This window comes from Sycon ciliatum, chromosome 1, assembly GCF_964019385.1.
Source record: "Sycon ciliatum chromosome 1, ocSycCili1.1, whole genome shotgun sequence".
Classification (NCBI taxonomy): Eukaryota; Metazoa; Porifera; class Calcarea; order Leucosolenida; family Sycettidae; genus Sycon; species Sycon ciliatum.
Window position 1 is genome coordinate 6,450,837 of NC_088643.1, and position 71,480 is coordinate 6,522,316.

General features: G+C 46.6%; 4 protein-coding genes across 4 annotated transcripts; 2 read left to right on the plus strand and 2 right to left on the minus strand.

Moving 5' to 3' along the window:
• Nucleotides 1-15,473: 15,473 nt before the first annotated feature.
• LOC135806807 (uncharacterized) lies at nt 15,474-29,467 on the minus strand. The gene is made up of 3 exons (XM_065321009.1): nt 29,255-29,467; nt 18,093-18,355; nt 15,474-17,104 (listed from the first exon to the last, which is right to left on the minus strand). Exons 2-3 carry the CDS (start codon nt 18,264-18,266, stop codon nt 16,094-16,096), a joined length of 1,185 nt encoding a protein of 394 aa, XP_065177081.1. The 5' UTR covers nt 18,267-18,355; nt 29,255-29,467; the 3' UTR covers nt 15,474-16,093.
• Nucleotides 23,127-27,526, plus strand: LOC135805434 (uncharacterized). Its single transcript, XM_065319500.1, has 2 exons — nt 23,127-23,802; nt 23,886-27,526. The coding sequence occupies exons 1-2, from the start codon at nt 23,127-23,129 to the stop codon at nt 27,524-27,526; spliced, it is 4,317 nt and encodes a 1,438-aa protein (XP_065175572.1).
• A 9,250-nt stretch (nt 29,468-38,717) lies between the features above and the next one.
• Nucleotides 38,718-40,809, minus strand: LOC135805527 (piggyBac transposable element-derived protein 4-like). The gene is made up of 2 exons (XM_065319611.1): nt 40,494-40,809; nt 38,718-40,222 (listed from the first exon to the last, which is right to left on the minus strand). The coding sequence occupies exons 1-2, from the start codon at nt 40,807-40,809 to the stop codon at nt 38,718-38,720; spliced, it is 1,821 nt and encodes a 606-aa protein (XP_065175683.1).
• Nucleotides 40,810-41,633: 824 nt separating this feature from the next.
• Nucleotides 41,634-51,578, plus strand: LOC135811412 (uncharacterized). The gene is made up of 4 exons (XM_065324653.1): nt 41,634-41,908; nt 47,268-47,338; nt 48,184-48,574; nt 50,148-51,578. Exons 2-4 carry the CDS (start codon nt 47,328-47,330, stop codon nt 51,135-51,137), a joined length of 1,392 nt encoding a protein of 463 aa, XP_065180725.1. The 5' UTR covers nt 41,634-41,908; nt 47,268-47,327; the 3' UTR covers nt 51,138-51,578.
• The last annotated feature ends 19,902 nt before the right edge of the window (nt 51,579-71,480 follow it).

The following is a 71,480-nucleotide window of genomic DNA, read 5'->3' on the forward strand; positions in this document are numbered from 1 at the left end:
GTCATGAAACTCACCAACACACAATAGTGCTAGTACATCTATTTCCACTCCAGTTATGTAACATGCACACGGACGCGTACACGTACACGCATCGCATGGCTCTTGACTTGTAACTACACTGTCGAAAGCCTACACAGCTGATCTTATCACTTCCCTTAACTTGTGCATGACGGAGTCTTTCCTTGTGTCTCCTATGCTCTTCCTACGGTCGGTACACACACGGCGTCGGTCTTATCGACATTTACATCGCTGTAGCTTCCACTTTCCAATCTCTCTCGCCAAGCTAGCTCCATCCTGTCATCGTTTAGGTAGTGATAGTGTGTGCTAGCATACAGAACAAACGAGCGCCTTTGCTGTTTCATGTTCACATTAATTTTGTTCCTTTTTTCAGTCGTTGCATGTTATAGACTAGTGGACCTACAGCAGACTGTTCATCTGTTTGGTGATATTTTCTTCCTCTGTTTGTGAGTCCCTTTCCATCAATATGGCAGCTTGTTTTGATTTCCTTTTTTTCAATTCATTTTGCTCTACTTCCTGTTTTGTTTCCGCCACTGCCCCTCACCTTGCGCTCAGTTCTCTGAGTGGAGGGCGGCGTGACCCCAAGGGGTAGCTGATTGATAGTAGTAGTAGTAGTAGTAGTGTGTGTGTGTGTGTGTGTGTGTGTGTGTGTGTGTGTGTGTGTGTGTGTGTGTGTGTGTGTGTGTGTGTGTGTGTGTGTGTGTGTGTGTGTGTGTGTGTGTGTGTGTGTGTGTGTGTGTGTGTGTGTGTGTGTGTGTGTACTTCAAACAGCTGTGTGGTGGATACCAGGCTAAAAATAGTGGCGGTTAATTCATCAGCCTTGCAAGCTGTTGGATGGTGTAATCCCTGCACAAGTTGCTATGTCCAACATAGCTGTTCGCTATCATCGCTTCCGCGATGGACATGTCTTAGTAGTAGAAGGAGGGTGTGTGTGTGTGTGTGTGTATGTGTGTGTGTGTGTGGTGTGTGTGTGTGTGCATGCTCATTGAATAGTCTAAGTTAAACGACATTTTCTTCTTTGATTCATAAGTAGGGACTGTGCTTGCGAATGAGAACACCATTCCTTACTTTGAGTTCTTTTTTGAAAATTAGACACAAAAGAAGAGTATTATGTACATGTGTACATGTATGCACAAATAACAAAAACGGGAATATTGAAACGATTTTTACTTCTGTGATGGAACTACTAAGTACTCAATAGATTCATGTGCTGTATTGAGTAAAACTCAACCAAATTCGAGTAAAACTCAACCAAATTCCAAAAATTAAAGCATGTTGTGGACAGACATGCTAATGCAATCGATCGTTACATGTAATTCAAAATGTACTAATTATGATAGACTGAGAACAATCATGTCAAAAACTAGAACTGACAAAATAATAAAAAAGACGATAAGAAGGGTCTAGTCAATCATTATCATCATTGAATACTTGAAACGGTAACAACTAGCCGTGACTAACACTGTTAGTGTTAACAAGGGCGGGTGAAGTGGACTATCAAAATAAGGAGGTATACAATCACGAAGTTCGAGATGAATAACATTGCAATATACAATGTAGTGTGGGGTGTCAAATGAACGTCCATGTTTATACGTGTCTTCGTGTGTCTGCGTGCGCGTGTGTGTCGGTGTGATCGCCGCGGCCATCGGTTGTTGACACGGGACGCTGTTTAGATGATAATTGGACTATTCTTCGCGTTCTTCGTCTTCTTTCTTTTCGTCTTCTTGCACACATTCTGGTCTTCTTTGCTTCTCTGAAAGCGGTAGCTTTTCTGGCCGCAAAGGAAACTAGTTTTTTTCCATAATTCTTCATGGCGTTCACTAGCTCCGGTTTCATCCATAGCTTCTGATCAGGCGATCCTGATATTGATGAAAGTAGATGGCTTCCCAAGCCGCTGCATAGAATTTCACGACTGGGGCGAATTGACTTAGCCAAACTCTTCCAGAATTCTTCATATTCGTTGAGAGCCATGAAGTAATTCTCGGGATTCAATGTCTTAAGCCTACCCATCATCAGCAGCTTCAGAACTGAGTGCTTTTCTGAGAGCTTTGCGGCCATGTCGACCAATGTTCGGGACTTATCCATATCTTCGCCCAGATCATAGTTGTCGCAATAGTTGATATCACAATGGTAGTACTTGTAAGGGTTATACGAGTCCGTCCACTCATCATCATCGTCGATAAGGGGAAATGCGTTGAGATCTTCAAGTTCCAGAGCTGATAACAATGTCCTGTCTTTCTGGGCTAAATTGTGCAGGGAATGCGCAATTTTCTCAAGCCTCCGCGAGCGGTTAACGTAAGGTACCGGTATGTATTTGGTCATCCTTGAAACAAGTGGTTCCATCGAGTTGATAATCACTCCTTGACGCGTTTTCTTCGATCCGAAACGCTTGAACAAATCTGCCACATTTCTAAACAGGTACTGCAATGGTTCAAACCGAAGGGAACTCAAGTCTTTGGTCGACTTAACGTTTCGGTCGACATCCTTCAGCAAAAGGTTTGGTAGGAACTCTCGATCTTCTTGTGCATGTAGTAAATGGCGTTCGGCGAGTGACTTGAACAGGCCAGCGCTGTCCCAGCTTGTGGTATGACTCAACTGCTGGCAGTATCCACTCTAGGCACGACAGTGTGATAATCGACTGCTTCTTTTCTCTGCCGACCAAACCAACATCCACATCGCTGCCGTAAATGCAATGCATGGTATCTATGCACCGGCTATGATACAGGCCGGCCACACCGGTGACAATTTCCAGGTTTCTGGCAACGTCTATATATGACATGTCCAAACCAGGACTGAGTTGATAGCGTTGCTGCACGCATGGGACAAAGAATACACAAATTGATAGTGAAAACAACTTATTTGTGCATTCGTGAGGCATATCGGTTGACAATTGGACCTGATCATTATGATAGTACAGCCAGTTTTCCTTAGACGCTTCCGTCTGTGATTTTCTCAATCTAAATAATAGAATGGAAGTGGAAGATTCATTGGACTTCTCGTGTGCTCTGGATGGTTGTCGTGAGTCAGTCAAGTGAGAATTCCAGTCGGCAGGAATAGCGCAAGCTCACACGTAGGGAGCAACACACAATTCCCCGGAAATAGTAAAGTATAATTGCAACGAGACGTATACGGACAAAACGGCTGCATTTCGAGTGTGAACAGGAGACGGCGTTGTGTGCCGACTCCTCCCCCCCCCCCCCCAACAACAAAACTGCATACTAGAGTTCTTTAGCATTTCAAACACTAAGCTCCCCATGATAATTCACCGAATTTCTAACATGATTCATTCTCGCCATTGAACTTGCAAAATGCAAGCTCCGTTTCCTTATGCACCATGTTCACACCACCAGCATTAGCTCTATTCTCAAACAGTAACTCCAACATCCCAGGAACACCCGTAGTAATGACAATTGCAAATACGTTGTGCCCCTCTAACGCTGGGAACACCTGGCAACAGCTGACCATTGGTTTCCGCCGTGAAGCTTTGGAACACCCTGCCACAGGAGATCACCTCCACTTGTCGCCATAATTCGTTAGAACTAATGCTGAAAGTGTTCGTTCATGGTTAACCTAGCCGAACATTACCTCCCTTGAGCATTTGCCCTCATTTCCCCGTTCTTGTCTGATTGTAAAGTTTGTCAGAAATTGGCTTATAATTACCAGTACATGTATTTTCCCTATATTTCTCTCATTTTCTCGAGACACTTTTCATTTTTTATTCTATCGCCATTATAATATTGGACATCAATGCCCGATTGTTTTGCAATCTAAATTAGAACTTCAAGTAAACAAACTACTTACCCGACATAGATGTCTAAACGTGTGTTCCTTGAACAGCATCGACGGAACCTGCCTGGAGGTTCAAAGCAGCTGAAAGATGTCCCGGATGGACAACAAGGGCAGTGTATTTTCTAGCCACACGTCGAATACAATGCTGTCCATTCCACACGCGGTTGACGTTAATTCCCTTGACGTGGTATCAATAGTCAATAGGTTGTTGACCCTCCGTTGCCAAGGTTTGCTCAGAGGCCTGGTCTTGTATTCCCCGTTCTCAACGGAATGACCTGGAGGTCCGCACAACCAACAAACACACACATACCCACACACACACACACACACACACACACACACACACACACACACACACACACACAAACACACACGCACACGCACACACACACACACACACGAAGAGGAACACATGCACAAAAGCAATCATACAAGCAGCCAGGCATATAGAAACATACTTCACCAATACAGAATTGTTGGTCGATAGTGTCATAGAGTTGCATAAACAAGGCATCATTACAACTCCTTGCACTATTTGTTTGGATGGAATCATTCCTGGATGACGACCCTATATGGCTATAGCCGCCATCGTCATAAAGAATTCAGTTTTTGGAGTTTGGAGTTGAGAAGTGAAGTTTCCTGAATGTGCAAGTGGCTGCGTTGGAGTTTGTGGACAATTAGAATTTTTTTCACCAATTGGAGATCATGACATGGGTAAAGTGTGAAGATATACTTTCGGGTAGTCTTAGGTAGATCACTACCTTGGGTAAGTCAAGTAACGTCAGAAAGCGGCATCAAGAAATAACGATTTCCTTGCGTCAAGCATAAACAGATGCTGGGAATTCAATTGCAGTAGTCGGTGTTTCTTGGCGTGCAGACTCAAAAAACACCAGCAGATACTGAAGAAGAATATTATTTTGAAGGATCAATTGGGGAAGTGAACTGCCTGAAAAGAGAAAAAATTCAGGCAGTTCACTTCCCCAATTGATCCTTTGAATTTGAAGTTTTCCCAATCCTTTCAAAACATTATATTGACTAGCACTATTCTTTTAACCCTTTAGGGGTCGAATTGTTTTGAGGATTGTTCGTCAAACTTGAGGCGGCATTAAAAAGTATCAAATATCTGAACAACCGTTCACAATTACTAACATAACACCTATATTTTTCCGAACAAGGACAGAAAAAGGAATCCAATAGAGAAAATCAGAGCTCAATCTGACAATGTGAGGTTGCCAGCCGTTGCTCTAAATGTAGGAAATGCTTGCAAAATGGTCGGAAACCCAAAACCAAGGTCAGAGTGGACCAACCAGATTGCCCATAGTCTCTGGTAATGTGATCTGGTGTGACAGAGTTGATCGTAGGTTCCTACAAAGAGTGACAAACTGATCCAAATCTAAAATATTACTGCACTCATGAGCTTTTTGCATATTCAGACAGTTGAACGTCAACTTTTTCTTCGTGCCTGTAGTTCAAAACTTTTAGTTGCAACCTAGAAACCTAGAAAGCACAGGTTTCAAGTAGAAAATTGTCTTGAGAATCGAATTGCCAAAAATCCAATAAAAAAAGTCAAAGAATTGGCGAAAATTGGTGATCAAAGCACTGCATGTTTGACATACGGATTAATCCGTACTATGACCCCTAAAGGGTTAATATAGCTATGAATAGGATGAAGGCCGCAGACACTATTCTTTGTGAATAATAATATTATTCCTTGGCCCAGTGTCAGCGAGAATCGACCTATGGGTGAAAATATTTCTTGACAGAAAAAGTGATTTTCTGCAACGGCAAAAATCTCTTGCTTCGCGCTGTGCACATCCAAACAAAAATTACTTCATTGCGATAATGAAAGCTTTTGATTGTCCTAAAAGTGTAGTAGGAACGTTCGCTCACGATGGCCAACTGCTGTCCATCTCTGCCAGAAGTCATTGGACTTCCTAGTTTGGAATCGTCGCGTCTGGTAGAGAACAACAACAGTTCTCACAAGATGTTTTTGTCGACACCCAATTCCTATTTTAGCAACGAGAAATTCAACTTTATTTATGCGCTCCGCCAAAGGAGCTCTTTGCTGGTGGAAGTACTTTCTGACATCTTGAAATCCTCGTAGGGCCCTTCTGATTTTAGGACAGATCCTGTCAGGGGAAATACCCAACGAGGAGACACTAGTGAGGCGACGGCGACAGAAGCGGTTCAACTGAAATGTCCTGGATCAACTCGAGTTAGGACGAAAGACCTCTGCCGCTTATGACATGATCTGTCACCCTGAACTCCGTGCTGTACACCAAAATTCTAGCATGGTGCCAGAGCTGAACTAACCTGTGTCTGTTGTGATCTATGAACTCTCTGCGCTCAGCGCTGGAATCATGGCACACTGACGCGTATGCTACCACTGAGTTTCCCACAGAGATCAAATTTGCAGCAGAACCATGATGGACTCCATATACCACAGAATCATGTACAAGATGAAGTCCATGCTGTTAGAATGTTGTGTCTGTGCCATATTCCCTGTGGCATGCACAGATTGGGACTCCAGGTGTAGTTGTAGCTACTCTCCCTCCTGTTCTGGACTTCTGTGGGTTTTCAGCAGACTTGGGAGGGTGCAAGCAATTTTCATTGGTCCGCAGTGATGAGGATCAAGACCATCCATGCTCTACGCCAGAGGTTGCGCGAGAGTTGTTGTGCAACAACAACTGGATGGCTGATTTATTCACTGCCTTTTGTAACACACAGTATTCTGATGTGGAAAACGCTGTGATAAATTGTTGTATTTCCTGATATGTACCTATGCTTGTTTAAAAAAATTTGAACACTCTACGATGAAGGAGACGGCTATGGCGGAGTTTTGAACTTGTCATTTGCATGCCTGACGTTGCGACGACGTCGCTGCGTTCCAGCACGGGTTGTTTGACTGCTGAGGCAAAGAATGTGGTATCATCGTGCTGGTCTCGTCCAGAGCTTTCCAACGAGCCCAAGATTATAAAAATCGAATGAGTACAACTAAAGTTATGACCTGGCAAAGCTGAAATTTCGTTCGACGTTTCAATGGGTGAAATTTATATGACGGTTAAAGGGTTAAGAAGCTTCTGGGTCATTGATATTGATTTGTTCCATCTAATACTTTGCCACGTGATCACTAGATATAGGGAGTTGAATCACGTGACCGGGCACTTACATTGGGTCTCTACACGCGGATGTACGCATGGCCAGGTGGGCAGCGTCGCGTTTTTTTTTTTAATGTTTTGCTGCAAGCTCAAATTTTTGAGCAAGAAGACAGCCATTTCCTGGTTCGTGAAAACAGTAGCTTTTGTTTGGTGTGTCGCTTGCCGTCATAGAACCGTTTTCCGACGTCCAAAGTTCATTTCGATCGTGTTTTTCAGTGCTTTCTTCTGGTTGCTCGCCGAGGAAACGCTCATATTCGTGTAGAGCACCCTCGAATTTAGTAAGATCGAGTCGTCCTGCAACTTCAGGAATTAGCAAAAGTCTGCCAAATTACCTGATCGATGGCAAGTCATACAGAAAAGGAGACAGATGACAGCACCAAGGGCGTCGTTGGAGATATGTGTAAAGTGCTGGGTTTGACTCGGACGTCGCTGCTAAATTCAGTGGAAAACAACGATGCATTTACGTCTCTGAAGCGTAGTGCTGAGAGCTTGTCCAATGGTCTTGTGTTGGAGCTTTTCCGATTAAAAGAAACGGAGAAACTGACGTTCAAGGCTTTCACAACATGGCTGGAAGGAATATCTGGGAGAGAACGTTCAACTTTAAATTCGAAGGCAGTGTCTGTCAAAATGAACAGACTGAAAGACAGACGTACTTACGTCCTGAAAGCAAACAAAGAGCAGTAGCATTTGCTTTCTGAGCAGGTATTTGAGCTTCCAGCTGGAGAGGCAGCAGGCTCTGGGTCCAGAGCTGGATCAAGCAGTGAAGCTGAGAGCAAATCCGCCGTGTCCAGTTCTGATCAGGCCACTGTAGAGATGATGGCTGCTGAACTTCTGTCCATGGAAGGAGAACTTGCTACTGTGAACAAAAGGAAAGATGCTCTGGAGGAGACTGTAAAGAGGCAGCGGGATAAGATCAGGAATGCGACAAAGAAGATGAAGCGCCAAGACAGTGCCCTTGCGGAGGCCCAGGATAGCGAGGAGAACACAGAGGTTTCGTATCTGGAGCGCAAGCTTACAAACGAGCAGCACCGTGTTTATTACTACCAAAAGCAGCTGTCAGTCAAGGACGAGAATATGAGGGAGCTTGAATGTAGCCTGGCGGAAGTTCGCCGATTGCTCTCTGCGGCTCAGAGCGAGATTTCTTCTCTTGAGGCTGGCCTGATGGATGCGCATGAAGAAACGGAATACTGTGACACAGATGTGAAGACGATGGATGTTGGAAAATATCGAGATGCTGTGAGGGGGTGCTGTCTAGGCTTACTGGCGATGAATGTGGGAGTAAGGCATGTCGGTCCAGTTATCCGAACCGTACTGAAAATGGTTGGTAAATCAGCTGATCCCCTTCCAAGTGCCGGGCTGCTCTCCAAAATGCTTGTAGTTGTAGAGCTCAAGCAAATCAGTTCAATGCAAGTTGGCGAGTCCCTAATGGAAGCATCTAGCACCACCCTCCACAGCGATGGCACAAGTAAGGGTGGCTTCAAGTTCGGCAGCCACCAGGTGGCACGAACTGCCACAGAAGTGCTGACTCTGGGAATTGTGAACATGAAGTGTGGTAGTGCAGACCATGTGTTGGACAAGCTGAAGCAAGTACTGGGAGATGTCGCGAGTGCTTGCAGTGGCGACGGCAAAGAACAAATTGCGGAGATCTTGAAAGGCATCACCAATACCATGAGTGACCGCTCCATAGTGCAGAAGAAATTCAGCGAACTGCTGCAGGAATACCGTGCTGACGTATTGCCAAGTGTTGTTGGCGGATGGGAGGATTTGACATCGGAGCAGCAGAGCAAGTTAACAACAACGAACAACTATTTCTGCGGACTCCACTACATATTCGGATTAGCAGACCAAGCCCAAGAGTGCCTGAAAAAGTGGGAAGAGGTCCATTTCGAAGGCAAGGCATTTGGGGCCACAGAGCTGCCACGGGTGTTTGACACGACTGAGTCCAGAGTGATCCGCATGCTTTGCACCACTGCCAATGCCTTTGAAAAGCATGGCAACGAACAGGCCGGCTGCATGGCTGACTTCAATGTCTACATGGAGGAGACTGGCATTCCTGTCCCACTTGCCGAGCTACGTGGTAACCGCAGCTATGTTTGCTTTTACAACGGCGCCGGTGTCTCCTATTTGCGAGAGACCCTTCTCCAGTAGATACCTCCAGATGACAAAAGCAGAAAAACGTCATTTTGTGAAAAATCACCCTAACTAAGGGTGCGTTCTTAAATCCTCTCGGAAAAGTTGGACACTCTCCGAAAAGCTCGAGAGCTGTTCTTATTCTCTCCGACTTTAAGGAGGCTCTCCAAAGCTCTCCAAGCTTCAGAGGTGGTTGAAACTCGGAGATTCCTGCGGTTTGGGATCAGCGCTTGCAACTACGACTAAAAGCCACGTGTTAATCATGAGTGTACCCATTTCCCTTTTCGCATACGCACACGTGCATATTACATTCATCACTCAAGATCGCTTCCTTTGGCGCTTCATTTTGCTTGACATGTGCAAAATATCTCCGAATTCTTCGAGACCCGTTCTTGAATTATCCCGATTCAGCGGTTTCTTTGACTTCTCTTTTCTTCTTCTCCGAGAAGCTAGGGAATATAAGAACGCACCCTAAGGTCCATTTTTGCAGATACTGGGCCATATCATAAGCCTTGACGGACAAATTTGCTTTGGGGGTGCACACAGAAAACTGAGCATACGATTTTTATTCATATCCCACAACTGCGTGCACATGCATTTGAAGTGAACATCTGCGCACGCTAGTGCTAGGGATGATGGACAAAACCTAGTGTGATAGTCCCGACCAGGGAGTAGTAAAATACAGCGAGGTGACACGCCACTAATCGTGATTTTTGATGGGTGCCTCGCGCTTGTATTTTTTCTTTCGCAAAAAAAGATGATCTGCTTAATCAATCTTGAGTATTTGTCGAAGAACTAATTCCGTGAAAAGGTCTATCCATCTCATGGAACAGCATTTGTTTTGCTCTTGTGATGCATCTGTGTCATCGTCATATGGAAAGGTATCACCCTTCCGAAATTCGTCCCGATCGACGGCATGGAGCAATAGAACGAAGGTGATTTCCTTGAGAACAATATGTGTATGATTGGAGATGAAAAGCGAGTGCACCGATTTCGAAGCCGAAAAAAATCTCTACGACACCACACGATCGGCACTAATTTCTCCTCAGTTGTGATCAACCAGTACTTCTCTACCTTCTTTGTGAAGATGAGCATTTCATATTATCGTATGCTAGAGATTCGGGAGTTCACTTTTCGGAATGAAATGTTCCTAAGTTTGTGAAGGATTGAAATGCGGCCTACATCGTCGTAAACAGCTTGTATCGACACAGGAAAAATCTACGGCGTGCAGGGATATCTCCCAAAGTGATACCACTCTTGCCGGACTTCTATCCTGACATAGTGGTAGTTTGGTCGACTACCAAACTTTGTGAAGGCAGACAATTGTTGGAAATTCTCAGCGCTGAGTTTCTACGGGCTGCAGTAGGAGTCTCTTTGGCGGTAGGTATTTTACTACTCCCTGATCGAGAGAATCCTCATCCGCGCGCGTGTCTACACACTTCGGTTCCCATAGTACCCCAATCTCACCCGCCGGGTGAAAACGGTGCTGAGGCAATCGTCAAACTGGCCGTATATGCTCGTGTCACCTCCCTGTATTTTACTACTCCCTGGTCCCGACACGAGCAACGCAACGAAACTTTGCTTTAGTGCGAAAAAATAATTGTCAACAACGGGATAATGCAGAAAAATTAGTAAGCTGATGTTCAAGCCTTCAGTTCACCTTACCGTCCGTGGTAGTGAGAGTCTTCGATCCGTCTAGCTGAGCTTCTGCCGAATTCTGCAGCCTCGTACTAGTTAGCAGAGAATTTGACTTTCAACTACGACAATCAGTGTATTCGCCTAGCTACAGCGGGACAGCAACACCATCAGTAAATCTAGAGAAGAACGGAAATATGTTCAGTAGGATGGCAAGCCTCGGGTACTCAGTCAGTATTAGAAGTAGTGTTAGCTACTGATACTCCGCTACAACTGAAACAAATCTCTCCCAAAGCCTTTAAGTTTTATCCCCATGCTGTTATGTAGGCGAATCCACAACCACTGATTTTTTACACACAGCTGGTAGTGACCATGTGAACCGCTGGGGACACGTACACGCCAGCTAGCTAAAGACTAAGTCACGTGATCGAACACAATGCGCGTTTATTTATTCTTATTCTTACGTGTGCAACACTGCCAAGGCCAAGTACATGTATAATGACTATGTACTAGCCCCACGTAGATGAACACGTGATGTCATTCATAATGACTATGTTGTTATGTACTAGCCGCACGTAGATGAACACGTGATGTAGGTCTTCGGCCCCTTTGCCTTTGGCTTCCTCTACGTGGCCACGTAGACGAAGTTCGAAGCCAAAGAGTGGCCACGTAGACATGGTAGACGAAGCCGAAGCCTGTAACCGAAGACCGACATCACGTGTACTCTTTATTCATTAATCACATGTAGTCGGTCTCGACTCTCGATCGAGTCGATGAGAGGCTCGCAGTTGGCGCCCACGTCATTATTTGGACACGCCAGCTAAAGACTTGGACTTGATCGAACAACGGCGTTACGCTTTATTGTTAGGTGTGCAGCACAGTTACACTACCAAGCCAACAGGCACCCTACGATCCGTGATCAGGCAGTCGATTCAGCTTGAATTTCGGGGCCTATTAGTATTACAACATGTATTACGTGCAGACTGCACGTCATTATTATAAGTACGTACAATGATTTGAAGAAGGGCTGAGGCTTCCTGCAGCTTCATCTGTGAAAAGAATTCGGGTGGACACACCCATTCCCATAGCGCTGCATATCACATCTGAACCAGTTCCGTTATTTTACAACGTTTCGGCACTTGGCCATCGTCAGGTAATAACAATGAATACCGTGGAAGCCACACAAGAGCAGTACATACGCAGAGTGTAGCGCCAAAAAAGATGCGAATTATGTCACCTAGTATGACACAGAGAGAGAAAAGGCGCAACTAGCACATCACGGAGGAGAAGCAGCAGAAGGTAGCGCGCATTGTGCTCTGTGAATGGCGTTACGCAGCGTGTAGCGCCAAAAAATAAAATGATGCGAGTTATGTCACCTCTATACAGAGGCAGGATTGTCACCTCTATACAGAGGCAGGATTCTCCGTTAGTACCGCTCCTCTACAAACGCTACATCGACGATATCCTGCTGCTATGGACCCACGGCAGAGAGAGCTTGATGCGGTTTGTGCAGCATTTCAACTCTGCACACCCAAGTATCAACTTCACATAATTATGAGCTCAGCGAGGTGAGTGGCTCCATAAATTATATGGATATCACAATTATGATCCAGGAAGGCAAGCTGGCATACAAGCTGTACCAGAAGGCATGTGCTAGTGGTCTACTCATTGATTATACTTCGGCAGTTCCCCACCATATCAAATTGGCAGTTGCTTCGTCACAATTCCTAAGAGCTCAGAGGCTCTCATCGAATACCAGAATGCGTGCAGAAAGTGAAGCGATGGTTCATGAGCAATTAAAATTGAACAATTACCCAGAGAAAATCATTGAAGAGGCACGCACTGCCTCCATAAGGCCAAAGCGTCGTCGCCATGCCAACCCATGCTGCGCATTTCTAAAGCTTCCATATAAGTCAGATAAAGTACATCAAGCAGTGAATAAAGCAATCAGAAAGTATAAAATTCCGGTTAGAGTCGTATATGGGCACACTGGTAGCCTGAGGCGCACATTGTGTCGCTCCGCCCTCGTTCCTCCTCTATGTGTCAAGGCTGCAAATCCGCTACAACCGAAAAAGAGAGGTCGCCCAAAGGGGCCGTGTATCTCGTGTATATCCGGGGGACCGGATGTATGTATGCAGAAGAATGTTGTATATCAGCTGAAGTGCAAAGAATGTCCGGAACAATATGTTGGTGAGACTGGCCGCTTTCTGGAAACTCGCCTGGAAGAACATAATGGTGAGGCAAGACGCCAGGAACTCGACAAGCCATGGGGCCAACATTTTCGCACCACTCACCCTGGATGTAAGCTTAACTATGGGCAAAGTGCATTCTCTGCAGTTGAAGTAATAGGAAGAGAGCCTGATCGAGCCCGTCGCAAACTGCGCGAGGCGATTGAGATTCGTGATGCCAAGCCCCATGTGAACATAAGCACCGGATGGGATTTGTTGTGAATTTTCTCAGCTTCCCCTGCTGCTACTTCAATATCACTGAATAATTATAATATGAGGCGGGTCACTCAAAACCATTCTATTCCTGATGCCTCGTCGCGTCCCTGGTGGTAACAGTTTGGCATGGAAGTTTTAACCTCATAGTGCATTGACTCATGGGGCTCCGTGCTCCCCTCCTAGATCCTGTGCTAGAATTAACACCATAATTATTTGGCATGTGCCCTCACTTCGTAGAGCACAACGGTGCGCTCTTCTTCTCCGTGATGTGCACAGTTGCACCTTCTCTCCCCCCCCCCCCCCCTCTGTATCTAGGTGACATAACTCGCATCATTAAATTTTTATTTTTTGGCGCTACACGCTGCGTAACGCCATTCACAGAGCACAATGCGCGCTACCTTCTGCTGCTTCTCCTCCGTGATGTGCTAGTTGCGCCTTTTCTCTCTCTGTGTCATACTAGGTGACATAATTCGCATCTTTTTTGGCGCTACACTCTGCGTATATACTGCTCTTGTGTGGCTTCCACGGTATTCATTGTTATTACCTGACGATGGCCAAGTGCCGAAACGTTGTAAAATAACGGAACTGGTTCAGATGTGATATGCAGCGCTATGGGAATGGGTGTGTCCACCCGAATTCTTTTTACGTACAATGACTACTGTATAATAATAGGGGAGCTAGAAGCGCAAGGAGCTGAAACTCACAAGCTGAGTCCACCACGTCCCCGACCACCACCCCGGCTATACTATGCTATGCTATCCGTGTCTTGCTTTGTATACCTTCATTGGCTTCAATAATGAATTCATGCCCCCGGCTGATGCTGTGCGTGTACAGGTGTACATGTGACATAACTAGAGCAAAAATACCGGTAGATGACATGGGCCTTGTCTGAACCATACTCCTACACAGTTGCGTGACGTGTTTTTCACGTCATTAGACTCCCACACTCATTCAGAGCGCGCAAGAAGCAGTACACCTAGATCTACTGCGGCGGGTGCACTCCGAGTCTAGTCAGTGCTCTCAACTTAAGGGGGCACATCACCCAAAAATTTCATATGGCATTCAATTGACCGTAACTTTGGTGTTTCTCAGTGGATTAGAGTGAAATTTTGACCACACACTCCTGCCACTATGCTGGCCCTCAGGACATGATTGACAAGTTCTTGCGTCTCACTGACAGGCTTTCCAGGCCGGAAAAACTCAAATTTCCGGCATAGTGCTACGGTGTGCGAGCCACCCAGGAGCCAAACAAATGCATTTACATTTTTTTCACATTTTCGTGCCCATTCTGTCCGTGCGCGGGACCCAAACCTAAAACAAGTCCAGAAGCAGCCATGGGTGGTGGGGTAGGGCCCCTCAACGTGGCCCTGGAATCTGTCACAACGGAACGAGTGGGCGTTCTTTCACGGACTCCCACAGACCCAAGGCAATTTTTGAATTTTTTTAGGTTTGGCACGTGCTACGAGGTCGTACCTTTGATACAACATCCAGTGCTGGGACCTCCACAGCAAGCCATTTCCACAGCGCTGCAAACCAAATCCAGGATGCCCTCAGAAACCGGCAAAGACTGCCACTCACGTTTCACTACTGCCTAGTACTGAATCCTACCTGACTTCTTGACACGACTCAAACTTGCCAAAGTCACTAAATCAACGTCAACTACAATAATCAAGCCACATATCTGCAACGTCACGAGGGTGCTGGCAAAAGTCCTGCTGCACGGCGGCGGGCTTCGCCCGCCGCCGTGCAGCCCAATACGTGGTTTTTTAACGTGATTTTTTGGACTTTTTTGGACTTGGGGCAAAATTCTGCACACTTTCGCGTGTTTCCATAATACGACAAGTTGCGCACGGTCTGCTCACATTCAAATACAGTGCTGCCAACAAATGACAGCATGCAACAAAAAAATCTTTCCTTGCAAGGGCACATTTTCTGCCCTAACTCTTGAACGGCTGGTCAGATAGGGACACAGTTTTCAGAGAATTTGCAGCTATTCATGCTCTTTCAACTGACGTAGCACTCAATATGAATTTACAAATTCGATTTTTCAGCGAATTTTTGGGTGATGTGCCCCCTTAACTTGTAATGTCTTTTTCCTTTCTACATATAAATAGAATTAATAAAAATACAAAGCCAACAAAGAGTACCATACAATTGTCATCATTCATGTGCTGTATTGAGTAAAACTCAACCAAATTCCAAAAATTTAAAACATGTGGACAGACATGCTAATGCAATCGATCGTTATATGTAATTCCAAATGCACTAATTATGATAGACTGAGAACAATCATGTCCAAAACTAGAACTGACAAAATAAATAAAAAAGAGGATAAGGAGGATCTAGTCAATCATCATCATCATTGAATACTTGAAACGGTAACAACTAGCCGTGTGTTAACAAGGGCGGGTGAAGTGGACTATCAAAATAAGGAGGTATACAATCACGAAGTTCGAGATGCATAACATTGCAATATACAATGTAATGTGGGGTGTCAAATGTACCTCCATGTGTATACGTGTCTTGGTGTGTCTGCGTGCGCGTGTGTGTCGGTGTGATCGCCATGGGAATCGGTTGTTGACACGGGGCGCTGTTTAGATGATAATAGGACTATTCTTCGCGTTTTTCGTCTTCTTTCTTTTCGTCTTCTTGCACACATTCTGGTCTTCTTTGCTTCTCTGAAAGCGGTAGCTTTTCTGGCCGCAAAGAAAACTAGTTTTTTTCCATAATTCTTCATGGCGTTCACTAGCTCCGCTTTCGTCCATAGCTTCTGATCAGGCGATCGTGACACGGGGCGCTGTTTAGATGATAATTGGACTATTCTTCGCGTTCTTCGTCTTCTTTCTTTTCGTCTTCTTGCACACATTCTGGTCTTCTTTGCTTCTCTGAAAGCGGTAGCTTTTCTGGCCGCAAAGGAAACTAGTTTTTTCCAAAATTCTTCATGGCGTTCACTAGCTCCGGTATCGTCCATAGCTTCTGATCAGGCGATCCTGATATTGATGAAAGTAGATGGCTTCCCAAGCCGCTGCATAGAACTTCACGACTGGGGCGACTTGACTTAGCCAAACTCTTCCAGAATTCTTCATATTCGTTGAGAGCCATGAAGTAATTCTCGGGATTCAATGTCTTAAGCCTACCCATTATCAGCAGCTTCAGAACTGAGTGCTTTTCTGAGAGCTTGGCGGCCATGTCGACCAATGTTCGGGACATATCCATATCTTCGCCCAGATCATAATTGTCGTAATAGTTGATATCACAATGGTAGTAAGGGTTATACGAGTCCGTCCACTCATCATCATCGTCGATAAGGGGAAATGCGTTGAGATCTTCAAGTTCCAGAGCTGATAACAATTTTCTGTCTTTCTGGGCTAAATTGTGCAGGGAATGCGCAATTTTCATAAGCCTCCGCGAGCGGTTAAAGTAAGGTATGTATTTGGTCATCCTTGAAACAAGTGGTTCCATCGAGTTGATAATCACTGCTTGACGCGATTTCTTCGATGCGAAACGCTTAAACAAATCTGCCACATCTCTAAACAGGTACTGCAATGGTTCAAAGCAAAGGGAACTCAAGTCTTTGGTCGACTTAACGTTTCGGTCGATTTCCCTCAGCAAAAGGTTTGGTAGGAACTCTCGATCTTCTTGTGCATGTAGTAAATGGCGTTCGGCGAGTGACTTGAACAGGCCAGCGCTGTCCCAGCTCGTGGTATGACTCAACTGTGCTGGCAGCATCAACTCTAGGCACGACAGTGTGATAATCGACTGCTTCTTTTCTCTGCCGACCAAACCAACATCCACATCGCTGCCGTAAATGCAATGCATGGTATCGATGCACCGGCTATGATACAGGCCAGCCACACCGGTGACAATTTCCAGGTTTCTGGCAACGTCTATATATGACACGTCCAAAGCAGGACTGAGTTGATAGCGTTGCTGCACGCATGGGACAAAGAATACACAAATTGATAGTGAAAACAACTTATTTGTGCATTCGTGAGGCATATCGGTTGACAATTGGACCTGATCATTATGATAGTACAGCCAGTTTTCCTTAGACGCTTCCGTCTGTGATTTTCTCAATTTAAATAATAGAATGGAATAGGAAGATTCAATGGACTTCTCGTGTGCTCTGGATGGTTGTCGTGAGTCAGTCAAGTGAGAATTCCAGTCGGCAGGAATAGCGCAAGCTCACACGTAGGGAGAAACACACAATTCCCCGGGAATAGTAAAGTAGAATTGCAACGAGACGTATACGGATAAAACGGCTGCATTTCGAGTGTGAACAGGAGACGGCGTTGTGTGCCGACTCCCCCCCCCCCCCCCACAACAAAACTGCATACTAGAGTTCTTTAGCATTTCAAACACTTAGCTCCCATGATAATTCACCGAATGTCTAACATGATTCATTCTCGCCATTGAACTTGCAAAATGCAAGCTCCGTTTCCTTATGCACCATGTTCACACCACCAGCATTAGCTCTATTCTAAAACAGTAACTCCAACATCCCAGGAACACCCGTAGTAATGACAATTGCAAATACGTTGTGCCCCTCTAACGCTGGGAACACCTGGCAACAGCTGACCATTGGTTTCCGCCGTGAAGCTTTGGAACACCCTGCCACAGGAGATCACCTCCACTTGTCGCCATAATTCGTTAGAACTAATGCTGAAAGTGTTCGTCCATGGTTAACCTAGCCTAACATTACCTCCCTTGAGCATCTGCCCTCATTTCCCCGTTCTTGTCTGATTGTAAAGTTTGTCAAAAATTGGCTTGTAATTCCCAGTACATGTATTTTCCCTTTATTTCTCTCATTTTCTCGAGACACTTTTCATTTTTTATTCTATTGCCATTATAATATTGGACATCAATGCCCGATTGTTTTGCAATCTAAATTAGAACTTCAAGTAAACAAACTACTTACCCGACATAGATGTCTAAACGTGTCTTCCCAGAACAGCAGCGACGGAACCTGCCTGGAGGTTCCACACAGCCGAAAGATGTCCCGGATGGACAACAAGGGCAGTACATGTTCTACCCACACGTCGAATACAATGCTGTCCATTCCACACGCGGTTGACGTTAATTCCCTTGACATGGTATCAATAGTCAATAGGTTGTTGACCCTCCGTTGCCAAGGTTCGCTCAGAGGCCTAGTCTTGTATTCCCCGTCCTCGACGGAATGACCTGGACGTCCGCACAACCAACAAACACACGCACACACACACACACATATGAAGAGGAACACATGCACAAAAGCAAACATACAAGCAGTCAGGCATATAGAAACATACTTTACCAATACAGAATTGTTGGTCGATAGTGTCATAGAGTTGCATCAACAAGCCATCATTACAACTCCTTGCACTATTTTTTTGGATGGAATCATTCCTGGATCACGACCCTATAGCCGCCATCATCATATATCTATACTATAGAAAAGAAAAAGGACAAGGGAACTACACGTTTCGCTATTATGTCCACTTTTCTTTTCCTTTCTATACATTTATCCTTGGCTCTCCATCCGAGTTCATCATAAATGGTCTCAAATTACAAAACAAAACTGGACTCATCAACCATACAGACATCTCTCTTTTTCTATCTCTCTATCTACCTATCTCTCTCTCTCTCTCTCTCTCTCTCTCTCTCTCTTTATCTCTCTCTATCTCTCCCTCTCTCTCTCTATCTCCCTCCCTCCCTCTCTCTTTCTCTCTCTTTCTTCTCTCTCTCTCTCTCTCTCTCTCTCTCTCTCTCTCTCTCTCTCTCTCTCTCTCTCTCTCTCTCTCTCTCTCTCTCGTTGCTGCTGCTGCTCATGATCTTGATATTTACAGCCAGATATTTAATCATCCCAGTCTTATTTGTATCTTTTCTTGCCGCCTTAGAACACAATTGGCAACCATAACACCAGAATGGTTATGTACAGATATACAATAATAAATGCTGCTGTCTGATGATCGCTAAAATGGCTGATCATTTGTAGCTGTAAAGTTAATTTAGGTACGTTCGGGCCTGGTTTAAATCTGGCTTTGGAAATTCTATTGTTCATTGCTGTCAGGGTCGATCTCATTTTCTTTATGCTACGCTGACGAGTCCACAAAGAACGAAACATTTAGTATTTCACTCCTGCTCTTCTAGTAGTTGAGCACTCTCGTGGTGGGTAGTGCCTTTGCTGTTTGCGTTATGCAGAGCTCACTGACTTGTCGGTTTGAGCACTCTGGCATAGTGGCAAGGTGTGTTCGGGTCTGGTTTAAATCTGGCTTTTAAAAATTATTTTCAATTCAAATCAGGTTCGGCCTCATTTTCTCTGTGCTGCGCTGATGAGTCAACGAAGGACAAAGCAGTTCTGTCCCCGGATTGAGTACTCTAATTTCAGAAATTTTCGGTGCTCAATATTTTCGGTATGAGGGCAACAGGCCAGGTTAGGTGAACAGAAATTTTCGGTACAGAGAAGCAGTTCCCTATTGGATTATGTGTGTTAGTGTTTGTTCGGTGTATTGAAATTTTAGGTATGAAACAGACGCACCGAAAGTACCGAAAATAAAAGTACACCGAAAATTTGTGAAATTACAGTATTTCGCTCCTGTTCATAGAAGTTGAGCACTCTCGTGGTGGGTAGTGCCTTTGCTGTTTGCGTTATGCAGAGCTCACTGAGTTGTCGGTTGGAGCACTCTGGCAAGGTACATTCGCGCCTGGTTTAAATCTGGCTTTGGAAAATTTATTTCTCACTGCTATCAGGTCCATTTTCTCTATGTTGCGCTGATGAGTCCACAAAGGGCAAAACAGTTCTGTCCGCAGATCGAGTACTGTAGCTGTAAATTTGAAAAATGTACATGCCAGTTCCAAGGATTCCTTCAGAAGAAGTCATTGGAAATATGTCATATTTTCAAGGATTTTGTAAAGTTGATCTACACCCCGGAAAGAAACCTGGCTGAGGGATTTCAACATTCAACAGCCAGCAAGGCTGATGGATTTACCGCTACGGCCTAATCTCATAGCTTAAAAATGGGTCGAGTGGCTTTTAGCCTTTTTCTGACCGATTAAAGCCAGTTGTGGATTTTCCATTGTTTTCCCTAAACAAGTCAGTTTTTGGAGTTTGGAGTTGAGAAGTGAAGTTTCCCGAATGTGCAAGTGGCTGCATTGGAGTTTGTGGACAATTAGAATTTTTTTAATCAATTGGAGGTCATGACATGGGTAAAGTGTGAAGATATACTTTCGGGTAGTCTTAGGTAGATCACTACCTTGGGTAAGTTAAGTAAAGTTAGAAAGCGGCATCAAGAAATAACGATTTCCTTGCGTCAAGCATAAACAGATGCTGGGAATACAATTGCAGTAGCCGGTGTTTCTTGGCGTGCAGACTCAAAAAACACCAGCAGATAAAGAAGAAGAATATTTTTTGAAGGATCAATTGGGGAAGTCAACTGCCTGAAAAGAGAAAAAATTCAGGCAGTTCACTTCCCCAATTGATCCTTTGAATTTGAAGTTCTCCCAATCCTTTCAAAATATTATTTTGACTAGTACTATTCTTTTAATATACCCATGAATAGGATGAAGGCCGCAGACATTATTCTTTGTGAATAATAATATTATTCCTTGGCCCAGTAGCAGCGAGAATCGACCTACGGGTGAAAATATGTTTTGGCAGAAAAAGTCATTTTCTGCAACGGCAAAAATCTCTTGCTTCGCGATGTGCATATCCAAACAAAAATTAGTTCATTGCGACAATGAAAGCTTTTGATTGTCCTAAAAGTGTAGTAGGAGCGTTGGCTCATGATGGCCAACTGCTGTCCATCTCTGCAAGAAGTCATTGGACTTCCTAGGTAGGAATCGTCGCGTCTGGTAGAGAACGACAACAGTTCTCACAAGATGTTTTTGTCGACACCCAATTCCTATTTTAGCAACGAGAAATTCAACTTTATTTATGCGCTCCGCCAAAGAGGCTCTTTGCTGGTGGAAGTACTTTCTGACGTCTTGAAATCCTCGTAGGGCCCTTCTGATTTTAGGACAGCTCCCGTCAGGGGAAATACCCACCGAGGAGACACTAGTGAGGCGACGGCGACAGAAGCGGTTCAACTGAAATGTCCTGGATCAACTCGAGTTAGGACGAAAGAGCTCTGCCGCGTATGACATGATCTGTCACCCTGAACTCCATGCTGTACACCAAAATCCTAGCATGGCTGTTCTTATTCTTTCCGACTTTTAGGAGGGTCTCCAAGCTTCAGAGGTGGTTGAAACTTGCAATGGAGATTCCCGCAGTTTGGGATCAGCGCTTGCGAATTACGACTAAAAGCCACGTGTTCATCATGAGTGTACCCATTTCCCTTTTCGCATACGCACACATGCATATTACATTCATCACTCAAGATCGCTTCCTTAGGCGCTTCATTTTGCTTGACATGTGCAAAATATCTCCGAATTTTTCGAGACCCGTTCTTGAATTATCCCGGTTTCTTTGACTTCTCTTTTCTTCTTCTCCTAGAAGCTAGAGAATATAAGAACGCACCCTAAGGTCCAGTTTTGTAGATACTGGGCCATATTTGAAGCCTTGACGGACAAAATTGCTCTGGGGGTGCACACAGAAAACTGAACATACGATTTTTATTCATATCCCAGAAATGCATGCACATGCATTTGAAGTGAACACCTGCGCAGTGCTAGTGCTAGGAATGATGGACAAAACCTAGTGTGAAGCCTAGTTCACATTCGACGCAACGCCGACGGTACGGGACGTAAGGGCTTGTCGGTAGGGCTGGGGTGAGCTGTAAAATCCTGTACGATTCGTACGACACGACATGCAGCCTTCGTTGCAACGTTCAACGTCGAACGGCGCGAGTCAAGAGGCACGGTCCGTGACGGGGTGACTTTCGACCTAATTTCTCATTTTTCGGGACTTCTTTTCAATTTCTCCTTGAAAGAAGCGGAATTGATTGATTTGATTGATTTGTATTTCACGGATCCTCCAGAGGCAAATAGATGCCTATCGAAGGGAGTCTCCTAAGTAAGTATGGAAACTGAGAAAGTATGTTCGTAAGGGAGAAGAGGTAGAAGATACATTAGTACAAAAGAAGTAAATTCAGTACTTCGGGTAGTACATTGCATGCTAATCATAGTGAGAATTAGAAAAGCAGCATTGCGGACTACTATAAGTGACATGGAATCAAGTTCACAATACCAGTTTTTCATGAAGATCAAAAAATTAGCCCAGAAAGTTGTGGCATTCAAATAATAGCCCCAGGAAATGATAGAATAGTTCGTCTGTCACTCTTTTGAACTATCTAAACTTATAACGAAGAGGCACCTGTGACGTGTGTTTGTCTGTGTGTTACGCAGAAGCGCTGCGGAGCAGCGCTGCCCTGAGCATGCGAAGCGTGCGAACAGTGTAGCTAGCGGCCGCAGAAGCACTGAGCACGCGAAGCGTGCGAATCGTGTAGCTAGCAGAAGCAGCCACAGAAGCACTGAGCACGCGAAGCATGCGAATCGTGTAGCCACCACCACGTGCTGAGCACGCGAAGCGTGCGAATAGTGTAGCTAGCAGACACGATCAGTACGAGTAGCATGCAGTAGCAGCCGCGCGCAGAAGCACTGAGCATGCGAAGCGTGCGAATCCTGTAGCCACCTAGTCTACGCCATAGGTAGCACTAGCAGCCGCACAAGCGCTGCGGACCACGTGAACCGTTCTCTGAAAATAGAAACATCTGCAAAAAAAGGATACAAAAGATCTACACTGACTGCACTCTGCATCTGATCTGCAGTGAAGAGCGCATCGTGCAGCTACCTTTTCCACGGACCACGTGAACCGTTCTCTGCAAATAGAAAGATCTCCAAAAAAAGGATACAAAAGTTCTACAGCTTCCTTTTCCACCTGAACCTTTCTCTGCAAATACAAAAAAACTTTAAGACTTGACCTAGGCGACGCTTTGCACTTTTTCATGTTTTGAGCCGCTTCATCCGCCACCAGGTGATGGACAACCCTGACCAGCCTCCCGAAGGCGTAACAGACGTCCCTCCTTCTCCTTCCAACGATGAAGAACCTTCCTCACCAGGACTTCAGCGGTCTGGGAAAAGACGCCGCCGGTCCTCATCAATAACGTCGTCCGACGATGAAGAGGCCATTGCCCGCAGACGCGAACAAGCCAGGGTTCGAATGCAGAGGGCAAGGTCACAGGAAACTGAAGAACAGGCTGATCGCCACAGACTTCTAAATCGTCGACAAACTGCTGCGACACGCTCTCAGGAGACGCATGAACGAACTCTGGAACGTAGAGACTGTGACTGCCGCCGAACTGCTGAGGCACGTTCGCATGAGACACCTGAGCAGGCAGACCATCGCCGAAGTCAAAGCCGTATGCAAGTTGCCAGAGCGAGGTCACTCGAGACGCAAGGGGACACGGAGGTACGAAGAAGCCAAAATGCTCAGCGGGTGGGAGCACCCCCGGATGAAAATGCATCCGCCACAGGGCCAGATCCCCACGAACAGCCTATGGCCACTACGAGAGCAGGTGAGCGTACTGGTAATTTCACCCGTAACATACAGACCATTAAACCAGATATCTGGGGTAAACTGGGCTTCCATTACGACAGCAACTTGGACTATCCCACTCACAGGTCCATCACATTAGGTGGCATGAACGTCCTGTGTAAGCATTGCAAGGCCAGAACGTGGAAAAATGAGCCGCCAGGTATATGTTGCTCAAGTGGAAAAACTTTGTTGATCTCCCAGACTATGCAGAGCCACCTCAGCCGCTCAAAAGCCTGCTTTCTGGCCTTTCAACTCAGGAATCCAAGCACTTCCTCCAGAGCATTCGCAAATACAACAGTGCATTCCAAATGACATCATTTGGTGCGAATGAGCAGTACATGGACGGCTTCATGCCAACGTTCAAGGTGAAAGGGCAAATCTACCACAGACTTGGGTCAATCCTTCCCCTGGCAGGCGAAGAGCACAAGTTCTTGCAAATTTATTTCATGGGCGACAGCGAGCGAGAAACTAGCAGGCGGTGCGAAGTTATTCACAACCTCCACCACGTCACTGTTGCTGACCTGCAGGCGATGCTCCATGCGCACAATCCGCACATCGTCAACATCAAGACGCGATTGGATGTTGGCAATGTCCCAGACTTGCGACTGAAGTTGAGCGCAGACCGAGCACCACAAGGTGAACACCCCGGTCGCTTCAATGCACCCACGGTCAATGAAGTTGCCGTTCTGATAGCAGGCGATGCGCATGAAAAGAGGGACATTGTACTGCGTTTGAGAGACGAGTCTGTGAACAGGATAGCGGACACACACAGGTCATACGATTCCTTGCAATACCCTTTGCTGCTGCCGTATGGCGAAGATGGCTATCACTTCCTACATAGGCAGGTCAATGCGCAGACCCGTGTTCCGACGAGCAAGAAAGTGACAGCGAGTGACTTCTACGCGTACAAACTGATGGTCCGCAATGACTCCTTCAACACAATCCTCAGAGGTGCTCAGTTATTCCACCAGTACATTGTTGACATGTATGTGAAGATCGAATCTGAACGTCTATCCTTCATTCGCTTCAATCAGGCCAGTCTCCGAGCAGATAACTACGTTCATTTACGTGACGCCATCAGCAATGACGGAAATCCTGCAAACGTCCGTCGGCAAGTCATTTTGCCCGCAACTTTCACTGGCGGCCCACGATACATGAAAGAAAAGACACAAGATGCAATGACGTATGTTCGAGAGCGCGGCAGGCCACAGCTTTTCATTACCGCCACATGCAATCCTAAGTGGCCCGAGATAGCTGCAGAGCTTTTTGACGCCCAGTCACCGCATGACAGAAACGACCTCATCGCACGTGTCTTCCGTTTGAAATCAAAGTTGTTCATGGATGTCCTGACAAAAGGCGAATTGTTCGGCCTGAGCACTTGCAACATGCACACGATAGAGTGGCAAAAGAGAGGCCTGCCGCACATGCATGCACTACTGTGGCTCCAGCATTCAATTCAATCTGCTGATGTGGATGATGTTGTTTGTGCGGAAATTCCCTCGGCGGAGGATGACCCTGTCCTCCATGACTTGGTCAAAAAGCATATGATCCATGGACCTTGCGGTGCACTAAACACAAGCGCGCCATGCATGAAAGATGGGAAGTGCAGCAAAGGGTACCCCAAACCAATGGTGAAACACACCCAGACGGACAGGGATGGATACCCTCTTTACCGCAGGCGCTCCCGGGAAGATGGCGGGTCATTCACGGTGTTGAAAATTAGAAACGAAGAAGTCGAAGTCGACAACAGATGGGTTGTGCCTTACAACCCAGTCCTCCTTCGATTGTTCAGTGCGCACATCAATGTGGAGGTGTGCAACTCTGTAAAGGCCATCAAGTACATCACAAAGTACATCAACAAAGGTTCGGATCAGGCAGTCTTCGGTGTCCAGAATGAGAACGATGAGGTCAGCAGGTACCAGACAGGTCGGTATGTTTCCAGTAGCGAGGCAGTCTGGCCCATTTTTGGCTTCCCGATTCATGGCAGGTATCCAACAGTCACCCACCTTGCGGTTCACTTGGAGAATGGCCAGCGAGTCTACTTCACAGAAGAGACCGCCCATACGGTAAGTGAGAGTCCGCCAGAGACTACTCTCACTGCTTTTTTCAAGCTTTGTGCCACTGATGCCTTCGCGAGAACTCTTCTGTACAACAGCGTGCCTTCCTACTTCGTGTGGGATGCCCAACGGAAGAAATTCAAGAGGCGCAAAGTCGGCACTCCTGTCCCAGGCTACGAGGGGGTCAGGAAAAGTGATGCTCTCGGCCGAGTGTACGCCGTGCACCCAAGGCAGGCAGAGTGCTATTACTTGCGGCTCCTTCTGCACACTGTTCACGGGCCGACTTCGTTCGATGATGTCAGGACAGTAGATGACCAAGTTTGCGAAACGTACAGGCAAGCCTGTCAGCTTCGGGGTCTGCTGCAGGACGACGAGCATTGGCTCGGTGCCTTGCTTCAGGCTGCCGAGTCCAGCCATCCAGCTGCGATCAGGCACCTCTTTTCCATCATGTCCTTCTGCGAAGTTAGTGATCCTTTGCGACTATGGAATGAATTCCGTGAGGCAATGTCAGAAGATTATTTGCAGGCGGCGCGTCGACAGGAAGGGAATGAGGCGCGAACATTTTCTCAGATGGAGTTCGATCAGTGCCTTTGCGCCATCCAGACACACCTTCTCACCATGTGCGGTAGAACCTTGGTAAGTGCAGGCCTTCCAGACCCATCACAGGCAAGTTCAACTCTGTCCGACCAGCCTCTTGCAAGGGAGACCAACTACGACCGTGCCGCGTTGCTTGAGCAAGTACGACAACAAGAACCGACACTAACCGACGATCAACGTTTGGCGTATGACGCAATTTGTGACCAGGTACAGACAAGTGACGATGGGTTGATTTTCCTCGACGCACCCGGTGGTACAGGTAAGACATACGTCACAAACTTACTTCTTGCAAAGGTTAGATCAGGTGGACACGTTGCCTTGGCTGTTGCCTCTTCCGCAATAGCAGCCACACTCTTGGCTGGTGGTCGGACTGCTCACTCCACATTCGCTTTGCCCTTAGATCTGCACCGCCTTGAGGAGCCAACCTGCTCGATCGCCAAAGATTCTGAGAAAGCAGCGCTCCTTCGTGAGGCTGTGCTGATCGTGTGGGACGAATGCACGATGTCACACAAGCATGCTTTCGAGGCTGTCGACAGGACTTTGCGAGACCTGCGCAGCTCTAATTCCTTGATGGGTGGTGTGACGGTTGTGATGTCCGGTGACTTTCGCCAAACGTTGCCTATTGTTCCTAGAGGCACTTCTGCTGATGAGATCAATGCCTGCATCAAGTCTTCGGCGCTCTGGCGTTCCGTGGTGGAGTACACACTTACCACAAACATGCGAGTTCTGCGTAGCAGTGATACCAATGCGGGTCAATTCTCTGCGCAGCTCCTTAAAGTCGGCAACGGTGCAATACCCGTTCTGCCTTCAGGCGAAATTGCGGTTCCGGGTGATCTCGCACAGATTGCTGCTTCCCAAGAAGACATTGTACGAATAATCTACCCTGATGTCGCGGACAATTTTGTAGATCCCACTTGGTTGAAAGAAAGAGCTATCCTTGCACCTTTGAATGACACTGTCACTGACATGAATGGGATACTCATGCACAAACTGCCAGGTGACTTGGTCCAGTACGAGTCTGTTGACACTGTCGAAGATGACGACTCTGGTGATTACCCTGTTGAATTCCTGAACTCCTGTAACCCCTCAGGCTTACCAAGTCACCTGCTTCAGCTCAAAGTGGGTGTGCCGGTCATGCTTCTCAGGAACCTGGATGCGCCGAAGTTGTGCAATGGAACAAGATTGTGAAGCGCATCCAGCGACATGTAATTGAAGCTGAGATTTTGACTGGCTCGGGTGCAGGAGAACCGGTGTACATACCGAAAATACCCACGACATCCACCAATCTGCCATTCCAACTTCGACGTGTCCAGTTCCCACTCCGTGTCTGCTTTTGCATGACCATAAACAAGTCCCAAGGGCAGTCCCTGAAGGTTGTTGGTTTGGACCTAACAACACCATGCTTTGCTCATGGACAGTTTTATGTGGGTTGCTCACGGGTAGGTAATCCAGACAACCTTCACATTTTGTGCAATGACGGCAAAACGAGAAATGTAGTTTACCCGGCTGCACTACAGTGACTGCACGTCATGCCCACAGGCCTCTAGCAGAAGAAGGTGCCACATACCGCATGGTGTGTGGGGGAGGGGGGAAGGGGGAGGGGGGGAGAAGGGGGGATGGGTGCATGGGGGGGGGGTGCGGGGGAGGGGGGAGGGGGAGGGGGGAGGGGAGGGGGAGTCTCCATAACCATTGCATTTGTCCCTGTAAGATCTCTGTTACCTGCAGCTTCCTCTGATCCAACTGCCTACCGAACCTCCTTCCCTTGCGTCTCCAGTGACCTATGGCTTCCTTGCATTGGGTTTCCACTTTGCCTTTGTTCTGCCTCTTCTGGGGTCTCTTGAGGCCACGCTTTAGCAGTTTCGTGCAGGGCATTGTGTCTCCTGCCTTGAATTTTTTTTGGTGTCTCCTGCGGGTGTGCCGCAGTACTTTGCCGACGATTTGTTGTCATGGCTGACTAATCCCAATAACTGAGAACTCTATACGTGATTCCATTCACTCACCATGCTGCGCATTACTGTTCGCATTATTGTTCGAGGATGAAGCATCCCATCATCCCATATGCTGAACACAAGTACACTCTCTATGTCCAAGCTGCCACATGTACATGTACGTACATGTCTCAACATGCCTAAGGCACAATTTCCCAATAATTGGATGAGCCTTCACTATTTGTATACTTTATTTATAGTGGAAATCAAAACAGGCAAAATGCCTAATAACATTGGACCCACTGTGAATAACATGTTAAAGGATATTGTGGGGAAAAAAAAAAACTATTGTGAATCTCAGTTCTATAACTGCTCATAAACAACTACCCGGTCATGCGGTGTTACACAGCAATGTGCTGTTCATGTACTTGCTTCACCCGCATGCCACGTTCGGCCAGGCAACGCTGGCCGGGTGCTGCTAGTCCCTAAATACAATAAGTGACATGAGATCTTATGTTGCTAAAATTCAACTCAAGTCGTGCTAGCCATTCTGTGAGTTATCAGGGGAAGCGCAGTGTTCGAAATGCTAAAAATGTCCAAGTACGAATCGGGAGTAGTCGGCGCACGACGCCGTCGTCTGTTCACAATCGAATTGCAGCCGTTTTGTACGCTTGCGTCCCCGTCTACGCCCGTCTACGGTACGAAAAGTTGGAACGATCCAACTCTTCCCGTCGCTTCCCGATCTGTACGGTAATACGGTTGCGTTCCCGTTCCTGGTGTTCACATTGGACTCCGGACTCCGTCAAACCGTCCCGTCGCTTCCCGTCGATCCTTACGTCGCGTCCCGTCGAATGTGAACTAGGCTTCAAATGATAGTCCCGACACAAGCAATGCAACGAAACTTTGCTTTAGTGCGAAAAATAATTGCGAACAACGGGAATTTCAGCAAATTGAGTAAGCAGATGTTCAAGCCTTCAGTTCACCTTACCGTCCGTGGTCTGAGTGAGAGTCTTCGATCCGTCTAGGTGAGCTTCTGCCGAATTCTGCAGGATCGTACTAGTCAGCAGAGAATTTGAGTTTCAACTACGACAATCAGTGTATTCGCCTAGCTACAGCGGGACAGCAACACCATCAGTAAATCTAGAGAAGAATTGAAATCTGTTCAGTAGGAAAGCAAGCCTCGGGAACTAATAATAGTAGTAGTAGTAGTGTTAGCTACTGATACTCGCTACAACTGAAACAAATCTCTCCCAAAGCCTTTTATACGCGCCATGCTGTCATGTAGGCGAATCCACAACCACTGATCTTTTACACACAGCTGGTAGTGACCATGCATGCGAACCGCTGGGGACACGTACACGCCAGCTAAGGACTAAGTCACGTAATTGACGTCTAGTTCTTGGAATTGATCGAACGACGCATACGCGGTATTCTTACGTGGGCAACACTGCCAAGGCCAAGTAGTTAAGTACAATTACAATGACTATGTAGTAGCTCCACGTACACGTGATGTCGGTCTTTGGCCCCTTGCCTTTGGCTTCGTCTACGTGGCCACGTATAGTAGACGAAGTTCGAAGCCAAAGCTAAAGCCTGCCGAAGACCGACATCACGTGTACTCATTATGCATTAATCACTGTAGTTGGTCTCGACTCTCGATCGAGTCGATGAGATGAGAGGCTCGCAGTTGGCGCCCACGTCATTATTGGGACACTCCAGCTAAAGACTTGGACTTGATCGAACAAAGGCGTTACGCGTTAGGTGTGCAACGCAGTTACACTACCAAGCCAACAGGCACCCTACGATCCGTGATCAGCAAGTCGACTCAGCTTGAATTTCGAGGCCTATTACAACATGTATTACGTGCAGACTGCAGGTCATTATTATAAGTACGTACAATGACTATTTAGTAGCCCCACGTACGTAGAGAGTCGTAGACGAAGCCAAAGAGGCCGAATACCGACGTCACGTGTACTCTTTATGCATTAATCACTGTAGTCGTACTCGAGTCGAGACGATGAAACGTTCGCAGTTGGCGCCCACGTCATTATTGCAATATTGGATCCTTCTCTTAGTCTTAGCCTGTCAAACCCTACAAATTACAATATTAATAACAATAATTATTATTACATGTATTGGGTTGTACACCGGCTCGCAGTTTTTGATCAAGAATCGTAGCGAAAGCTCGCGGCCTCGCTGCTCCAGCTCGAGCCGCGGACCCCGGTCACTATGGTAATGATGACGTTTCAAGTCGCGGATGACCACCAGCGGAGTAGCGGAGCCGCATTGGAGCCCGGCCCTAAGCGGGATACCACATAGCACACAGGGATGGAGGTCAGGGACGTGGTGGCTAGACCTACTGCATTGTTCCTTTGCTCAAGAAGTACAAGTAGGTTTAGAATTGTTTTCAGGTTGTCTTAGAGGTGAAGGTCGGGGACGTGGTGGCTGCACTTTCATTTCTACTAGACTACACTCGAGCACGCGTACCTGGAAAACTTGATGAAGGCGAAAAGTCCTGCCCGACCGCCATGATCGTGTTTCAGGTTTCCACTTTCTTTGGCCCGCGTATATGGTACACCAGCTACATGTATATATTAAAGCTAAAGATTACTAGTAATTATTTTGACTGATCATACTCGAACTCGAGTACACGTACCTTGTTAGTACTGAACTGTAGCTGACTACTAAAAAATTAACAATAATCTCGTACTCGTACGATCGTAGTCCTTAAAGTTGATTGTCCCAACTAGGAACACAGTGACACACGCTTCTTGCCGAACTTGACACTTGACTGACTCACGACTGCCATCCAGAGCACACGAGGAGCACGTCGCACCTTCCACTCTGCAACCCTGCAGGAAAGCACCACTCCCTACTCAATACACAGTGTTTCGGGGAATTCATCCCTCATCAGTTTAGCTTGAGTAGGCTGAGGAAGATTGTGCGACTAGTTGTTGGAGGTGACAGCGTTGCGAACAGCTATACTGGCTCTCAACGTCTGTTTAGCACAACTCCATGAGCGAGTCTGACTCACGCTGCTACCTGGAGCTTCACGAGGTGTTCGTCGCGCTGGAAACAAAGTGTCTCTGTAAGTTTGTATCCCTGGTGATGGTTTGGCCTGGAGAGCAGTATAAGTGGTGCTTTTCAGGCACAATCTTCCTCAGCCTACTCAAGCTAAACTGATGAGGGATGAATTCCCCGAAACACTGTTTATTGAGTAGGGAGTGGTGCTTTCTTGCAGGTTTGCCGAGTGGAAGGTGCGACGTGCTCCTCGTGTGCTCTGGATGGCAGTCGTGAGTCATTCAAGGGAAGCAGATCTCAACAAGTACAACGCTGTGGTGTGAAGTGACACTGATAAAATCAGCTGTAGCGGAGCTGAAGCGCACGGAGCTGAAACTCACACGCTTTGAGAAGCGAGACAAAATCAGCTGTATAGACTGTGAGCCAAGTGCATGAATTCATGATTTTCGTTCCCACTTTGGGTGTACCGCGATTTTGTTCTTTTAGCATGTGGAGAGACCTAATAGAAGATCATTTTTGATTGTTGTCAGTTTGGGAAGCTTGCAGGGAAGTCAAAATAAGCAATTACCTTAACATACCCCGTTTCCATAGCAACTACATAGCAACTGACATAGCAACATGCTATTTTGAAGGTGTTTCTTACTTTTTTCAGCAGGCAACGGCACTGGACGAAGAAATGTATATCAAGCGTCATTGCAGCTGGGTTAAAATAACTATACGAGCCAAAAATTATAGAATTACGCATAAGTGCATTGTATAAAGTACGTGCACATTTTAAATATTACTCGAAGTGACGATGCACTGGTAGGTAAGTGCACATGAAATGGTGCCGACAACCACGAAATGCATTTCAGGAATGATAATGTACAGAACAAACAGGTGGCATTCAATATACAAAGCCCAGCAGCAGCGAATTCTCCAGACAACGGTTGGAAAAGACCATCAACAACAGCCAGGAGAATCTGGTTTAATCCGGTGCAATGCTCATTTCACCCTCTACATCTCTATAATATATACATGTACAGTATGGCAGAACAATGTTAAAGAAGTTGCTGGATACAGGATTTGTATATTTGCACTCATATAACTGATCAATGTAACGTTACTTCGTAAGTACTGCTGTATTGCTTCCTAACTTATAAGTGCAAAGGGTAGAGCAATGACCGTAACCAGTAACGTTAGAGGACCACAGGGGTATACCGGCAGATACAGATCTGTAGTTTATTTGAACTATAATAATTATTATTTTGAAACATTACCCATTGTATGTACAGAACACAAGCGGAAAGATACATGCATATTCATGTTAATCATAGTCTGAAGCACTTCAGTATAAAAGATCGAAACAGTTATTAGCTCTCCGGAGATAAGGTACATTGTACGTTCTACATGTATTTCTGCTCCAACACTGATTACAAAAACCTTTAGTTTAGCTTGACTGATCAGCAGCAAGCATGCTAGCACACTGATATGATGGACATGATGATGTTCGTACTGCCACTGCGCTGCACTAGCACTGCACACAATACTATAGTCGTATAGAAACCACGAAAAAACATCGTCATGATGCGGCTGGGTTTGCACCACCGTACATTTTTGCGAGGTCAGTGGTGCAACAGAAGTCCGCTCCAGCTCTTGTGACCTTGGTTCTTGTCGATGGCGGCTATTGATTTGGCCAAAGTAGTTTCTCCCTTCTATTTGGGCATGTTCGTGCCTGATTTGGAAGTGACAACAAGCTGAATTCGTATCTAGTCGAGTAGATGAAACGAACTGGGGAAAAAAATTGCGGTACGCTCAAGGTCGGAACGAAAAAAAATTCTAACAGGATTTTTGGTGCCTGGCTCACAGTCTAGTATAATTATTAGGGGAGCTAGCTCAAGAAGCGCAAGGAGCTGAAACTCACAAGCTGAGTCCACCACGTCCCCGACTCCCCGCCCACCACCCCTATTAGTATGCTATAGCCTAGGCTATAGGCTATACCGTATTAGCCCCATCCCTCACACAAACAAGTCAACAAAGAGGCATCTTTGGATTGAGGAGTGCTGGTTTCGAAACAACTGGTTTGAAGCTCGAAGTAGAGCTGGTGTTAGCTCAGAGCAGAGCTGCTGTTAGCTCAGAGCAGAGCTGCTGTTAACTCAAAGTAGAGCTGCTGTTAGCTCAAAGTAGAGCTGCGGTTAGCTCAAAGTAGAGCTGCGGTTAGCTCAAAGTAGAGCTGCTGTTAGCTCAAAGTAGAGCTGCTGTTAGCTCAAAGTAGAGCTGCAGTTAGCTCAAAGTAGAGCTGCGGTTAGCTCAAAGTAGAGCTGCTGTTAGCTCAAAGTAGAGCTGCTGTTAGCTCAAAGTAGAGCTGCTGTTAGCTCAAAGTAGAGCTGCTGTTAGCTCAAGGTAGAGCTGCTGTTAGCTCAAAGTAGAGCTGCTGTTAGCTCAAAGTAGAGCTGCGGTTAGCTCAAAGTAGAGCTGCTGTTAGCTCAAAGAAGAGCTGCTGTTAGCTCAAAGAAGAGCTGCTGTTAGCTCAAAGTAGAGCTGCTGTTAGCTCAACGTAGAGCTGCAATGCTAAATGGATGTAATATAGCGCAAGGCAGAGCCGCAGCAAATAGCTAGATAACACCAGTTGTGAGAGTGGACCCGATTAGTGGGTACGATAATATGATGGTGTGAATAAGTTGGATAGGGAGGGATGGTGGGAAAAGAAACACTGCTGAAGCACGATCCGTTGTCTGGACGAGCACAACAGGGCAAGCAAGATTTGTTTTTCTTTTCCGCAAAATGGGCTGGTGCCATTTGTGATAACGCAGCAAAACAAAGCGCATGACGTCAGTCTTGAATGCAGTACAAAGCAATGCAGTGCAGTGTGTGCGCTAGTTCGGATTGTTGCTAACAAGTACTAGCACAGCTAGTACACCATTAGCCCCATCCCTCACACAAACAAGTCAACAAAGAGGCATCTTTGGATTGAGGAGTGCTGGTTTCGAAACAACTGGTTTGAAGCTCGAAGTAGAGCTGGTGTTAGCTCAGAGCAGAGCTGTTGTTAGCTCAGAGCAGAGCTGCTGTTAGCTCAAAGTAGAGCTGCTGTTAGCTCAAAGTAGAGCTGCGGTTAGCTCAAAGTAGAGCTGCGGTTAGCTCAAAGTAGAGCTGCTGTTAGCTCAAAGTAGAGCTGCTGTTAGCTCAAAGTAGAGCTGCAGTTAGCTCAAAGTAGAGCTGCGGTTAGCTCAAAGTAGAGCTGCTGTTAGCTCAAAGTAGAGCTGCTGTTAGCTCAAAGTAGAGCTGCTGTTAGCTCAAAGTAGAGCTGCTGTTAGCTCAAGGTAGAGCTGCTGTTAGCTCAAAGTAGAGCTGCTGTTAGGTCAAAGTAGAGCTGCGGTTAGCTCAAAGTAGAGCTGCTGTTAGCTCAAAGAAGAGCTGCTGTTAGCTCAAAGAAGAGCTGCGGTTAGCTCAAAGTCGAGCTGCTGTTAGCTCAAAGTAGAGCTGCTGTTAGCTCAACGTAGAGCTGCAATGCTAAATGGATGTAATATAGCGCAAGGCAGAGCCGCAGCAAATAGCTAGATAACACCAGTTGTGAGAGTGGACCCATGAAACCAGCACTCCGTTAGCTAAGCACTATTGACGCACAGCAAGGGTCAATTAATGTCAGCACAGGCAAGCATTGCGCAGCTAGAGTTCAGTAGCTCATTACTCACCCGAGTTGGGGATCATGGCATCCATGGCACGGCAGCAAGCCGGGATGATAGCTGGCGCTTAGCGCTTGTTGTAGTCCGGATGTAGCATAGACACGCATCGCTCTTTCCACTGACCTGCCACTCGGAAGAAGGAGTTGGGGGCACTAGCCACAGCAGCGGTGGTGGCTGCACCAATGTGGACCGAATGCCCGGAGTAGTTCGACTGGGATGGTACACCGGCCGCAGCGACACGAGACCATACTGTTACTGTGAATGACTGCCTGGTCAGCTGCTGTCTGTTCGAGAGTACGAACAAGAGTTGCTCCAGTCACTCGCGACGAGTGACAAATGGGTAGCTTACAATGGCACGGACCGGGTAGTACGACGGTACAGACGGGCCAATGTCACTAGTAACGCCTTTACCGAATGGGTCCGTCTTGGATGAAAGCAGGAAGAATTGCAGGCGTCCGTCACCAGGGGAGCTAGTACAGCCCCGTGTGATGCCATTAGTGAATTCAGCACAACGAAGAAATCCAAAGAAGCAGCATGGCGGCTTGGTAGAGCAGCTTGTCATGGCCATTCAGGATACTACTTTTCCGGCGTGCATCCGTCATGTGTCGTAGGATTGGCATAGTTATAGGAAGGCGAGGGGTGAGTACAGCCGTACCATGGCATCGCTGGATGCCCTTCAACACCCTCTTCAGAAGCCACGCATCTACTAAGGGGCCGGCAAACCCATTCTCAAGGTGGGCTTTATGCACTGCACTCGCATACACAGATACAGTTCAGGGCACGCTGATCATAGTTCACGCATGAATGTGTGTCCAGGAACGATGACTCGGGCAGCAAAAGTGAGCTTCCCCAGGAGGGACTCGAGTTGACGCTGGCCGATGCTGCGCTCGCTGATAGTAGCCATGGGTGGCGCACGGCTCTCGGACAGCTTGTCCTCTGGTAGCCGAGCTTCGTGGCGCTCGCAGTCTAGGACAATACCAAGGAAAGTCAATGATGGTGATGGCCCTTCGAGCTGGGATGGAGCAAAGAGGAGTGCCGAGATACGTGAATGCCCAGAGGGGGATGGTGAGTTGCTGGTTGGCTGCAGCCAAACCAGTGGAGATATCGAGAAAGTCATCGAGGTAATGAAGACGGTGATCTATAGCAAACTCGTGCTGCATGATCCAGTTGACTGCTGTGGCTACTGAGTCAAAGACGGCTGGGCTGGAGCGGAGGCCGAAAGACAGAAAGCGCTCGTAGTAGTAGGAGCCTTCCCAGCGAAGTCCTGACGGCGGACTGGGATCTGCCGAAATGCACTGCGTACATCGAGCGTGGACAAATACACAGGCTGTGGGCATGACATGATGATGTTGATCGCGTTGTCAGTGCTCGCGTAGTGCAGAGAGAGCGGCTCGGCAGGAATGCTGTCGTTCGCGCCGGTGCCTTCCGGACTAGACAGATGGTGGATCATTCGCAGCTTGCCGTTCGTTTTGGGGATGGCACCAATACCAGAGCGGCGCATGAACTGAAATGGAGGTGACGGAAATGGGCCTGTGGTCTCGCTGCGGGCGCAGGAAGCAGCTAATTGCTCGGATATAAATGCCGCGTGAGTGAAAGCCAAGGGTAGATTATTAGAGAAAACCGAAATGTCGTGTTGGCCGGCAGATCCAAGAGTAAAGCCACGGCGCAGGCCATGGAGAACATACGCAACACATGATTGATCTGAGTGGTTACGTAACAGGCGGGCAAAGTGGTCAGCTAGCGGTGTGGTGTCTGCAGAGTGTATAGGAAAGAAGCTACGTACCGAGTCAAGCGATTCAGTAGCCATTCTGCTAGGAGCGGCGGGGTGGCCGATTGGCTCCGCGCTGCTGCTGGTTTTACATGATGCATGGGTGGTCCTTGCCACACTGGCTGCAGGTGTGGGAGAAGCGGCACGACGACGAAAAACAGCGACCTCCATTGAAGTTGCGGCAGATTTCTTGGCCGTCGCTGGTATGGTTGCGACCCCTGGAGGTAAATGCTGCTGGCTTGGGGACGAAACGGACACAAACCGCCCCTGGATGGACCGTCTTACATTGAGCGCATTTTGGGTGTGCATGGCCTGTGACAGCTACATGTATCTGCCATAGGTTCACGTCGATGGTGTCCAACCTCTTCGTGCATGGTTACTGGGCCACGAGCATCCGCAGCTGGCGGTCGTACTCTAGCCCCGCGCTTGGGAAGAACTGGCGGTTAGCGGTCAGGATCAACTGCTGGTACGCAATCAGTTCAGCAGTTCAGCAGTGCGGTGTAGGGCAGCAGCAATGATAACAGACATGTATGTGGTCCATGCCTTGAGCCGAGTAGCTGATGATAATTATCGTGAACCTTGCGACGCACCTGCTTCGCGTCATCCGACTCAACGACATTTAGCTGGCTATCGTCATTCGGGCTGTGCACCAGCCGGAATGTTGGGCCGGAAGTGTGCAAGAATTTCAAGCAACAAACTTGAAAAATCTACGAACTCCCCTCGCAAGATACGTTCTTGCGCAGCCTTGGGCACAGCTGGTGCAGGTGGCTGATCGAGTGGGTTACAGGAGCTTGGCCTGGCGTAGTGGCGGCAGCAGCCGCATTGCCTTGGCCTTGGGTGAGGAGCGGCACAATGCTCTCCGATAATAATAATGTCGGCCGACAAAGCCGACTACACCTCGTCCCGTACGAGAGCGCAGAGATCCGTTGAGCCCGCGTCAACTGAGCTGGCGGAGGAGGCATTGGGGCAAGTCGGGCTTCTGGGCTCGCGAGCCGTGTCCACACTGTCATGTTGCTGGTTCTCCTGGCCGGAGCAGACCTCACTACTAAGGGCTAGTTGTGCCAGCAAACGGTCCTGTAAAATACTTTTACTAAGTTTCCTTTCGGATTCAAGCCGCACTGAGAAGGCTCGCCGCGGAGGGCTTGGCAAGGCATAGCCTTGACAGTGTCGACAGTTAGGTCAGCTCAGACATACTGGAGAAATACAGTGTCGAGGTGACACTCGGGCTGGCAGCAAAGCTACGAAAGGAAAAAAGAAACACTGCTGAAGCACGATCCGTTGTCTGGACGAGCACAACAGGGCAAGCAAGATTTGTTTTTCTTTTCCGCAAAATGGGCTGGTGCCATTTGTGATTACGCAGCAAAACAAAGCGCATGACGTCAGTCTTGAATGCAGTACAAAGCAATGCAGTGCAGTGTGTGCGCTAGTTCGGATTGTTGCTAACAAGTACTAGCACAGCTAGTACACCATACTATGGTATACCAGGTATACGTGTCTCGCTTTGTACCTTCATGTGACGTCGGCTGATGCTGTGCGTGTAAGAAGATCTACGTGTACATGTGACATAACTAGCCTCTTCAGCACGGCAGGGGTTTGTACCTGGCCCGCGGGCCGTTTTTCATTAAATTTCACTTTTTTCTAAAATTCGATTCTAGCTTGTGAATTTCACCTAACAATGTGCATTTATCATTGTGATGACTTATTTCAGCAGTAAAGTCGGTGTGAACATACCCTACTGCACAGATTTCAATGCAAATCAGCGCAGCAAATTTACGTATTTCCAGCACATCTATAAAAGTAGGACAGCTATTACAGGGTTTACTGCATGCAGTATCGCTTCTAGCTACAGGTATCAACAACTGCTAGTCAGAATGATAAAATATAAAATGTATACTCATGGTTCACCCTCTATATGTACATATTTACAGCGGTTTAGGACACGCTACATGTCCGCAAACTCGAACAAATTTGCGTTTAGGAACCACTCGGCAATTGTGGAACAGCTACTTTCCTCGGTGCGATGTCTCGAAGCACTCAAGGCAATACCCTGGGTTCTTCGGGCAATCAGCACACATCTGCCGCACATCTCGGCGTTTCCCGTTGGCATAGCAGAACACACACATCTTCTGCGGCTTCTCCTTCTTGGCAGTCGCTGGGATGAGCCGTAGAAAGTGAGTGTCGAGTGGCTTTGCGGTACCGGCTGCAGCAGCCACAGCTGTGGTGTGCTCTGTGATCTCCAACTTGCCCTCTGCTATCAAACTCTTGATGGCTGCCTTCACGAAGTCATAATGCGACATCTTCACCTTCATCTTGTGCAGATAGTATGCGTTTAGCAGGGCCTGCTCCATCAGGTGCGTGGCCAGTTTTTTATACCATTTTCTGGTTTTCCGAGCAGCAGTGTACACCGAAATCATCCCGTCGTTTTTGTCCACACCACCCATCTTCTTATTGTAATCCTGCACCAAATCAAGCTTCCGTACCGGCCGGCGCTGGAGATCGCGCTTGCCAGTTGCACTGACCGTGGCTGTGTGGAGCGTGGAGAGGAAATGTACCTCTTTCGTGTCATGTAGCTTGATGAAAATCATGCCACCGCCACAGCGATACAGGAACTGGCCTTTCTGGAGGCCCTTGTGCTTTGCCACCTGCTTTGGAAGGCCAGTCCTGTTCTTGCGAACAGTGCCGCAGACGCCGGTGTTGTGCTCAGCCAAGTGAGTAGCGAGTGGCACGCTGGAGTACCAGTTGTCGACGAAGAGCTTGTAGCACTTGCCGAGTAGCGGGTCCATCAGCTTGTCGACAACGGCACCAGGCACTCCAAGCTTCTTCACCGTGTCCGGGCTGAAAGTGTCGTTGTCTTTGCCCGTGTAAATGATGAAATTGTGGAGATAACCGCTGTCCTCACACAGGGCGTATATCTTCATTCCGAACCGTGCTCGTTTCGATGGAATGTACTGGCGGAATGAAATACGGCCCTTCCATGCCACCAGCTCCTCGTCAATGCACACCCACTCCTTCGGCACATACACTTGCTGAAAACGGTTTTGGAGGAAAGTCACCAAGGGCCGGATCTTGGTCAATTTGTCAGATTCGTCAACTTCATCGTTGTTGGCAAAGTGAAGGAAATTGAGAATTGATGTAAAACGCTCGCGGCTCATGGTGCGGTTGTAGAATGGTGTGGCTATCACAGGGTCAGTTGCCCAGTACTGGTCAATCTCCGGCTTGTTGACAATGCCCATGTTGAGGTAGAGTCCCAGGAAAACTTTCATCTCTCCAACAACAACTGGCTTCCACGAGCGGGCAAAACTGCGAGCCGGCAGAGTATGTAGGTTGGCATCGATAAATGCGCGTGCATAGCGATTGGTTTCCGTCACAAGATACTCAAAGAAATCTTCGTGGAAGAACAATTTCAGGTAGTCAAGTGGAGTTGGATGGTCTGGAAGCGGCATTTGGAGACCGGAGTTGCCAGTGAATGGCAGTGCGGTAGGTGCAATACTCTGCTTCACCCATATGCCTGGATGCATGTAATCACAATGTGCAGAAAATGTGTATTTCAGTATCAATTCACATATCTGTTGCATATTTATTTGTACTTCAGTACTTGGTGTCCATAACATCAACAGTGACATGCTAGAACGGGCACAAAATATCTGCAATTCAAAATACCACTAAGTTAGCCCACCTTTGCAAAAATATAGTCAACAGCATGCAACAATGCATGAATATTTGAAATTTCAAAATTCAAAATTAGTGAAATTTTCAAATTGTAAATGCACCCAACTCACCTTCGCTTCCATCGTCACCTGCAGCTAGAACCTCGACAGCTTCCACATGCGACTTCAAGGACATGGCCTCGTCGCCAGCACTGGTGTCCTCCGTACCACCTGTTGCTGCTGCTTCCGTGCTCTCCATCCCCTCAACATCGTCAGCAGCATCGCCAATTTCTGGCGACGCACTTCGTTCAGGAGATGAAGACACAGACTCATCTGCCGACGAAAAATCGCTCTCAGAGACAGTTGGCTCATTATCGCTATCCAAACTCAGCGTGACCTGCTCTAAAACTTGGTCGATCTCCTCTGCGCTGTATCTACGTCGTGCCATGGTTGAAAATGTCAACAAATTGTCAACAAATTTATTTCTGATTTATTTCCGCACTGCGCGACCTACTCTTGCCGTGATACGTGGCGAACTCCACGTGTACTTGTCGTGATACGTCTCCTGAACAGGCCTAGCTCCGCGGGACCACGGTAGATCTACAGTACAGGCCTGGTAGATCTACTACTAGTACTACACGGAAGCCAAAACAACTGAACTGTACGACGTGATGTAGATCGTATCACGTATATGTACGTGATCCGTGGACCGGTAGCATCCAGGATCACGTACATTTACGTGATGCGTGCTAAAGAGGCTAGAGCAAAAATAGGTGAGGTGGGCCTTGTCTGAACCATAATCCACAACATGTATTACGTGCAGACTGCAGGTCATTATCATAAGTACGTACAATGACTACTGTATAATAATAGGGGAGCTAGAAGCGCAAGGAGCTGAAACTCACAAGCTGAGAACAACACGTCCCCGACCACCACCTCCCCTATACTATGCTATGCTATACGTGTCTTGCTTTGTATACCTTCAATTCATGCCGCCGGCTGATGCTGTGCGTGTAAGTGTACATGTGACATAACTAGAGCAAAAATAGATGACGTGGGCCTTGTCTGAACCATACTCCTACACAGTTGCGTGACGTGTTTTTCACGTCATTAGACTCCCACACTCATTCAGAGCGCGCAAGAAGCAGTACACCTAGATCTACTGCGGCGGGTGCACTCCGAGTCAGTGCTCTCAACTCAAGGCAAGCTTGCATTCGAACTGACACGCATAATAATGTTCGAAGGCTAGCTATGTATAAAATCTAGCCTTCGATTAATAATATGTTTCAGTTGCTTCGCGTAATTCGTGTCGCGCTAGCTAACACTACAATGGTCTAGTACTAGTATCCGAGGTTTGCTTTGCCAGTGGACATATTTCTTCGCTTCTTCTCTAGATATGCTGATGGTGTTGTGCTTGTGGTCACAAAGTAGCTAGGTGAATACAGCTGTTGTCGTAGCTGAAAGCCAAATTCTTGTCGAGCTACAAGGCTGCATATACTCGGCAGAAGCTCACCTAGACGGATCGAAGACTCTCACTACCACAGACGGTAAGGTGGACCTTCCTTTAACATTTGCTTCTACTTATTTTGCTGCATTTTCCCGTTGTTGGTACTTTTTTTCGCATGAAGGCAAAGTTGCGATAGACTTATTTTTTGACGGAGTTACGAATGTTTGTACACTGATCTTAGGCCCTCTTCAGACTAGGTACAAAACAGCCTATAAGTCACATTTACATACTTCCTCCGTATAAAAACGTCGTGACTTTCTTTAAAGCTGCGCACAGCTCTGGAATTACTCCGTTTGACTTGGAATAACACCCGTGGCATTGTCTGACCTGTTTACAAGCTATACAAAGAAAAAAAGCAATTATTAATTGGACCTTATTTATAAGTTGATAACCGCAATCAATAAAACTAGCTGAACCGACATTTATGTACTTTATTCATGCAATGTAAAAACGGTGGAGACGATGTGCAATAAAACGATGAAAATATGAAGAAATGGTGTAGAGAAAAAGTATGGATTCAAACAAGTTTTCGTACAACACTCATCAGGAATCGTCGTTGTACTAAAGGACACTGAAACAAAAATTGAACTATTATAGAAAATCTAAGTTAGAGAAATAACACTAAGAGCAACAGGAGTGAAATTTACAAGTGTGAATTTTAACAATCAAAGCGCACAACGACGATTCCTGATGAGTGTTGTACGAAAACTTGTTTGAATCCATATTTTTTCTCTACACCATTTCTTCATATTTTCATCGTTTTACTGCACATCGTCTCCACCGTTTTTACATTGCATGAATAAAGTACACAAATGTCGGTTCAGCTAGTTTTATTGATTGTGGACCAATAAGATTGAGTTTATTCTGAGTCTTCGTCGCTCGTGTCATTGTCACCTGACGACGCTGACTCCGCATCGCCAACAGTCGCTGCTTCCGCTCCCATGTCGTTCAGCTTCTTGTCAGCTGCAGTGATGATCAGATGCAGGACTTTGGCTACCTCATCTTCATCTCCAGAGCTGTGAACAAATCGGTGTCGACTATATCCAGTCGTTCCACCCCGCGACCTCCATTATGCCGTGAAACGAGTCGTACAAGCACATCCAAGCCTTTCGCATTTTCTCGGCAGGATAATCCTCCCAGCATTCTACGATGGCTTCGCAGAGGTCCCTGCGATTCCCCTTGGCAACAAAGGAGACGTCTGACTGGAGAGAGGTGAAGAAAGGTCGTTGACATTCCGATCAGTCTGCGCTGGTTGCACGACGACTGAAATGCTTCATCTAGCAGTGCAGGGATCAACCAAACTAAATATACTTTCCTCGATATGAATGTGAGTTGTCGATGACAGGCTTTGGCGCGGTTCGTTGAGTAGGTTCTTGCTCCAAAACAACGTTGAAGAAAAGTCACGAAGTTTTTGTATACGGAGGAAGTAGAAGGTTCCAAGACAACAACAATAATCTGGCGGGAAGCCTAAAAAGCTGCCCAATCCTTTCAGGCAGGGTGCGAACCCTTGAAGGCTTGAACTAGGCACTTAAGCGGGGTTTTCAGAATGTGAAAACCAGCTGTTTCACTTGGGAATCCGACAAAGCCGTTCGTTTTGACCATGCACCAAAAATGTCGGTAGGAAATTCCCCTCCATACCGAAGATATAAACGATCAAAGACAGACAGTTTCATAAGGTGAATTTAGTACAATTCGTGGTATTTTTGGGTACCCCTGAAGTATTTCAGTGGACATAGTTGCAAAAAGTAAAGTGCAAGATATACTTGTAAACAGCACTCTAAAGCAGAGCGAATGTCTCACTTACACATCATACCAACGGAAAATGGAAATGAACAATGTTTTGGCGACCCCGATCACGGTTGCCATGGACACCGCATAGCAACCACATTGCAACAGCTTCAAAGCATTGTAGAAGTGCTGTGTATGGCTTCCAGACGAACATTAGACATTATAAAATACATCTGGGTGGAACTTGCATTCAACATGCAGGCAAACAAGTGTAATTGCAGCAACAGACTACGAAGTTCCAAGAAAATGGATGTACTGAAGAAGGCTGAAATCATGAGAACAAGGTCACCAGGTTGTCCAGCATCTCATCAATTGACAACTGTTTTCCGCCTGTGGAGAGTGCGTATATAGACGTTGAGGCTTTCTGGAGCAACACGTACTTGCGAAAGTACAGCTGCTGACGTAGGGCCTGGAGCTTGTCCGTAAGGGTGACACTTTCGACAGTTCTTCCGTAACCATTTCCTTAGATGTCCACATCCCTCCAAGAGCAGTGATTTCGGTTGTCAGCGTTTCTTTTCGTTTCCTCTCTTGTTCTCTCTTCTTGGTAATGTCTGCCTCCTTCTCTTTCAAGCGCTGAAGCCGAACTTTCTGGATTTCCTTCTGGCGTATCTTGAACTGCTGCCGAAACTCTGGTGCTGCACGACGGGCCGTCTCCGCCATTGCATCTCTTTCCCGTGCTGTTTTCTGCTGAAGCCAGGCTGCTGTCTTGTTGTTGCTGAACATGAGCAAGCCTTCCAGAGCAACGGTGTCGATGTTCGGCTTCTCACGCAGATACTGGTCCAGTTTGCCGAAATCGCTCTCCGAAATTGCATTCGTCTTACGAACTGAAGCGGTTTCGGTGAGCAAAGCGCTGTGGGTTGGTGAAAGTTGCCGCCAGGCAGGTGCTCAGCGAGTAGACGGGTTGAGTAGATGTGAAAGCATGCGAAGAGCATCTGCAGTATTTCTCAGGTCACGCCATCTGTGTCCACGGGCTCCAGCAGCTTACTCAGCACTGGGTCCATCCTGTCCACCTTGGCTGCTGAGAAGGCTTTGCAAGAGCCCTCAAGGACAGGTTCCGCATCCACACTCCATGTCTGCATGTTGTCTACAAGCTCAGTGTAGATAGTGCTCATGTCGAAAATGCTCCTGTCTTTATCTTCCAGGGCAACCCGAGAGGTGAGATGACAAATTTGCTGATCAAGCCAAGAGCTCGGCAGCCAGCAATAAGCTCAGGTACGCAGAGGTCTGCCTTGACGTCTTTCAGCAAGCGGTTCGTCTCGCCATACACGTCGACCAGGAATTCCAACATGATCTCGTGAAGATATAAAACTCCTGCACCATTGTGGAAGATCACGCAGTTGCGGTTGCCACGGAAATCAGATAGCGGAGCTTTGAGATCCACACTCTCAAGGAAGGCCTTAAAATCCGCAATGCAACCTGCTGCCTCGTCACCATGCTCTGCAAAAGCCTTGGTTGCAGAGTAGATTAGGCGGTTGGTAGAACTGTGGCTTGAATCCCAAGCACCAGACAGCACACCAGCTCCAACTTTCTCTCCATCAAAGTGGACTTCCTCCCACTTCTTCTGCAAGGCATCTGCCTGGTCTGCGAGACCAACAATGTAGTGCAAAACCACAAAAGAAAAAGTCATGACGGAAAGCTGCTTTTGCTGAGCATCCGACATGAAGACCAGCTGGCATGCACGTCTGGCAATACCTCGGCCCGGTACGCCTGAAGCAGCTCCTTGAAGTTTTTCTGCACGATGCTTCTGTCGCTCATGGTGTTCTTAATGTTAGACACGATACGTTCGCCAATACCTTCTGAGTCGCTAGATACTTTGGCAACATCTGCCCCGCCAATACCTTCTGAGTCGCTAAATACTTTGGCAACATCTGCCAGCACAGCTTTCAGCATTTCCAAGGTATGGACGGCCGTGCCTCTCTCCATGTCGACCATACCAAGGCTGTAGACTCGTTGGCTGGTGGCGATCTGGAACGAGCCATACTTCCGACCATGTCTGCTAGTCCCGTCGCTATGGAGGGTGGTGTTCTCCTCTCCTTCCAACTCCTCAGCTAACTGGAGACTGGCCACACCATTCAGCATAAAGGGGAAGTTAAGGCAAAAATTAAAATTTCACCAGTTGTAGTCTTCAGGGTGCTGAGTCGAATGGTCTTGGTCCGAGAAAGCTGAGACGCTCCCTTCCTACTTGAATCCCAATCGAACTTCGAACTTCAATCGACATTTTGCATACAAATCCCCATCTAGTAGGGCGCAGTCACCCAGTTTCGGTGGAAGTGCGCGAGTTCGATTGGGATTCAAGTAGGAAGGGAGCGTCTCAGCTTCCTCGGACCACGACCATTCGACTCAGCACCCCGAAGACTACAACTGGTGAAATTTTAATTTTTGCCTTAACTTCCCCTTTAACATAAAGCTGAGAGAGTGTTCCATGCGATGGAAGATGGTCTGCCCGTTTGCCAGCCAGGGCGAGAACGCTGTTAATCACTTTCCTGACATTGAAAATGCCAACATTACTGGCCAGCAACTCCAGGCAGCATTGCCGGTCATGTGGCAAGTATGTTCCGCCTGCCATCGTTTCAATGTCTCCATCGGATGAATCGGCATGCAGAGATGACACCTCACTGCGCAGTGCAACATTCTCCTTCTCCGACGCAGATAGTCGTTTGTTTAGGAGTTCCACCTCATCTTGCAAGCAAGCGATCGCAGAGTCAGCATCCACAAGTTTCTTTCTCATTTGGTGCTCCTTCTGGTAATGCTTATTCAGGAGCGCCTGTTGGCTTTCTTTCAACTCGTGTAGCTCTACATCTGCTTCTTCTTCCAACACCTCTGATTTGCTTTCCTCGCGGTGTAAACGTCTACGGACGTTATGCAGTCTGGACTTGTTGGCTCGAAGCTTCTCGACAGTGTCCGACAGACTGGACACTTCAGCAGCAAGTTGAAAATTGACAGAAGATGTGACAGGGTCAGAGGTACGTGAGATCACTGATGTTGCAACACCAACCAAAGGCACACTCGATGCTGACGTCACACTGCCACTGGCCTCTCCTGGCTGCTCACCAGACTCTTCCTCTTCCTGCGCAGCACTTGTTGCAGCTCCAGAATGCAGACTAAATACACTATTTAGGTACGCATCAAGGGATTCTGGCGAACGCTTCGCTGACCTTACGGAGCTTCGTCTTCGTTTCCTTCAAGCGGTGGAGATGGAGATGGAATGTTTTTACACTGACGACTGCTCCCCGCTGAGGAAACAGCCGCAGCACTAGTGTGTGCATTACATCGGTGCTCAGCTTCTCTGTACTTTGGAATGCAAGAAGCTCCGACAGCAGTCCGTTGGTGCAGAACGAAGCATCCCGAACACAATCGTAAGATGAGTCCCTTTATGCTTCTGATTGATAAGTTGCTTTCGCTAATCTACGGAGCAAGGACTTTTCAGTAAATGTACGCGTTATGGCACCAAGGCACGCCAAGCAATCACCAGCCCTATCAAATAGAGGGATGCCTAGATGAAGACAATGTCGAAAAATAATCTATTTGTCAACGTACTCCTTTAGTGTGTAACCCAAACTCTACTGGCTACATTTTTAATATGAATTTGTGTGTTGTTTGGCTTGCTCTAGGTTGATCAGGTTTGCGGATTGGGGTACAACTGCTGCCGCCAAAGGCCTGATATTTGGAAGATGAAGAAGAGGTGAGTCTTGTTAACTCTATTTGTGTAACTGGCTGTCTGCCTAAATTCAGCTCGTGACAAACATAAATATTGTGTTATCATTTAAGGAAACAATTGAAGGCGTATCTGATGTCCACTCAACTCGACTGATCACACAGCATGGAGGCCGAGGGGTTGTGTTCCCAAATTTAAGTTAAAGAAAATGGACCAAACAGATTGAATACAGACAAGAACACGATAAGCAACAAACGCACAGGAGTGAAGCGAGAAATGGCAACTAATCTCGCGAGATGTGGGCTTCGACACTGCCAGAGTGTGGGATTCCTCATTAGCAGCAGCACGATGCCTAAGACAAGAGACACACAAACAAAACAATGCAAGAACGCAGCAGAGTAAATGAAATCCTGCACCGAATGAAAGGTGTGTCCAATGTGGAAAGAAGTGTCAGAGCCGACGCAATCCACACAGTCAAGTAAAGCCGATTTAGTAACTGAGCGTTGTTCGTTCCCTTCTCACCATGGAATAATTATTGGAATATGTCGAATACAGCAACTTAAAGAGCTAGAAGCCAAAGGAGAGATCGGACCTAACACTATACGTCACAGGGAATTGAAAACGTTCGGTTACTAAAGTGCCTATACTTGACTGCGGATGTGTGTGTGAGGGGGGGGGGTGGGGGTGGGTGGGGGTTGTGTAGATTAATACAAGAGTAAAGATGCAATTGCACTGACCACGACTGGCAAACACGGAGGCCTAGGTTGAAATTTTCTTGGTATTGTTGGCCACTGTCAGAGAGTGGTGACTTAACGCTCAACTGTCAACTCTATGTTCATCCTTTTTTACTCTTGTTTTCATGGCATGTTTAGAACCGTTCAAAGTTCCTGGGAAGAACAGGTGGAAGAAGACAATGTTCACCTGCCCTACAGTCTTCGGGGGCGTCCTGTTGGTCTACGTCAGTTCTCAGAAAGCCACACCGAGACGGATTGTCATCAGCCTGGGCCCGTTTCAGATAGCAATGATCAGGGTGATGTAGTACGCTCCACGGTCGTGTCCGATCTGGAAGATGAGAACACAGCAGATATGCATCACGAGTTAGTGTGCCAAAGCTCGGGCAATCTCCACAGTCTCTTGTACGATGTGTGGATCTCATCACTTCTACCTCTCCTTGATGTCAGGTCAATGTTTCGCCTTTGCGGCGTGTCGCGGAACCTACGAGAACGGTTGATGACGGAGCAGACATTCAAGCTTCTCTGTGTGGTGAGTACGAGTACTGTGTGTGAGAGGAATGACAGCACGTACACTAGCCAGAAATGATGGCATCAGTTACAGCGCTCTCGAATTTGGTGTTGCTTGCAATACAAATTATTAGAATCACATCCAGCTAGCCTACGTTTCATTATTACGTCACCGCCAACAAAGCTGTACAAATTCACAGTAACCCTGCTTCACACTTTCCATAGTAGGCTTAAGGGTTTAATGAAAGGTGATATGCAAATATGTTCACCACCTATATATGAACGATTTGATTTTTAAGGATAAGTAGCAGGCTTTGGCCTTCTAAAGTTTATTCTCTATCAACCATCCCTCCAAATCTGCGCGCACAAAGCTGATATCGACACGTTGCCACAGCACCCCATCAGCAATGCGACACATTGGTTGTTACTGAGTTCCCACATTGTGCATACAGCTGTTTCGAATGATAAACTCTCGTCGATGAGAGTTTGATATTGTTGAATGGCTATAAAATAGCCATCACGCTTTTGTAGCGAAAAGGAAAGCATCATGCGCACCTGAGGTGCAAAGATCAGGGCTAGGCAAATTGTCAAAGTTGAAAATACTTGTAAAATAGAGTTAACTGGACATGTGAAGTGGTAGTGCAAATAGTAGGCTGGTGTGAATCAATTATTTGAACCTGCCATAACATCTTCTCTTGATCTACATTTACATGTACTGTAGGTAGAATAGGCGAAAGAAATCACATGAACGACTCTTTGCACAACAAATCCTGTAAGGGAATTTAGGTAATGTTATTGCTGGGCGAAATACCATTATTTATTTATTTTTAATTTCGGCCAGTCGGCTACTATCATTTTTGTCTTGGGGGCTAGACAAGGGGAAGTAGCCATGTCAGGGCATGAGCCCGCCTTTCGGCACCGGGAGTTAAATACCATTATGTATATTCTCGCAACATGGTATGTTGGATAGACTGATAATTTACCTGACATATTCCTGTGAATAAACTGCTACAAAAGAGTCGATGTCTGTAATGACCACAATTTCATATCACCGAACCTGGCCAAATTTTCGACTTCATTTGAAGTCAGCGAGGCTTCTTTCATCTCTGGGTGGACCTCATTCACCGTACATTACAAAGTTGGATGGCCAAATATTACAAGGGAAATGGGATTGGTGTGCGAACACAGTTGGTTTGGCTGCGCTGTACAGTTGTTGTTGAATCTTGTTTCAGTGAGTAGTTTAGTCGATTTCTTGACTTTGACTGGTATTCAAGAAACGATGGACTTTGGGACCAAACTGTCAAAGTGGGCTAAAAATGTCCATCCCCGGAAATGTGGACATGTCCGCTGATATTTAGTCTATAAAGACATTAATGAAACATCCAAACACGGAAACATCCGACTCTACCACATCTGACCATGTCCTGCACATCAATATTGTATGCATACACAAAAGAAAATGATGATTTTCAGTGTTACAGTTATGGCTACATTAGTTAGACCCGACTGTAAAATGAGCACTATGTTTCAATATGGTGTTTGGTGGATTATGATTGCTATGGTTCATCTCTCTCCTGTTTATCTTACATGCACAGCGTCGCTATGGCATCAGCCCATTGTTGGATTTATCGTACATCGATATCAGCAAAACATTGTTTGCGGTCACAACAACCATGAGATTAGATATCTCCACGTGCAGCCGAATCTACCACCTTCTACCTCCAAGGAAATATAATCACATGCCGCGTCCAAAAAAAGTCCTGGACCTGGCTCTTCCATTGCTCTCTGCCAAAATGGAATCGTTGAAAAAGCAAGGGGAGGACTACGCCAGAATTATCTGTAATCACGACTCTCTGGACTGCTCTATTCTAAATATTGTAGTGGAAGGCCTGCCAAAACTGGAGAAGATTGACATAGAGCAAGAGTACCCCCCGCCCCGTTCTGATGTGACAGGTAATGCACGGATCTGCTACGATTGGTGTCATCTCAGCAACCTGAAAAACTTATCAGTTCAGCGCTGTGGTTCCGTGGAAGCCTATCAGACGGAGGTAATCGAAAAGATGATGAGTTTCACTTGGCGGGTCCTTCCAATGCTTCGATACCACTATCGCGAACAAAGATTAGTGGAAGTAGCCAACGTATTGTCCGCGACTGTTGGAAAATTCCCCGAAGCACTGGGATGCCTGGGCGTGGCGTTTCCAGGAAGTAATGACCCTGTTGATGTTCGCATGGCATGTAAAGTGAGTCAGTGGCATTCCGCCTTGCAGCTTTACATTGTTAATCAGCTAGATATGTCTCTTGAGGACTACTTCGAGGTTTGCCTGGAGTACCGCAAAGTCAGTGATGCCCAGGTGTTCACAACGGAAAAGGGTTGGAGGTATTTTTACTCAGGTTTGGGCGAGCATCTGAGAACCGTGTTGAGTCCTGACCACAGCGAGAACAGAGCCAGCCAAAAGGATCTATTGGATTATTTTGCAGAGTATGCCGAGCTAGTTGACTGGGATTTGGTCATTAATATCACTGATCACTTGTGTTGCTATGATGTACATCTGCCCCTCGAAACATTTAACGCATTATTTCTGTAAAGTTATATTTCTCTCCGGTCGAGCGGAGCGAGTAAGCCAAGAAATGATTTCTCACGCAACAAAATTATTTCTTTTGCGAATATGGAATCTGATGTTTTCTCTTTTTGTTGCTGTTCTTTTTGCTCGACTTCTTCAGTCAGTTGTTTGTGTCTCAACAGTGTCCCCACCCTCCCACCCTTCATATCTGCCCATCTTCTTCCCTTCCTTTCTTGGCTGTAGATATGTTGTGCCTGTTTTTATGCTGCCATGTTGCCACTTGGGGTTATACACCCGGTTTTTTCCTTCATTCGTGCGTCCGTCGGCGCGAGGGTTTTTTCCCGGCTGGGTCGGTCCAGAAAAATTAATCTGACGGTCCCAAGTGGTCGTTGTCCTGGCCTATTATTTTATGTTATGTTTTCTTCTGCATTCCGGTTCACATCTGGCTGCGGCCTACTACCCTCACTCTGTGTGCTCCTGCCTCTGTTGTCTGGGTCCATGTCGTTATGTCGGTGTACGTGGAGCGAGAATGTTAGCTGCTCTATGTATTTCGCTGTCTTCTGTTTGCTTGACTCCTGCTCACCATCTCAGTTCATATCGTGGGTGAAGTCCAGTAGCAATACCCTGTTTAGACAGCCTGTTCCAAGGAAATCTATTCTACACATTTGCCTGTTTGTTCTTCGAGTCTAAATAAACAACAAACAACAACAACACCTAGTAGTAGTATAGTAGTATTCTTTTATTTATAGTGGAGAAACCAAAACAGGCAGATGCCTAATAATAATGCACCCACTGTGTAGGGTGGTGGAGGAGGGGGGGGGGGAGACATGGCTAATTGTAAATAGTGGCGGCGAAATAGAGCAGTTCCAGCACAGCTACAGAAACATAGGCGTAAAGCTAAAAGCAAGCAAGAATGTGTTGCAAAGCACTTGACTTGAAGGCGAAATAGAGCAGTTCCGGCACAGCTACAGAAACATGGGCGTAAAGCTAAAAGGTAAAAGTAGGCAAGGATGTGTTGCAAAGCACTTGACTTGAAGGCGGCCAGTTTGGTGACGCCTTGGATATCCGCATGGAGGGAATTCCAGAGAACTGCGCCAGCATGTGTCACCAATTTGGTAGAATGTGCAGAAGCAGCGGCATGGACGATAAGCAGGTTACTGTTGCCTCCTCGACTTCTTCGTGACGAAAGAGGTCGAAAAAAAGTTTCAAACAATCCACTTCCTGAAGAATTTAGACAACGCCATATAAAGCAGAGCAAGTTAAGTAGAATGGTAGCGCGCAAGGGAGAGACATGTACACGCTCAAGCAGCGTAACGGTGGGAGTCCATGGGGGCACTTTACATACAGAACGCAGTGCGCGCTTGAAGAGCCTTTCCAGACGGAGCTCCTGGTGAACAGATAGATATGGGACATAAGCATTGGATGTATACAAAAACTCAGGCAGCACAAAGCATTTGAAGTAGCAGATACGACATGAGAGGGGTAAAGATGCAGCATGGCGGACTAAGACAGCTATTTTAGCAGAAACCCTGATAGCAAAACGTTGAACCATTGTCTGCCAGCACATTGACGTGTCAAAATGTAAGCCTAGATACTTGGCCGATGGTACCACCGGCAGATCTTAACTATTGCATGTCACGCGTAGGGCAAAGGGTGGTGATCTGTGAGGAGGGATTGGTAGGATTTGTGTTTTCGTTTCATTCAGAATTAAGCCAAGCTGTCGTAGCCAGTCAGACAGGTGTTGTACTGCACCGGACAGTCGCTGAGCAACAATTGCCGGTGTCTCGGCACTGGCTCGTAATGAGATGTCATCTGCAAACTGTGTTGGGGTAACACCGTATGGCCTCACCATATGAGGCATATCTCGAACATACACAACCAAGAGCAATTGACCCAGCACTGATCCTTGCGGAACACCACAGCTACTTGCGTAGGCAGCACTTTTGCTTGGGCCAACTAGAGTCTGATGCGGCACTTTGTCGAAGGCTTTCGACATGTCTACAAAAGCGACTCCAGTGTAGAGGCGTGCCACTTGTGCCTGTTGAATTTGCTCTACCGTTAACACTAGGGCATCAGAGGTGGAGTGGTGGCTACGAATACCAAATTGTTCCATTGGTAGAAGATCTTGGCTCTCCAGAAAATCAGACAGTTGCTCATGAACAATCCGTTCAAGGATCTTGGAGACCACAGGGAGTAGGGAAACTGGTCTATAGTTATTAGGTTGGCTGGGGTCACCGGCTTTGAACAGTGGGCGGATGCATGCCCTTTTCATTGATTCTGGGAATTTCCCCTCCCTCAGTGATCTGTTGAACAGCAAAGTCAGCGATGGGGCCAGGGTATCCCCACACAAACGGAGAAGGACAGTTGGTATACCATCGCTTCCAGTTGCTTTAGTTGAATTCACTGATTGCAGCAGCGTAGTACTAGTACTAACATCACGTAGTTGGGTCTGTGAAGAGAGAGGTGAATGCGTCAGGTAGTAGGTGGTGTTTCTTTGGCTTCCCTAACGCGTGTGAATGCTAGGCTTCGGCGGATTTTGCACGTGAAATCATGGAATTATGCTTTCATGGGGGGGGGGGGGTTGCTCGCAAGGTCCTCCTATTATGCTTTGGGATGCGGGGATTCATATTCACTTTGTTGTACTTATGCAAGTTATGGAGCCTCAAAGTTCGGAAAATTGTGCCTTTTTCGTACTTGCAAGTGGCCATAAGTGCAACAACATGTTACATGAGTATTCCCATATCAAGGTGTCCATGCATGCTAGCCTAGAGATCAACATAGAAAAGATAAAACATTACTTATGGTTGATAAATATGGTGGTAAAGACACACCTGGCAATATGGCGGTAAACACACGCCTGCCCACACACGCTCTCTAGGCTGCAAAGTTCTGGCACAGAGCTCTCCTTCTCACCACCACCACCACCATCAGTTCGCGCCTGGCGCCTGGTCGATGCATGGCTGGAGGTATCCGGCATAGCAGGCTGGTACATCAAGTAGCGCATGGCACATAGATGATGACACAGCAACGACATAGCTCGATTGCGACGTACGTTTCGTCCCCGCTGGACTCATCAGGCAATCTTCTTCTTGGATGTCTTCATACGGAGCTTAACTCGGGAGAATGAAATTGAAGACACCACTGCAGCTGTACTTATGGTTGATTAATATGGTGGTAAAGACACACCTAGCAATATGGCGGTAAACACACGCCTGCCCGCACACGCTCTCTAGGCTGCAAAGTTCTGGCACAGAGCTCTCCTTCTCACCACCACCACCATCAGTTCGCGCCTGGCGCCTGGTCGATGCATGGCTGGCGGTATCCGGCATAGCAGGCTGGAGTCCAGCGGGGACGAAACGTACGTCGCAATCGAGCTATGTCGTTGCTGTGTCATCATCTATGTGCCATGCGCTACTTGATGTACCAGCCTGCTATGCCGGATACCGCCAGCCATGCATCGGCCAGGCACCAGGCGCGAACTGATGGTGGTGGTGGTGAGAAGGAGAGCTCTGTGCCAGAACTTTGCAGCCTAGAGAGCGTGTGTGGGCAGGTGTGTGTTTACCGCCATATTGCCAGGTGTGTCTTTACCACCATATTTATCAACCATAAGTACAGCTTATCGATTATCGTAAAGCCTTTGACACAGTTAACCACTCATATCTTTTCGGTTGCCTTTTGGAATTTGGTTTCCCTCGCCACATAGTTTGTTTGCTTCAGAATCTTTACACAGGGATGAGCGGAGTTATCAGATGGAATGGCTCGCATTCGCCGGAGCTCGCCATCAAGAAGGGTGTTCGGCAGGGCTGTATTTTGTCCCCACATCTATTTAGCCTGTACACTGAGAGTGTTATGCGTGTTGCTGATGTGGACAGTATCGGTGTGAGAATCGGAGGACGCCGGCTATCGAACCTACGATATGCAGATGACACGGGGTTGTGTGCACATCCATCAGAAGTGTCTACCCTCACCAATGCTGTTAATGACGCTGGAAGAGAGAAGGGCCTGTCGCTGAATCTGTCCAAAACCAAGATCATGCATATCGGAACCTGTACTGCTGGTGCAAACGATACTGCTCCAACGCCCCTTGTGGTCGACGGAGAACGAATTTCAGAGGTGAGCAGTTTCAAGTATCTGGGATCCTGGAAGACAACAAACGGTGATTGCAGCCTCGATATTCGGTCAAGAATTGCCATGGCGAAAGAGCGTATGCTGCAGTTAATTGACATCTGGAAAGACCACAACATCTCCAGACAGCTGAAAATCCGGATAATGCATGCCTTAGTGTGGTCTGTCCTGCTGTATGGAGCTGAGAGTTGGACTCTGCGGAAGACAGATGAACGACGAATACAGGCAGCAGAAATGTGGTGCTACCGACGTCTGCTCAGAGTATCCTGGATGGAGAAGCGCACAAATGACAGTATCCTGGTGGAGTTGGGAGTACAGAGACAGCTGCTAGCCAGGGTCAAGATACGCAAATTGACCTATTTCGGGCACACATGCCGCCCATCTGGCTGCGAGCTTGTACGTGACGTGATGTTTGGTGTCGTGGATGGTAAGAGAAAGCGTGGTCGTCCGAAGATTTCCTTTGCTGACAACATCGTTTCGTGGACTGGTATGTCTCTGCATGAGAATTGCCAGTTGGCATCTGACAGAGATGCCTGGCAGTCGCACTGTGCATCTACTGCTTACACAGCTGCATAATGCCGTTTATTATTATTTTTAAAATTTTACTTTTATTATTTTTTCGGCAACGCAGATGATGATGATGATGATGAAGTACAGCTGCAGTGGTGTCTTCAATTTCATTCTCCCAAAACATTACTTCTTATAATTATTCTTGCGATGACTTCTTTTTTAAAGAGATGTTTTCATTGCCGAATTAGTTTGAGTTACCTTCGAAAGTTATCATGTTCAACTGTCTTCGTAATTGTCATACTCGTCCAACCGATGTCACCTTCACCCTGCGAATAATCAGCTCATCTCTCCCGTAGCTCCACCTCTCCTTCCATCATGACCGAACATCAAAATTTAATGTACCTCTATTTATTCCCGTAGCTATGCAGAAGACGTTACTTCAGTAACGTCTGGCGCTAGCCAGGGTCCACACAGCTTTAACCCTTTAAGAGCCACAGGAAAATTTCAAAATTCTGCATTTTTTCGTGTTCCTTGGATCATAGCTTCAGTTCTACTCACTCAATCCTCACAATCTAGGGCTTCCTGGAAAGGTCTCCGCGAGAGGAAGAGAATGAGGTCGATCATGATCGCCAGCACACCATCTATCCAGCGCTAGATCGCAGCGACAGTACGAAAAATGCCCCAAATGCGTCCAATTGCGTCCCGCTCCAGATATTTCATTTTGCTCGATCGTGGAGTTCCAATTTTTTCGCTGTGTACTCTTGACAATATCAACAGTGAAACCTGTGCAAATTCGAGTAAACCAGCGTGACGAAAAGTCTCAAAATTGTCAATACTAAAGTCGCACTGCGCGCTTTTGAAATTGCCGCGATCGCGGCTCAACTTACGAGTGATTTATCTCAGGAACCGTAGCTCGCAGCGTTTCGCGGATTGTTTCTCCCGACAGGTGAGAGTTTTCTCTTCGCCCTGGATATTTCGATCACTGGATTTGAGCGAGATTGGACTGAGTTACGATCTTTTGAAGTTTTGCATTTGAATGCGTCGTTTACGACGCATTCAAGTATGGGGCGGCTCTTAAAGGGTTAATTTGGTATTTGTGTGTTTGTTTGTGTGTTTGTGTCACGCCTGGCGCTATCCCGTATCTGTCCCGTACCGTACCCTACCATCAAACACAGCTGGCCACATACAGCTGGCCGCAATATTCAAATAGGGCTTTCAAACGCAAGATCATAACGTGAAGCAACTTGGAAGCATGGGTATGAATGCGAAGTGTATGGGGGAATGCATGTAGGGCGATAATGCGGGTTCGAATCCCAGGATATGCCTGAAAAAAAAAGAAGGAGAATTGAAAAATGTATAACATCCCTATGAAGTCTTGCAATACGTCTTCTGCATTTAACGCCCATCTTGCCTGCCTTCTTAATGACGGGCCACAATGTACCCGGTTAAAACAGCTCCTTTTTGAAAATGTTTTCGATGAGTGATGTGTCGCTTTGTTTTGCTCTAATTGGTGCTTTTCTCCAATGTCATGCAGTCGTATTTATTCAGCTTTTATTTCTTGTGTACTTGCATACTGGTATTAGTTTAGTCCCACAATCTGCGATAAAATGATCAGCTGTAGCACCTACTCCACTTTTATGTTTATGTATCTATGTCATTCGGATCTTCCCGAGTTGTACAATGTACTGTTGAGATACCGAATTCAAATAAATCAATACCATACCATACCATACCATCCCTAGGCTTTTTTGGCCGTCATCAAGTCGTATTACCCTCGATCGTACCTGTCCCGTACCTATCCCGTATCGTACTGTACCATCAAAGACGGCTGGCCACAATGCAGATTTCAAATGCAAGATCATAACGTGAAGCAACTTGGAAGAATTACATGTAGTATGTATGCGAAGTGTATCGGGGCTGCATGCAGGGCGCGCGATAGTGACTTTCTCTCTCTCTCTCTCTCTCTCTCTCTCTCTCTCTCTCTCTCTCTCTCACTCACTCCTTTCGTCCCGGTTGCCGTGCTTGTGACTTTTTTTCCCCTGCTGCCGTGCTCATATTAGTTATCTAACTACAGCTGTATCTTCTTCTTGGTTCTGTTTGTCCGCTTATTATTATATTTTCTTTTCTCTTATTATCAGTGGGACCATTGTCATTAGGTTTAGGCCTGTTTTGGAACTCCACTTTAAATAAAGCCAAACAACAAACAACAACAACATAGTGCGGGTTCGAATCCCAGGTTATGTCTAAGACTCTTAAAAAATAGCTATGCCTTGAAAAGTATCAAGAGTGCATTTATGGACTCTTGAAAGTATGAATGCCGCAGACATCACCACGCAACATGACAATTAATATTTTGTTCAAAGTTTGGTTTTGTGTGTTTCCAAAATCGATTTTCACGCTCCGATCATCAGTGGAAATACGGAACTAAAGAGATCAAGGGAAAAACAAAGGTTAAAAATCCAAAGAAGTGTGACACATGACGGGTAACTTGTGGTAAGTATTACAAAAAGTGAGAACTAAAATAAAGAGTAAGTGTGACAACCGGGCATGAACAGTGCAGAAACAACTCATGAACACGGGGTGCAAACTCACGAAAATAACCTAAGTGCTAAAACACTCAATCTGCGGACAGAACTGTTTCGTCCTTTGTGGACTCGTCAGCGCAGCACAGAGGAAATGAGGCCGAACCTGATAGCAATGGAAATAAAAATTTCCAATCAGGCCCGAACGTACCTTGCCAGAGTGCTCAAACTGACAAGTCCGAGTGAGCTCTGCATAACGCAAACAGCAAAGGCACTACCCCACGCAAGAGTGCTCAACTGCTACAAGAGCAGGAGCGAAATACTCAATCTGCGGACAGAACTGTTTCGTCCTTTGTGGACTCGTCAGCGCAGCACAAAGTGCTAAAACATGTTCTTTTTGCTTACACAAATCGGGCTTATGCGTACGAGTTCATGAGTTGTTTCTGCACTGTTCATGCCCGGTTGTCACACTTACTCTTTATTTTAGTTCTCACTTTTTGTAATACTTACCACAAGTTACCCGTCATGTGTCACACTTCTTTGGATTTTTAACCTTTATTTTTCCCTTGATCTCTTTAGTTCCGTATTTCCACTGATGATCGGAGCGTGAAAATCGATTTTGGAAACACACAAAACCAAACTTTGAACAAATTGTCATGTTGCGTGGTGATTGATGTCTGCGGCATTCATACTTTTCATAGGTATTATTAAACTTTTATCTCCTCGTAGACTCTTAAAAAAAAGATTTTTTTTAAAGAATTTATAACATCCCTATGCTTTTTTTGTCTAGGTCATCAAGGCAAAAAAAGCATAGCGTAGGGCCCTGAGCTTCCAAGCTCTCTCGTTTAGAGCAATATCCATAGCCTGCACAGTCATGGCTGCTAAATTCCATGACTTCGTAACATGCATCATAATGTACATGCATCATTATGGACATAATCATAGTGTACTTTGAAGTATATGTACGGTACATGTACGCGGAGTTTTGCGGACTACCCGTCACTATTTCGTCCGCCCCGTGCACAGGATACCTGATAAAGGCTCATTCACTCGCATATTCTGCTACATGTACTGTATCAGTGTGAGAAAGGACTTTGAAGAAGACGAGTTTGAGCATACAATAATGTACTGCCATGATTTCTACCGTGCGTTGCATTGAAAACACTATTATATTTGCATGACGTCTGAACCATTTACCATGCAGACCACCAGCACTGATCAGGTGCATTGCACACGCCTACATACAAGAACTGTGGTGCAATCATGTAGTTATGCTCCTACCTACGAAAGGATGCCAAATTATGCTCCAAATTTTCAACCACCAAATTATGCCACTAATTATGCCGGCATAATCCGCCGGTGCCTAGTGAATGCCTAGACAATGGAGAGGTTACGACGCACGTTATTTCTGACGTGACGCGCAATTTCATGTCACATTTAGTGTAAAATTCCAAATTTCGACGTGCGCTGCAGGTCACTCGCGTTGTTTTCCAACGCCCCAGCCAAAAACGCAATCCGAATTTTCGCGGCACGTCACAAATAACGTGCGTATCATTAGACATGGTTAGCATTTTTACCGTTCACGCTATTTTCGACGGTCGGCCTGTACGTATTAATTTTGTGTGTGTGTGTGTGTGTGTGTGTGTGTGTGTGTGTGTGTGTGTGTGTGTGTGTGTGTGTGTGTGTGTGTGTGTGTGTGTGTGTGTGTGTGTGTGTGTGTGTGTGTGTGTGTGTGTGTGTGTGTGTGTGTGTGTGTGTGTGTGTGTGTGTGTGTGTGTGTGTGTGTGTGTGTGTGTGTGTGTGTGTGTGTGTGTGTGTGTGTGTGTGTGTGTGTGTGTGTGTGTGTGTGTGTGTGTGTGTGTGTGTGTGTGTGTGTGTGTGTGTGTGTGTGTGTGTGTGTGTGTGTGTGTGTGTGTGTGTGTGTGTGTGTGTGTGTGTGTGTGTGTGTGTGTGTGTGTGTGTGTGTGTGTGTGTGTGTGTGTGTGTGTGTGTGTGTGTGTGTGTGTGTGTGTGTGTGTGTGTGTGTGTGTGTGTGTGTGTGTGTGTGTGTGTGTGTGTGTGTGTGTGTGTGTGTGTGTGTGTGTGTGTGTGTGTGTGTGTGTGTGTGTGTGTGTGTGTGTGTGTGTGTGTGTGTGTGTGTGTGTGTGTGTGTGTGTGTGTGTGTGTGTGTGTGTGTGTGTGTGTGTGTGTGTGTGTGTGTGTGTGTGTGTGTGTGTGTGTGTGTGTGTGTGTGTGTGTGTGTGTGTGTGTGTGTGTGTGTGTGTGTGTGTGTGTGTGTGTGTGTGTGTGTGTGTGTGTGTGTGTGTGTGTGTGTGTGTGTGTGTGTGTGTGTGTGTGTGTGTGTGTGTGTGTGTGTGTGTGTGTGTGTGTGTGTGTGTGTGTGTGTGTGTGTGTGTGTGTGTGTGTGTGTGTGTGTGTGTGTGTGTGTGTGTGTGTGTGTGTGTGTGTGTGTGTGTGTGTGTGTGTGTGTGTGTGTGTGTGTGTGTGTGTGTGTGTGTGTGTGTGTGTGTGTGTGTGTGTGTGTGTGTGTGTGTGTGTGTGTGTGTGTGTGTGTGTGTGTGTGTGTGTGTGTGTGTGTGTGTGTGTGTGTGTGTGTGTGTGTGTGTGTGTGTGTGTGTGTGTGTGTGTGTGTGTGTGTGTGTGTGTGTGTGTGTGTGTGTGTGTGTGTGTGTGTGTGTGTGTGTGTGTGTGTGTGTGTGTGTGTGTGTGTGTGTGTGTGTGTGTGTGTGTGTGTGTGTGTGTGTGTGTGTGTGTGTGTGTGTAGAGCTGACATTTTACCGTTTACACTAGATGCAACGGTGCTCGTACCCAACACCCAAAATACCGTCGGTTTGGTACAGGGAGTCGTAAAAGCACGGGATGCGCACACGCGGGCGATGTTTGACTCGGCCAGAAAGTGAAGCACGCATGGCATATATGCCGGCGCGGCCGGATCTGCTCGATCAATGGCGCTGTGCTCGTCTTGAGGGCAGGGAGTCGTAAAATACCAATATTTTACAACTCCTGGTTGAGCCTACTTTTGTGTTTTAATAGGGGGAGGGGGGGGGGGGGAGGGCCACTGTGACGAATTCCCATGTTATTTTGCACAGAACCATCATAATAGATTAGCAGCATATGTGAGCATAATGGGACATGATTATTATGATAACTTTTAGCATAAAAATAGCAAACGTCCCCCCCCCTTCTGCATACTAGGTGATAATTCGCATCTTTTTTGGCGCTAAACTCTGCGTATATACTGCTCTTGTGTGGCTTCCACGGTATTCATTGTTATTACCTGACGATGGCCAAGTGCCGAAACGTTGTAAAAATAACGGAACTGGTTCGGATGTGATGTGCAGCGCTATGGGAATGGGTGTGTCCACCTGAATTCTTTTCGCAGATGAAGCTGCAGGAAGCCTCAGCCCTTCTTCAAATACAAATACCAGTTCTGCAATTTTTTCAGCAATGTGAAAAGTATAATTTCACGAAAATATTAGCATAATCCGTCAAGGCCTATTGTGTTCACATGTGTATGCGTGCGTGTGTGTGTACATGGTGTGTGTGTATGTGTGTGTGTATGTGTGTTTGTGTGTGTGTGTGTATGTGTGTTTGTGTGTGTGTGTGTATGTGTGTGTGTGTGTGTATGTGTGTGTATGTGTGTGTGTATGTGTGTGTGTGTGTGTGTATAGCTGTATGGTGTAGACCAGGCTGAATAGTGACGGTCAATTCTTCAGCCCTGCAAGCTGTTGAATGGTGCAATCCCGGCACAAGTTGCTATGGCTTCTGCCGTAGCATTGCTATCATCGCCTCCGGCGATGGGCGTCAAAGGTCAAAGGTCAAAGGTGTATGTGTGTGTATGTGTGTGTGTATGTGTGTGTGTGTGTATGTGTGTGTGTGTGTGCGAACACATCACCAACGAAGAGCTGCTGGTGCGCTGGGGAGACTCCGAGACGATTAAAGCCAAAATTGCACATCGGCGGTTGGAGTGGTTGGGGCATGTGGCGCGGATGCCGGACAACCGCATCCCAAAACAGGTACTGTTTGGCTCCTTCTTGCAGCGTCGCCCAGCACATGGCCCACGCCGCAGATGGAAGGATTGTGCTGTCCGGGATCTACGTGCCCGTGGCGTGGAGGCATCATGGTATGATGTTGCATGTGAGTCTCGCGCGGAGTGGCGCAGCACCTACCAAGAGCCTGACAATGTGCCTGAGCCTCCGCCCCGAGTGGTATGTACGGTATGCGGACGGGATTTTGCACGGAAAGGAGACATGGCTCGGCATAAGTGTCTGGAGGAGCGTGCGCGGCCTGTGTCTGAGCAGCGGGGCGCCAGTCAGTGCGGGCGGTGTGGGCGGTGGCTGAGAAGCCGCCGTGGCTTGGTCCGGCATGTGTGTGCCTCAACGGTGGATGCCGCAGTGCCACCTGGAACTACCGGAACGTCGGCACCGGCGGAGGGATGTTGTGCCGCGCATTGTAAACAGGTGTGGTCGCTGCTTTCGCGATGTCCGGGGACGGGGAAGGCATCGCTGTTCAAGGGTGGCGCATAGACCAACAGCAGAGGAGCGCTCAGCCTTCCAGCACGTGTGCATATGCGGCAAGCGGATGCGACTACCCGTGCACCTGGAGCGTCATCGAGCGTCGTGTCCTCTCTCTCTCTCTTCTCAAGTTTCCCAGTGATGGGATCACGTGACCCTTTTGCGGCAGTGACTCTACAGGACAGGACAGGTGTGTGTGTGTGTGTGTATGTGTATGGGTGTGTGTATGTGTATGTGTGCGTGTGTATGTGTATGTGTGCGTGTGTATGTGTGTGTGTATGTGTGTGTGTATGTGTGTGTGTATGTGTGTGTGTGTGTATGTGTGTATGTGTGTGTGTATGTGTGTGTGTGTGTGTGTGTGCGTGTGTATGTGCGTGTGTATGTGCATGCCCATTGAATAGTCTAAGTTAAACGACATTTTCTTTTTTGATTCATAAGTAGGGACTGTGCTTGCGAATGAGAACACCATTCATTACTTTGAGTTCTTTTTTGAAATTTAGACACAAAAGCAGAGTATAATATACATGTCTACATGTATGCACAAAGAACAAAAAGGGGAATATTGAAACGATTTTTACTTCTGTGATGGAAGTACTAAGTACTCAATAGATTCCGCGGTACTGCCCTCGTACTCGTGCAGGAACCTGTTCTTAACTCGGATACTGCGCCAGTAATAAATGTAAAAAAGGACTGTGTTTTCTTCTCTTTTTTTGCAAGAAAATAAATAAAGGAAAAGTGTGTAAATAAATACTTCAAGTAGAATTAAAAAAATACAAAGCAAACAAAGAGTACCATACAATTGTCATCATTCATGTGCTGTATTGAGTAAAACTCAACCAAATTCCAAAAATTTAAAACATGTTGTGGACAGACATGCTAATGCAATCGATCGTTACATGTAATTCCAAATGTACTAATTATGATAGACTGAGAACAATCGTGTCAAAAACTAGAGCTGACAAAATAAATAAAGAAGAGGATAAGAAGGATCTAGTCAATCATCATCATCATTGAATACTTGAAACGGTAACAACTAGCCGTGACTAACACTGTTAGTGTTAACAAGGGCGGGTGAAGTGGACTATCAAAATAAGGAGGTATACAATCACGAAGTTCGACATGCATAACATTGCAATATACAATGTAGTGTGGGGTGTCAAATGTACGTCCATGTGTATACGTGTCTTGGTGTGTCTGCGTGCGCGTGTGTGTCGGTGTGATCGCCGCGGCCATCGGTTGTTGACACGGGACGCTGTTTAGATGATAATTGGACTATTCTTCGCGTTCTTCGTCTTCTTTCTTTTCGTCTTCTTGCACACATTCTGGTCTTCTTTGCTTCTCTGAAAGCGGTAGCTTTTCTGGCCGCAAAGAAAACTAGTTTTTTTCCATAATCCTTCATGGCGTTCACTAGCTCCGGTTTCGTCCATAGCTTCTGATCAGGCGATCCTGACACGGGGCGCTGGTTAGATGATAATTGGACTATTCTTCGCGTTCTTCGTCTTCTTTCTTTTCGTCTTCTTGCACACATTCTGGTCTTCTTTGCTTCTCTGAAAGCGGTAGCTTTTCTGGCCGCAAAGAAAACTAGTTTTTTTCCATAATTCTTCATGGCGTTCACTAGCTCCGGTTTCGTCCATAGCTTCTGACCAGGCGATCCTGATATTGATGAAAGTAGATGGCTTCCCAAGCCGCTGCATAGAACTTCACGACTGGGGCGACTTGACTTAGCCAAACTCTTCCAGAATTCTTCATATTCGTTGAGAGCCATGGAGTAAATCTCGGGATTCAATGTCGTAAAGGGGAAGTCCGGTGAAAAATTTAAATTTCACAGTCCGTAGAGTTCGGGTCGCTGAGTCGAATGGTCTTTGTCTGAGGAGGCTGCGGCTTATGGTTCGTCAGATACGCCCAATCGAACATGTGCGAATTTGAGCGCGCATCACCCAGATCCAGGTGATGACGTCACAGCGTGCAGCCATGTAGCCACACCATCTAGTTGTGTACAAAAATGGCCATATTCGGAACGCGTTCGATTGGGGAACCGTTTGTCGCAGCTTCTTCGGACCAAGACCATTTGATTCAGTGGTACAAACACTAAGTAACCTGTGATTTTCAGCTCGGTAAACCTGGAGGTTATACCATATTTTAGCCGTTTCCGAGTTGGACTTTTCCGTCAGCCCGTCTTAGCCGTCTACGCGCTCTGCGCTGCGTGCATGCAGTGCGTGCAGTGTGTTATCTAGCTGTAGTGCAGTCAACAAACTCATGTCACAACTGACACAAGACTCAGAAAACTAGTCAACACACGGACTTGTCATGTACACTGTACTACACTCGTATCAGTCGTATTGTACAGTCATGTAGTCAGAGAACGTGCGATTCTCCTTGCCGGTGCGTGGCGCTCGGTGGTTGTGCTTTGAGAAAGAAAATTTTAGTTTTCCGCACCCGCCTCATTATTTTATGCTACAGCGATGAGTGCACAACCAGACAAGTGACAAAACAGCGAACAGCTCCCGGACCTAGAACTTTCAGATTCCATAGCGTTGCGAGCGAAGAGTCGTGCCCGTGGTTCAAAGAGCCTGCACTGTTCTCCAATTGAGTAGTCCGAAATATTCCAAGTTCGCACCAAAACATACCATGTGGCAGGCTACTGGAGTCTAAGCGAATCTAATCGGTATGGAACAACATTTAGAGCACTCGCATCACTCTTCTCCATTTTGGCGACCCTGCTCTCCAGCGATCTGATAATTACATCAGCCTCGTCTGCAATAGCTGCTGCTTCTTCATCAGTCGGAAACTCAGTAGCGCTCACTCTTGACCGGCCCGCGTGGCCATTTCTTCAGCTGAATACCGAGGTTCTCAGCCCCAGACTGAACTCATGAAGGTCAGCCATGGCTGCATCCTCACTCTCACAAGGAGTTACAGGTCTTCGGGGTCGCTTGCACCACCTAATATCAGTCGCCAAATCATTTGAAATAGCACTGACACTATTGCTTTCACGCACTCCTTTTGACCTAGCTGCACGCTATGACGTTGCAGAGGGTGTGGCGCGGCCGCATGACGTCATGGCGCAGCCCCCGAAACTCAGTTTTTCGAACGGAAATATCTCGAGAACGCTTTGTCGGAGACACGTGGGACCAACACCATTCGACTCAGCGCCCGAAACTCTACCGACGCTGAAATTTAAATTTTTCACCGGACTTCCCTTAAGCCTACCCATTATCAGCAGCTTCAGAACTGAGTGCTTTTCTGAGAGCTTTGCGGCCATGTCGACCAATGTTCGGGACTTATCCATATCTTCGCCCAGATCATAGTTGTCGCAATAGTTGATATCACAATGGTCGTAAGGGTTATAATAGTCCGTCCACTCATCATCATCGTCGATAAGGGGAAATGCGTTGAGATCTTCAAGTTCCAGAGCTGATAACAATTTTCTGTCTTTCTGGGCTAAATTGTGCAGGGAATGCGCAATTTTCACAAGCCTCCGCGAGCGGTTAACGTAAGGCATGTATTTGGTCATCCTTGAAACAAGTGGTTCCATCGAGTTGATAATCACTGCTTGACGCGTTTTCTTCGATCTGAAACGCTTGAACAAATCTGCCACATCTCTAAACAGGTACTGCAATGGTTCAAAGCGAAGGGAACTCAAGTCTTTGGTCGACTTAACGTTTCGGTCTTCTCGATCTTCTTCTGCATGAAGTAAATGGCGTTCAGCGAGTGACTTGAACAGGCCAGCGCTGTCCCAGCTAGTGGTATGACTCAACTGTGCTGGCAGCATCAACTCTAGGCACGACAGTGTGATAATCGACCGCTTCTTTTCTCTGCCGACCAAACCAACATCCACATCGCTGCCGTAAATGCAATGCATGGTATCGATGCACCGGCTATGATACAGGCCGGCCACACCGGTGACAATTTCCAGGTTTCTGGCAACGTCTATATATGACATGTCCAAACCAGGACTGAGTTGATAGCGTTGCTGCACGCATGGGACAAAGAATACAAAAATTGATAGTGAAAACAACTTATTTGTGCATTCGTGAGGCATATCGGTTGACAATTGGACCTGATCATTATGATAGTACAGCCAGTTTTCCTTAGACGCTTCCGTCTGTGATTTTCTCAATCTAAATAATAGAATGGAAGTGGAAGATTCAATGGACTTCTCGTGTGCTCTGGATGGTTGTCGTGAGTCAGTCAAGTGAGAATTCAAGTCGGCAGGAATAGCTCAAGCTCACACGTAGGGAGCAACACACAATTCCCCGGGAATAGTAAAGTAGAATTGCAACGAGACGTATATGGACAAAACGGCTGCATTTCGAGTGTGAACAGGAGACGGTGTTGTGTGCCGACTCCCCCCCCCCCCCCCCCCCACAACAAAACTACATACTAGAGTTCTTTAGCATTTCAAACACTAAGCTCCCCATGTTAATTCACCGAATGTCTAACATGATTCATTCTCTCCATTGAACTTGCAAAATGCAAGCTCCGTTTCCTTACCATGTTCACACCACCAGCATTAGCTCTATTCTCAAACAGTAACTCCAACATCCCAGGAACACCGGTAGTAATGACAATTGCAAATACGTTGTGCCCCTCTAAAGCTGGGAACACCTGGCAACAGCTGACCATTGGTTTCCGCCGTGAAGCTTTGGAACACCCTGCCACAGGAGATCACCTCCACTTGTCGCCATAATTCGTAAGAACTATTGCTGAAAGTGTTCGTCCATGGTTAATCTAGCCGAACATTTTACAACCAGATATTTAATCATCCCAGTCATGTTTGTATCTTTTCTTGCCGCCTTAGATCACAATTGGCAACCATACCACCAGAATGGTAATGTACAGATATACAATAGTAAATGCTGCTGTCTGATGATCGCTGAAATGCCTGAAAACTTGTAGCTGTAAAGTTAATTTAGGTACGTTCGGGCCTGGTTTAAATCTGGCTTTGGAAATTCTATTGTTCATTGCTGTCAGGGTCGATCTCATTTTCTTTATGCTGCACTGACGAGTCCACAAAGAACGAAACATTTAGTATTTCACTCCTGCTCTTTTAGTAGTTGACCACCCCCATGCAGGTAGTGCCTTTGCTGTTTGCGTTACGCAGAGCTCACTGACTTGTCGGTTTGAGCACTCTGGCATAGTGGCAAGGTGCGTTAGGGCCTGGTTTAAAACTGGCTTTTAAAAATTATTTTCAATTCAAATCAGGTTCGGCCTAATTTTCTCTGTGCTGCGCTGATGAGTCAACGAAGGACAAAGCAGTTCTGTCCCCGGATTGAGTATTTCACTCCTGTTCATAGAAGTTGAGCACTCTCGTGGTGGGTAGTGCCTTTGCTGTTTGCGTTATGGAGAGCTCACTGAGTTGTCGGTTGGAACACTCTGGCAAGGCACATTCGCGCCTGGTTTAAATCTGGCTTTGGAAAATTTATTTCTCACTACTATCAGGTCCATTTTCTCTGTGTTACGCTGATGAGTCTACAAAGGGCAAAACAGTTCTGTCCGCAGATCGAGTACTGTAGCTGTAAATTTGAAAAATGTACATGCCAGTTCCAAGGATTCCTTCAGAAGTCATTGGAAATATGTCATATTTTCAAGGATTTTGTAAAGTTGATCTACACCCCGGAAAGAAACCTGGCTGGGGGATTTCAACATTCAACAGCCAGCAAGGCTGATGGATTTACCGCTACGGCCTAATCTCATCGCATACAAATGGGTCGAGTGGCTTTTATTTCGTGAGGCCGCTTTCTAACGTTACTTGAGTTGAGAAGTGAAGAATGTGCAAGTGGCTGCGTTGGAGTTTGTGGACAATTAGAGTTTTTTTAACCAATTGGAGGTCATGACGTGGGTAAAGTGTGAAGATATACTTTCGGGTAGTCTTAGGTAGATCACTACCTGGGATAAGTCAAGTAACGTTAGAAAGCGGCATCACGAAATAACGATTTCCTTGCATCAAGCATAAACAGATGCTGGGAATACAATTGCAGTAGTCGGTGTTTCTTGGCGCGCAGACTCAAAAAACACCAGCAGATAACGAAGAAGAATTTTATTTTGAAGGATCAATTGGGGAAGTGAACTGCCTGAAAAGAGAAAAAATTCAGGCAGTTCACTTCCCCAATTGATCCTTTGAATTTGAAGTTCTCTCAATTCTTTCAAAATATTATTTTGACTAGTACTATTCTTTAATATAGCTATAAATAGGATGAAGGCAGCAGACATTATACTTTGTGAATAATAATATTATTCTTTGGCCCAGTATCAGCGAGAATCGACCTACGGGTGAAAATATTTTTACACAGAAAAAGTCATTTTCTGCAACGGCAAAAATCTCTTGCTTCGCGCTGTGCACATCCAAACAAAAATTAGTTCATTGCGACAATGAAAGCTTTTGATTGTCCTAAAAGTGTAGTAGGAGCGTTGGCTCACGATGGCCAACTGCTGTCCATCTCTGCCAGAAGTCATTGGACTTCCTAGGTAGGAATCGTCGCGTCTGGTAGAGAACGACAACAGTTCTCACAAGATGTTTTTGTCGACATCCAATTCCTATTTTAGCAACGAGAAATTCAACTTTATTTATGCGCTCCGCCAAAGGAGCTCTTTGCTGGTGGAAGTCCTTTCTGACATCTTGAAATCCTCGTAGGGCCCTTCTGATTTTAGGACAGCTCCTGTCAGGGGAAATACCCAACGAGGAGACACTAGTGAGGCGACGGCGACAGAAGCGGTTCAACTGAAATGTCCTGGATCAACTCGAGTTAGGACCAAAGAGCTCTGCCGCTTATGACATGATCTGTCACCCTGAACTCCGTGCTGTACACCAAAATCCTAGCATGGTGCCAGAGCTGAACTAACCTGTGTCTGTTGTGATCTATGAACTCTCTGCGCTCAGCGCTGGAATCATGGCACACTGACGCGGATGCTACCACTGAGTTTCCCACAGAGATCAAATTTGCAGCAGAACCATGATGGACTCCATATACCACAGAATCATGTACAAGATGAAGTCCATGCTGTTAGAATGTTGTGTCTGTGCCATATTCCCTGTGGCATGCACAGATTGGGACTCCAGGTGTAGTTGTAGCTACGCTCCCTCCTGTTCTGGACTTCTGTGGGTTTTCAGCAGACTTGGGAGGGTGCAAGCAATTTTCATTGGTCCGCAGTGATGAGGATCAAGACCACCCATGCTCTACGCCAGAGGTTGCGCGAGAGTTGTTGTGCAACAACAACTGGATGGCTGATTTATTCACTGCCTTTTGTAACACACAGTATTCTGATGTGGAAAACGCTGTGATAAATTGTTGTATTTCCTGATATGTACCTATGGTTGTTTTAAAAAAATTTGAACACTCTACGATGAAGGAGACGGCTATGGCGGAGTTTTGAACTTGTCATTTGCATGCCTGACGTTGAGAAGACGTCGCTGCGTTCCAGCGCTGGTTGTTTGACTGCTGAGGCAAAGGATGTGGTATCATCGTGCTGGTCTCGTCCAGAGCTTTCCAACGAGCCCAAGATTCTAAAAATCGAATGAGTACAACTAAAGTTATGACCTGGCAAAGCTGAAATTTCGTTCGACGTTTCAATGGGTGAAATTTATATGACGGTTAAAGGGTTAAGAAGCTTCTGGGTCATTGATATTGATTTGTTCCGTCTAATACTTTGCCATGTGATCACTAGATATAGGGAGTTAAATCACGTGACCGGGCACTTACATTGGGTCTCTACACGCGGATGTACGCATGGCCAGGTGGGCAGCGTCGCGTTTTTTTTAATGTTTTACTGCAAGCTCAAATTTTTGAGCAAGAAGACATCCATTTCCTGGTTCGTGAAAACAGTAGCTTTTGTTTGGTGTGTCGCTTGCCGTCATAGAACCGTTTTCCGACGTCCAAAGTTCATTTCGATCGTGTTTTTCAGTGCTTTCTTCTGGTTGCTCGCCGAGGAAACGCTCATATTCGTGTAGAGAACCCTCGAATTTAGTAAGATCGAGTCGTCCTGCAACTTCAGGAATTAGCAAAAGTCTGCCAAATTACCTGATCGATGGCAAGTCATACAGAAAAGGAGACAGATGACAGCACCAAGGGCGTCGTTGGAGATATGTGTAAAGTGCTGGGTTTGACTCGGACGTCGCTGCTAAATTCAGTGGAAAACAACGATGCATTTACGTCTCTGAAGCGTAGTGCTGAGAGCTTGTCCAATGGTCTTGTGTTGGAGCTTTTCCGATTAAAAGAAACGGAGAAACTGACGTTCAAGGCTTTCACAACATGGCTGGAAGGAATATCTGGGAGAGAACGTTCAACTTTAAATTCGAAGGCAGTGTCTGTCAAAATGAACAGACTGAAAGACAGACGTACTTACGTCCTGAAAGCAAACAAAGAGCAGTGGCATTTGCTTTCTGAGCAGGTATTTGAGCTTCCAGCTGGAGAGGCAGCAGGCTCTGGGTCCAGAGCTGGATCAAGCAGTGAAGCTGAGAGCAAATCCGCCGTGTCCAGTTCTGACCAGGCCACTGTAGAGATGATGAACTTCTGTCCATGGAAGGAGAACTTGCTACTGTGAACAAAAGGAAAGATGCTCTGGAGGAGACTGTAAAGAGGCAGCGGGATAAGATCAGGAATGCGACAAAGAAGATGAAGCGCCAAGACAGTGCCCTTGCTGAGGCCCAGGATAGCGAGGAGAACACAGAGGTTTCGTATCTGGAGCGCAAGCTTACAAAC

What these genes read in the sequence shown, in the direction of transcription:
- LOC135805434 (XM_065319500.1), top strand. Translation starts at nt 23,127, where the DNA reads ATGGACAACCCTGACCAGCCTCCCGAAGGCGTAACAGACGTCCCTCCT. An exon ending in AGGTGGCATGAACGTCCTGT is followed by an intron (nt 23,803 to 23,885) that starts GTAAGCATTGCA and finishes TTGATCTCCCAG; the next exon opens with ACTATGCAGAGCCACCTCAG.
- LOC135811412 (XM_065324653.1), top strand. An exon ending in CATTCAAGCTTCTCTGTGTG is followed by an intron (nt 48,575 to 50,147) that starts GTGAGTACGAGT and finishes TTACATGCACAG; the next exon opens with CGTCGCTATGGCATCAGCCC.
- LOC135806807 (XM_065321009.1), bottom strand. Translation starts at nt 18,266, where the DNA reads ATGTCAAGGGAATTAACGTCAACCGCGTGTGGAATGGACAGCATTGTA. An exon ending in CGTTTAGACATCTATGTCGG is followed by an intron (nt 17,105 to 18,092) that starts GTAAGTAGTTTG and finishes CCATGCGTGCAG; the next exon opens with CAACGCTATCAACTCAGTCC.
- LOC135805527 (XM_065319611.1), bottom strand. Translation starts at nt 40,809, where the DNA reads ATGGCACGACGTAGATACAGCGCAGAGGAGATCGACCAAGTTTTAGAG. An exon ending in AGGTGACGATGGAAGCGAAG is followed by an intron (nt 40,223 to 40,493) that starts GTGAGTTGGGTG and finishes ACATGCATCCAG; the next exon opens with GCATATGGGTGAAGCAGAGT.